Here is a 72,089-nt window from a genome sequence, read left to right as displayed (position 1 = left end):
TCTCCCCGTGACCTGCGTGGGTTTTCCCCGGGTGCTCCGGTTTCCTCCCACACTCCAAAGACGTACAGGGTTGTAGATTAATTGGCTTGGTGTTAAAAAAATGTAAGATTGTCCCTTGTGTGTGCAGGATAGTGCGGGGTGATCGATTGCTGGTCGGTGCGGACTCGGTGGGCTGAAGAGCCTATTTCCGCGCTGTATCTCTAAAACTAAAAAATTAACACAATCAAATGAAACACGATAAGGAATCTGTTTTCAAAGAAAGGTATAATCATACAGTGTAGTGATTTGGAACTGATTGCTTCATTTCAAATAATCTGATGACTGCTGGAATAGCAATATACGAAAATTAATTTATAAGAGGAAATGTTGCAGTTTCAAATATGCTGCTGTTTAACTGGCCTGCATTACAATTGTAACCAAGGTCAATGTTATATTTATGAAAATAGCTGCAAAATAACATTAGTAATGATGTAGAGTGTGTATTTTTGCAGCAACGGTAACATGTTTTATTATAATTACTTTTGCATTCTATAATGTTTCGAGGCATGTTTCTGGAGAGTTATCAAACAAAACTTGACATCTGTGTGGGAAGGAACTGCAGATGCTGGTGTGAACCAAAGATAGACACACAATCTATCTTGTGTCTATCTTTGGTTTGCACCAGCGTCTCTGGAGAGAAGGAATGGGTGATGTTTCGGGTCGAGACCCTTCTTCAGACTTTGTTAACCTGTATTAGCATTAGAAAGATGAGCAGGAAGGAACTGCAGATGCCGGTTTACACCAAAGATAGACACAAAATGCTGGAATAACTCAATGGGACAGGCAGCATCTCTGGAGAGAAGGAATGGGTGACGTTTCGGGTCGAGACCCTTCTTCAGACTGGTTAGAGATAAGGGAAATGAGAGATATAGATGGTGATGTGGAGAGATATAGAACAATGAATGAAAGGTATGCAAAATAGTATCGATGATAAAGGAAACAGGCCATTGATAGCTGTTTGTACACAAAAATGCTGGAGAAACTCAGCGGGTGCAGCAGCATCTATGGAGCGAAGGAGATAGGTAACGTTTCGGGCCGAAACCCAGCTGTTTGTTGGGGGAAAACGAGAAGCTGGTGTGAATTGGGTGGGGGAGAGATGAAGAGAGAGGGAATGCCGGGGCTACCTGAAGTGAGGGAAATCAATATTCATACCACTGGGCTGTAAGCTGCCCAAGCAAAATATGAGATGCTGTTCCTCCAATTTGCATTTAGACTCACTCAATGGAGGAGATCTAGGACAGAAAAGGGCAGTAGGGCAGGGGAAGGAGAATTAAAGTGTTTTGCAACCAGGAGATCAGGTAGATTCAGACGGACTGAGCTAAGGTGTTCAACGATACTTGACATCTACGTACCTACTAGTTCTAATGTTAGGCATGAGAACTGCGAATGAAGCTATTGACGGCACTGAGCTTGTACTCGCTGGAGTTTAGGATAAGAGGGGACCTCATAGTTACTTACCGAAAAGTGAAAGGTTTTGGTGTCGAGAGGATGTTTATATCAGTGGGAGAGTCTAGGACCAGAGGGCACAGCCTCAGAATAAAAGGACGTGCCTTTAAAAAGATGAGGAGGAATTTCTTTAGTCAGAGGGTGGTGAATCTATGGAATTCATTACCACAGACGGCTGTGGAGGCCAAGGCAATGGATAATTTTAAGGTAGGGATTGACAGATTCTTGATCATTACGGGTGTCAGAGGTTATGAGGAGAAGGCAGAAGAATGGGGTAAGGATGGAGAGATCTATCAGCCATGATTGAATGGCGGAGTAGAGTTGATGGGCCGAATGGCCTAATTCTGCCCCTATCACTTCTGAACTTATGAACCGAGATTTAAAGACATATAAATATGAGAAAGGACGCAAAGTGCTGGAGTAACTCAACAGGATAGAGTTGAGTTACTTCCACACTCCAAAGACGTACAGGTTTGTAGGTTACACAAAAAAGCTGGAGAAACTCAGCGGGTGCAGCAGCATCTATGGAGCGAAGGAAATAGGCAACGTTTCGGGCCGAAACCCTTCTTCAGACTGGAGTTTGTAGGTTAATTGGCTTCGGTAAAATTGTAAATTGTCCCTAGTGCGTAGGATAGTGCTAGTATACGGGGTGGGCCGAAGGGCCTGTTTATGCACTGTATCTCTAAAGTAATATCAAGGTTTACAGGGTTAGTTTATCTTTTGCACGCAGGTCACGGGGAGAACGTACAAACTCCGTACAGACAGCAGCCGTAGTCGGGATCGAACCCGGGTCTCTGGCGCTGTAGGGCAGCAACTCTACCGCTGCGCCACCGTGCCGCCCTATTAATCGGAACAGCCACGACCCACTACGGAAGACAATAACACGATAAAATTCAAAACACTGACAATTAATTTCACATTTATATAAAATCCAATTACAATGTTTTTGGTTTAATTAATGTAACAAAATTCCATGCGACCAGCTTTTCAAAATCTGATTGTCATTGTCCAAGAGTATTAGATACCACATTTAATAACTGCTTCACAGTTCAGTCAGTCTCTGAGCGATGGGGGTGGGGTTGCTGAAATGATCAGTTTCCCCAGCTTGGGAATGTTCCAGGAAATACTATTTAGCAATACAGCGCGCGCTTTTAGAGAGAAAGTCAGTGGAGCGCAAGGAAGAACAACATGCCTGGCATACAATGGCCCCTCTCTTGCCCAATGCCAGACCACCACCCACTCATCCTGGTGATCTCACAGCCCACCAGAGGAAGTACCACCTACTTTGGGAGCCATTGCTTTAAATAGGGGCAATTTAGTAGGATGGGACGTGCCAAAGCCTGCTTGGAAGAAGTAAATCAAGGAATTCCATGATACACCTGCATGGATTTGAGTTTGAGTTTTAGTTTTAGTTTTACTTAAGTTTTAAGTGTTACTTAATTTTTAAATTTAAGTTTAAAACGTTAAAGTTATGCAGCAAGGAAACAGGCCAATTGGCCCACTGAAACTGCACCGACCAGCGATCGCACATACACTAGCTCATAGAAACATAGAAAACAGGTGCAGGAGTAGGCCATTCAGCCCTTTGAGCCAGCACTGCCATTCAATATGATCATGGATTATCATCCAAAATCAGTCCCCGTTCTTGCTTTCTCTCCATATCCCTTGATTCCGTCATCCCTAAGAGCAAAATCTAATGCCCCTGTCCCACTTACGAAGCCTGAACGGAAACCTCTGGAGACTTTGAGCCCCACCCAAGGTTTCCGAGCGGTTCCCATAGGTTCCCGGAGGTTTTTGTCAGTCTCCCTACCTGCTTCCACTACCAGCAACCTCCGGCAACCACCTGCAACCTCCGGCAACCACCTGCAACCTCCGGGAACTGCACGGAAACCTTGGGTGGGGCGCAAAGTCTCCAGAGGTTTCCGTTCAGGTTTCCTAAGTGGGACAGGGGCATTACTCTTTTGAAACATCCAGTGCATTGACCTCCACTGCCTTCTGATTCTCAATTATCTGGGTGAAAACGTTTTTTCTCATCTCAGTCCTAAATGGCCTACCCCTTATTCTTACACTGTGACCCCTGGTTCTGGACTCCCCCCAACATCGGGACCATTTTTCCTGCATCTCGCCTGTCCAATCCCGTACGAATTTTATATGTTTCTGTAAGATCCCCCAGTGTAGATCTATTTTACACGCTAGGGACAATGTGCAGAAACAAACATTATCTACAAACATGTGTGGGAAGGAACTGCAGATGCTGGTTTACACCAAAGATAGACACAAAATGCTGGTGTAACTCAATAGGTCAGGCAGCATCTCCGGAGAGAAGGAATAAGAGATGATTCAGGTCGAGAACCTTCTTCAGACGAGTTACTCCACAGAGTTACTCCAGCATTTTGTGTTTACCTACAAACACGCCTGTCTCTGGGTCAGATCCTGTGAGAAACGGAGGCTCCTAGCCTGCCGGGTGTTCCTTTGTGGATTGTTTGTTGACCACGTGTTCTTCAGGAGTCCATTAGCAAAGTAGTCACTTGCAGGAAGACCAAAGCATTACAGGCTATAATTTTGCTTTGGAGATTGAACCCATGCTAGGTTTGTTGAGCTGGAGCAGGAGTGACTCCATTCATCTTGAAGGAGTGAATTGCAATGAAAAAACAAGGTTGTATTAGAAACATAGAAACATGGAAAATAGGTGCAGGAGTAGGCCATTCGGCCCTTCGAGCCTGCACCGCCATTCAATATGATCATGGTTGATCATCCAACTCAGTATCCTGTACCTGCCTTCTCTCCATACTCCCTGATCCCTTTAGCCACAAGGGCCACATCTAACTCCCTCTTAAATATAGCCAATGAACTGTGGCCTCAACTACCCTCTGTGGCAGAGAATGCCACAGATTCACCACTCTCTGTGTAAAAAGTTAGTGTAAAAATTCTCTGTGTGTAAAAATTAGTGAGTGAGCGCTCAATTTCAGGTTTTAAATGTTTTAAGCGGTTTTATTTTAATTTTTATGTATGTTCCTGTCGTTTGATTTTGGAATAGCATTTAGTTTAATTTCTTGTAGTTTAAAGTGGAAACAGGCCCTTCGGCCCATCGAGTCCGCGCCGACCAGCGATCCCTGCACATTAACACTATCCTACACACACTAGGGACAATTTACACACAAACCAAGCCAACTTATCTACAAACCTGTACGTCTTGGGAGTGTGGATCTTGGAGAAAACCCATGTGGTCACGGGGAGAACGTACAAACTCCTTACAGACAGCACCCGTAGTCGGGATCGAACCTGGGTCTCTGGTGCGGCAAGTGCTGTAAGGCAGTAACTCTACCGCTGTGCCACCGTGGCCGACCTAGATATTTCTGAATGTCAGGGATTTGACAGCCGGCTAAGCCAGGAAACGCAATGTAACTGCGTTTCGATGTGTATTTCATTTACTACTGGCTCCAGTTTGAAGAAGGGTCTCGACCCGAAACGTTACCCATTCCTTCACTCCAGAGTTGCTGCCTTTCCCGCTGAGTTACTCCAGCATTTTTGTGCTAGCCTGGAAGGGATGAGCTGAATCTCTGAAATATCGTCGAAGATAAATTCTGACAGTGTTGTTACGGGAATTAGCTTTGTATTACAGTTGTTGAAAAATGGAACACTAATTAAAAGGGAGCTCGGGAAGAAGAGAGTAGTATGCAATTTAAGATTTTGAATAGAGCTTTGTCACAGATTGAATGGAATGGTTACCTTGGGGCTCAGCACAGTTCGTCAATTTTATTTGGGTTTGTGTTCAAGTGTGTTCATTCATGCATTTCAAATCTTGTCTTCTGTTTTAAAGTGTGTTGCCAGCAGCACTCAAACAAAACCAAGTACAACAGATTAATTTAACAGCATCTAATTCCACTTTCTGTCATTAAACAAGGTCAGCTCCAGCTATTGGAACTAGAAGTCAGTGAAGAGAGGAGTGCAGGAAGGAACTTTACACCGAAGATAGACACCAAATGCGGGGCAGGTAGCATCTCTGGAGAGAAGCAATGGGCGATGTTTCACCTTTGGGTGTTGGATGCTTTCAACAGAGAGCTAGATAGGGCTGAATAACGCCGCACGCCGGTCGACGGATCTGAGCGGCCACGGTGGTGCAGCGGTAACGTCGCTGCCTTACAGCGCTTGCAACGCCAGAGACCCGGGTTCAATCCCGCTTAGGGCTTTTGTACATTCTCCCTGTGAGTGCGTGGGATTTCACTGAGAGCTCTGGTTTCCGTGTGTGTCTGTGTCTGTGTCTGTGTCTGTGTCTGTGTCTGTGTCTGTGATAGTGTCATGTACAGGGATCGCCGGGCTCTTAAAGATAGCGGAGTCAAGGGATATGGGATGAAGGCAGGAACGGGGTACTGATTGTGGATGATCAGCCATGATCACATTGAATGGCGGTGCTGGCTCAAAGGGGCCAAATGGCAATAGCCAATAGACAATAGACAATAGGTGCAGGAGTAGGCCATTCGGCCCTACGCAGGTCACGGGGAGAACGTACAAATTCTGTACAGACAGCGCCCGTAGTCGGGATCGAACCCGGGTCTCTGGCCTGTAGAGGCAGCATCTCTACCTCCGCACGTCCTCCCCTAGTTGGAGAATTGTCCACTTTGTCGCATTGACACTTCCATCAGTGTGTTCCACTAATGCGTGAGTAGCTAAGGCTTGCTTCCACCGCTGGCTGAGTGCTCTGACAAGCGTAATGAATAACAAACGCATTCCCCGCATCACCGGGCTTGTTGCTGGTCACTACCTCAGCACACTTTGATGAGTTATAACGCGCTGTCGATTCTGAATGACAAAATCTTTGCCAGCGTTGATTTTTCCACTTGGCTTTCATTGTATTCCCATGAGCAGCGCTTCCTAGTTTGTTGGAGGAGCTGCGTCTCTTATTTCACCTGAGCAGCTTACAGCACAGCGGTGTGAATATTGATTTCTCTAAAATATTCTCTTAAAGGCAGCGGAGTCAGGGGATATGGGGAGAAGGCAGGAACGGGGTACTGACTGGGGATGATCAGCCATGATCACATTGAATGGCGGTGCTATCTATTGTCTATTGTCAATTGTCTAACTTCGTCACCCCGGCAACCCCTCTCTCTCCATCCCTCCCCCACCTAAGTCGCACCAGCTTCTCGTTTTCACCCAACAAACAGCCTGTTCCCTTTCTCATCCTTACTTTTTTGCATATCTTTCATTCCTTGTTCTTAATCTCTCTGCAACATCATCGTCAATATCTCTCATTTCCCCTGACTAAACCATGTATAAAATCATGAGAGGAATAGATAGGGTAGATGCACAGAGTCTCTTGCCCAGAGTAGGGGAATCGAGGACCAGAGGACATAGGTTCAAGGTGAAGGGGAAAAGATTTAATAGGAATCTGAAGGGGAAACATTTTCGCACAAAGGGTGGTGGGTGTACGGAATGAGCTGCCAGAGGAGGTAGTTGAGGCTGGGACTATCCTATCGTTTAAGAAACAGTTAGACAGGTACATGGATAGGACAAGTTTGGAGGGATATGGACCAACCTCAGGCAGGTGGGACAGGTGTAGCTGGGACATGTTGGCGGGTGTGGACAAGCTGGACCGAAGGGCCTGTTTCCACACTGTATCACTCTATAGTTAGTCTGAAGAAGGGGTCTGGACCCAAAACGTCACCCAGACATTGCCTGTCCCTCTGAGTTACTCCGGCATTTTATGTCTATCTTCGGTTTAGACCAGCATCTGCAGTTTTTTGCTGCACACTAGTTTGTTGGGGCAGCTGCCGTTATTAACAGCACAGTTCGGAGTTCTGTTTTATCCTGCTGATATTGGCAGTCGTTCTCTGCTGGTTTTTGAAGCAAAATATTTCTGCCCCCGATGATCCCTTTCCACTTGGTGGTCACGGCATTTTGTTGTTGTCTTTCCAACTCGTTTGTTCTTTTCTCTGAAAGTGACAATGATCTTCCTCGCTCGAGCAGCTTGGGTAGTTAGATACCCTTTTCCAAGATTCAGACCATCAAAGTTACTCTGATTTGTATCCTTCAATGATCTGCATTTTTAGCTCTTCCTTCAGGTCAGAGAATTCGCGTGTTGCAGCCGGTTGCCTCAGGCGAGCACTTTTGATCGATGGTCTCCTTCACATCTTGTGCAACGAAACCTCATTGATCCCTGAAGTGCATTCTGCTGCTGAATAGAACATGCAGACAGCAGAGTTCGAGTTTCAATAACATTCATAGAATTTTAGGTGATAATGCTTCATAAATAGCCTGTAATTTCTCAGATTCAGATTCAGATTCAGATTCAGGTTCAACTTTAATTGTCATAGTCAGTGTACAGTACAGAGACAACGAAATGCAGTTAGCATCTCCCTAGAAGAGCGACATAGAATATGATTTCAATAATTAAATCTATTTACGTGCATACAGTCATAGTGTTTTTCTTGTGGGAGGAGTGATTGGCAGTCACCGAGGTACAGTGTTGAGTAGAGTGACAGCCGCCGGGAAGAAGCTGTTCCTGGACCTGCTGGTCCGGCAACGGAGAGACCTGTAGCGCCTCCCGGATGGTAGGAGGGTAAACAGTCCATGGTTGGGGTGAGAGCAGTCCTTGGCGATGCTGAGCGCCCTCCGCAGACAGCGCTTGCTTTGGACAGACTCGATGGAGGGGAGCGAGGAACCGGTGATGCGTTGGGCAATTTTCACCACCCTCTGCAGTGCTTTCCGGTCGGAGACAGAGCAGTTGCCGTACCATACTGTGATGCAGTTGGTAAGGATGCTCTCGATGGTGCAGCGGTAGAAGTTCACCAGGATCTGAGGAGACAGATGGACCTTCTTCAGTCTCCTCAGGAAGAAGAGACGCTGGTGAGCCTTCTTGACCAGAGTTGAGGTATTGTGGGTCCAAGAGAGGTCATCGGAGATGTTGACTCCCAGGAACCTAAAGCTGGAAACACGTTCCACCTCCATCCCGTTGATGTGGATTGGGGTGTGCGTGCCGCCCCTAGACTTCCTGAAGTCTACAACGAGCTCCTTGGTCTTCTTGGAGTTAAGGGCCAGGTTGTTGTCAGCGCACCATGCTGCTAGGAGCTGGACCTCCTCCCTATAGGCCGACTCATTGTTGTTGCTGATGAGGCCAATCACCGTTGTATGATCTGCATACTTGATGATGGTGTTAGTACCATGTACAGGTGTGCAGTCATAGGTGAAGAGGGAGTAGAGGAGGGGGCTCAGCACACAGCCCTGTGGAACGCCGGTGTTCAGGGTGAGGGTTGAAGAGGTGTGCTTGTCTAACCTAACAGACTGGGGTCTGTTGGTTAGAAAGTCCAGTATCCAGTTGCAGAGGGAGGGGTCGATGCCCAGGTTACCGAGTTTGGTGATCAGTTTAGAGGGTATAATGGTGTTGAATGCTGAGCTGTAATCGATGAACAGCATTCTTACGTAAGTGTCTCTGTTGTCGAGGTGGGAGAGGGCAGAGTGAAGTGCCGTTGAGATGGCATCCTCCGTACTCCTGTTCTTGCGGTAGGCAAACTGATAGGGATCCAGTGTGGGGGGTAGGCAGCTTTTGAGGTGTGCCAGGACCAGCCTCTCGAAGCACTTGGTGATGATGGGGGTAAGTGCAACTGGGCGGAAGTCGTTGAGGCTTGCCGCAGTGGAGTGTTTTGGCACCGGCACGATGGAGGTGGTTTTAAGGCACGTGCGGTCAACTGCTTGGGCAAGTGACAGGTTGAAGATGTCAGTCCAGACGTCTGTTGTAAAGGGAGTGTTTTTATCATTACTTTATGATGCAGTGTTCAAGCAGGCCCTTCGGCCCACCAATTCTGTGCCAACAGGCAATTAACCCCATACATAAGGTGGACTACCAAACACCGCCAGTCTCCACTGCCCACGTTGCACCAAGGTGTGTGGATCTGCAGATCCGCAAGTAGATGACCCTATGGAGAGGAGAGGACAGTCATACTTGCCGATGTTGATGACATACGGTCATAAGGAATAGGAGAAGAATTAGACCATTCGGCCCATCAAGTATACTCCACCTTTCAATCATGGCCTCCCTCCTAACCCTATTCTCCTGCCTTCTCCCCATAACTTCTGACACTAATCCCGCACTAATCAAGAATCTATCTACAGTGTCTCTGCTTTAAAAACATCCACTGACTTGGCCTCGACAGCCTTCTGTGGCAAAGAATTCCACAGATTCACCACCCTCTGACTAATGAAATTTCTCCTCATCTCCTTCCTAAAAGAATATCCTTTAATTCTGAGGCTGTGACCTCTGGTCCTATACTCTCGCACTAGTGGAAACATCCTCTCCACATCCACTCGACCTAAGACTTTCACTATTCTGTACGTTTCAATGAGGTTCCCCCTCATCCTTCTAAACTCCAGCGAGTACAGGCCCAGTGCCGTCAAACGCTCATCATAGGTTAACCCACAGTCATTCCTGGGATCATTCTCGTAAACCTCCTCTGGACTCTCTCCAGAGCCGGCACATCCTTCCTCAGATACGGTGCCTAAAATTGCTCACAATATTCCAAATGTGGCCTGACCAGCGCCTTGTAGAGCCTCAGTGTTAAATTTCTGTTTTTGTACACAAGCCCTCTTGAAATAAATGCTAGCATTGAGTTTACCATCTTCACTACCAATTCGACGTGCAGATGAACTTTTTGGGAATCTTGCCCCGGCAGTCCCAAGTAGGCTAGCGTTATCCTACACACGAGGCACAATTTGTGATTTTTATAGAATTCAATTAACCTACAAACATCCGTGTCTTTAGAATGTAGAGGAAACCGGAGCATCTCAGAGAGCCATTGTTCGCACATGGCTGACCTATATTTGAGGTAGTTTAGGTTAAATACAGTGTCCTCTTTTTTGTCAATTTATCTATACTTTTTATCGTAACTTATATAGACTTTAGAGATACAGCGCGGAAACACCGGGTCCACACCATACACTAGCACTAGGGACACTTTACAGAAGCCAATTAACCTACAAACCTGCACATCTCTGGAGTGTGGGAGGAACACGGTTGAACAAGGAGGAGGACTGGCTGAACTGTGTTGCCTTCCACCACAGTGAAGAATGCTGTGGTGGATGTTTTGTGTTACATTCTATTGTGTATTGTGTGTTCTTTTTAAGTGTAGCGCTGCTGGCAAATTCATTTCACTGCACCTTCGGGTGCATGTGACGAATAAAATTGACCTTCGACTTTGACTTTGAAACCGGAGCACCCGGAGAAAACCCACGCAGGCCAAGTTCAAGTTCAAGTTCAGGTTTATTGTCATGTGTCCCTGATAGGACAATGAAATTCTTGCTTTGCTTCAGCACACAGAACATAGTAGGCATTGACTACAAAATAGATCAGTGTGTCCATATACCGTAATATAAATATATACACACATGAATAAATAAACTGATAAAGTGCAAAATAACAGATAATGGGTTATTAATGTTCAGAGTTTTGTCCGAGCCAGGTTTAATAGCCTGATGGCTGTGGGGAAGTAGCTATTCCTGAACCTGGTTGTTGCAGTCTTCAGGCTCCTGTACCTTCTACCTGAAGATAGCAGGGAGATGAGTGTGTGGCCAGGATGGTGTGGGTCTTTGATGATACTGCCAGCCTTTTTGAGGCAGCGACTGCGATAAATCCCCTCGATGGAAGGGAGGTCAGAGCCGATGATGGACTGGGCAGTGTTTACTACTTTTTGTAGTCTCTTCCTCTCCAGGGCGCTCAAGTTGCTGAACCAAGCCACAACCACGCAGGCCACGGGAAGTCTTCGGAAAGTATACCAACTTGGTTACAATCTGGTAGAATGAATGATGTGAAAAATGGCATCACGATTTTTAAATTTCTGTTTTTGTGCCACTTTGTTTTCCAATTTGCTATTCCCCGAGCTCCCTGCAGAAATGTTTATAATGGGAGGAGTAAGTAAATATTACCTTCATTTGCTGTTGTTGACTCCAGCACCGAGGTTTATTTTTAGTCGTGTTATCGAGTTTCTAAGTTTTCATGTTGAAGATTTTAAAAGCTTCCCGAGGGAAATGAGGCACATGTTAAAAGACGTTAGCTCAGATGGAGTCATTATAGTTTCAGGGTTGAACAGAACACCAGGAGTATTGCATTATTCTGTGTCTTTATACATCTCTCTCTCTTCTCGATCTGTTTTCAAGAGGGAATTAGATTTAGCTCTTCGGGCACAAGGGCTCAAGAGATACCGGGACAAAGCAGGAACGGGGTACTGATTGGGGATGATCAGCCATGATCATATTGAATGGCGGTGCTGACTAGAAGGGCCGAGTGGCCTACTCCTGCACTCATTCTGTCAGCCTAATCTGAGGAAAGACATTCTTGCCATACAGGGAATTCACCAGACTGATTCCTGGGATGTCAGGACCTTCATATGAAGAAAGACTGGATAGACTCGGCTTGTACTCGCTAGAATTTAGAAGGTTGAGGGGGGATCTTATAGAAACTTACAAAATTCTAAAGGGTTGGACAGGCTAGATGCAGGAAGATTGTTCCCGATGTTGGGGAAGTCCAGAACAAGGGGTCACAGCTTAAGGATAAGGGGGAAGTCTTTTAGGACCGAGATGAGAAAAACATTTTTCACACAGAGAGTGGTGAATCTCTGGAATTCTCTGCCACAGAAGTTAGTTGAGGTCACAGTTCATTGGCTATATTTAAGAGGGAGTTAGATGTGGCCCTTGTGGCTAAAGGGATCAGGGGGTATGGAGAGAAGGCAGAAACGGGATACTGAGTTGGGTGATCAGCCATGATCATATTGAATGGCAGTGCAGGTTCGAAGGGCCGAATGGCCTACTCCTGCACCTATTGTCTATGTTTCTATGTTTCTATTCTTCTATGTCTTTCTATGTTTCTACGATCATGCCACCTGTCACGATGGCACTAACGCCTGTTTGAATGCAAGCGTGTAAGTGTCAGTAGTCTCCAGATCCTTAACTAAGTAATTGTCTTTGTGCCTGGCTTCAGCTGACAGCTAACTTGACAAGTAAAGGCATCGGGTCTGAATCAAATCCCACCCTTAATTAATGCCCGCAATGAAGCATGTTCCAGTAACAGTCTTTGGAGAGCGTAAAAAAGAACAAGAATCTGAGATGATTTTTATCTTTGCCGGTTCAGTCACCAGGCCAACTAATAAGCTGCCTGTGATTGACTTTAGTTGTAACAAATCTGGGATACAGGGGAGCTTGGTAATAAGTGTATGAAGTGGCATCTGCGGATGCTGGTTTAAACCGCAGATAGACACGAAAATCTGGAGCAACTCAACGGGTTAGGCGGCATCTCTGGAGAGAAGGAACAGGTGGCGTTTTGGGTAGAGGCCCTTTTACAGACTGAGAATCAGGGGAAAGGGAAAATAAAGATATAGAGACTACTTAGGACAAACCGATGAAGGATATGCATAAATAAACAATGATCAAGGAAAGGTGGAGCCCACAATGGTCCATTGTTGGCAGTGGGGTAAGCGATTACGGGTTTAGTTTAGTTTAGTTTAGTGACACATTCGGCCCCATAGAGTCCACTTCGGTGCGGACTCGGGGAACCGAAGGGACTGTATCTCTAAACTAAAAATAAACTATTCTTGCAAGTAATTTTCATACTTTGAACGAGCGTGTGTGTATCGATCTTCTGTCACTGACATGCCTGGTGATCGCTCTAAGTGAGGGTCAATGGCATTGTCTTCCTACACAACTGACTGCCATAGAAACTCGTTCAGACAGATGAGGGTGAATGTCGGTGCATGGAATAAGAACAGTTTGGAATATTTATGATGCAGTTAAAACCACTTTGTATCTTTAATCTCTAATTTTAACTTCATTGGTTACAGAAGTGCTCGGAATATTTCTTACCGCACTAAAAACTATTCCCTTTTTTATACTTAGCAATACATTTTAGTTTAGTTTAGATATATAGAGAGTGGAAACAGGCCCTTCGGCCCACCTAGTCCGTGCCAACCAGCGATCCCTGCACACTGACACTATCCTGCACAAACTAGCGACAATTTACAATTTTACTAAATCCAATGTACCTACAAACCAGTACATCTTGGGATTGTGGGAGGAAACTGGTCAAAACCCATGCTGTCACGGGGAGAACGTACAAACTCCATACAGTTAGGATCGAACCCAGGTCCCTGGCACTGTAGGGCCGTGACTCTACCACTGCGCCAGTTATTCTGGTATGTTGTGTCTATCTTCGAATTACACCAGCATCTGCAGTTCCTTCCTAGGGTTAGGTTCTATAGATCCATCATCTTAATCTTATAAAATTATGACATTGCATTTGCAGTACAAATCAAAACTAACCTTACATTTTGTGCATTTCAATCGAAGGTGCAAAGGTCTTTTATTGTTGTGTACTAATTAAGGTCCTGTGACGGTCCCTGGGGGTTAGGCCATTGTTTGGGTCATCCCCCTCGGCTCTTGAGGGACGGGGGCGATTGTCTGGCCATGGGGTTTCCCCGGGGGGCTGATCGCGGACGTTCTATGTGTTTGCCATGACTGCCTGACCTCTGGCCTTTTCCTGACCTCATCCAGGCCACTACAACTGGTGACCCCGACGTGGTGAATATGGCCGGCTGTCGAAGGAATCACTGACGACCGGCCCTATTCGTCACGTCGGGGTCACCAGTTGTCGTGGCCTAACCCCCAGGGACCGCCACAGTGCAGTGAAACTCCATGTACTTGAGTGAAATCAGGACCTATCTTTGACTTTTTCTTCCAGTTTCAGAAAGGAGAGACTATTTTGTATGCTGTGGTTTAATGATCTACAATTTTCAGTGCTATTGATTAAAAATGACAATGATTTATGGCACAAGATGAAAATGAGAGAGCTATTGAGTGGTTTTCATTTTGTTGCATTTCTGTGCATTTGTGATGCACATCAATGTTTGGGAAAGAGAAGGTAAAACTATTTCAAAGTACCATCAAGTACATTAAAAAAAAAGGTTTAACCCAAAGATAGACACAAAATGTTGAAGTAACTCAACGGGACAGGCAGCATCTCTGGAGAGAAGGAATGGGTGACGTTTCCAGTCGAGACCCTTCTTCTGACTGAGAGTTGGAGGAGAGGGTGACCAGAGATATGGAAGGATAAGGTGTGAAAATGACAGATCAAAGTGGACGGCGATCAAGAAAATGTAGGATGGTTCATTGTTAGCTGAGGGGAAGTTGATAACGAGGTGTACAATCAGTAAAATATCAGAAAAATTAATCAGGAGGGCAGTGAAACTAGTTAGTGAACTGGGAAGGGTGAGGGATGGAGAGAGAGAGATAGCAAGGGCTACTTGAAGTTAGAGAAATCAACATCCATACCGCTGGGGTGTAAGCTGCCAAAGTGAATATTAGATAGTGTTCCTCCATATTGCATTGGGCCTCGCACTGACAGTGGAGGAGGCTCGGGACAGAAAGGTCAGTGTGGGAATAGCAGGGGGAGTTGGAGTGTTTGGCAACAGGGAGATCAGTTAGGCTTAGGCGGACCGAGTGGAAGTATTAAACTTACAAAATTCTTACGGGGTTGGACAGGCTAGATGCAGGAAGATTGTTCCCGATGTTAGGGAAGTCCAGGACAAGGGGTCACAGCTTAAGGATAAAGGGGAAATCCTTTAAAACCGAGATGAGAAGAACTTTTTTCACGCAGAGAGTGGGAATCTCTGCCAGGGGGGTAAGTTGGAGTGTTCATTGGCTATATTTAAGGGGAGTTAGATCCCTTGTGGCTAAGGGGATCAGGGGGTATGGAGAGAAGGCAGGTACGGGATACTGAGTTGGATGATCAGCCATGATCATATTGAATGGCGGTGCAGGCTCGAAGGGCCGAATGGCCTACTCCTGCACCTAATTTCTATGTTTCTATGTTTCTATGTTCAGTGAATCGGTGGCTGAGCCTGCACTTGGTATCGCTGAAAGAATGGATATATAGGAAAGTTTAACTCTGTTTGCTTAGATATCATGGAAGCCAAGTGTAATATCAAAGTAGTCAACTCGAAATGTTTCTTCCCCCATTCTTACCCTTGCTGGAATTAAGGCACGTTCAGTTCAGTTTCAGTTTAGTTTATTGTCACGTGTGTAGCGTGGGTGCATGTGAAAAGCTTCTGTTGCGCGCTAACCAGCCAACAGAAAGACAACACATGATTACAATCGAGCCACATACACTGTACAGATACATGATAAGGGAATAACATTTAGTGCAAGGTAAAGCCAGTAACGTCCGATCAAAGATACTCCGAGGGTCACCAATGAGGTAGATGGTGACCACAAAAGGCTGGAGTAACTCAACGGGACAGGCAGCATCCATGGAGAGAAGGAATGTGTGACGTTGTGGGTCGACACCCTTCTTCAGATAGTAGATAGTAGTTCAGGGCTGCTCTGGCTGGGGTAGGATGATCCAGTTGCCTGATAACAGCTGGGAAGAAACTGTCCCTGAATCTGAAAGTGTGGAACTACACATTGTAGTTCCAGTACAAGCGGAGAACAGATCACACTGACAGTGACAACATGTGATGCTAATTGATGGGCCAATGTCAATGGGTTGGATTGAAGCTGAGACAGAAAGTTGCAAGTTCAACTCTTTACTCCAGAGATAAGCACACAATCTACGACGACACTCCATCACCTTACAGCAGGAATGCTGCATAATAAGAGGGGCTGTCTTTAAGACTTTAAATCAAACTCTGATCAAGGAGACTCCGAAGATTTCATAGACTATTCCCCCAGAGAGCAAACAGGTTCCCACTTAGTGCTTCATCCGAAGCTACGAGAACGTATTATCTGATTATTATCACACAGATGTTTAGTTCACTAATCTACACACACTAGGGACAATATGTAATTTGACCAAGCCAATTAACCTACAAACCTGTACGTCTTTGGAGTGTGCCAGGAAACCAGAGAAAACCCACGCAGGTCACGGGGAGAACGTACAAACACCGTACTGATACCTGCGGTGTCATGTGGTGAGAACAGAGAGGTTGAGAAGGAGTTTCTTCCCAGAGGCCATTTGGACTGTAAACGCCTATCTCACCAGGGACTAACTCTACTGAACGTTTTTCCTTCCATTATTTATTATGTAAAGGTATATGTGTGTTATGATTGTGTTTATAGGTTGTTTGTCTTTTTGCACCAAAGTCCGCGAGCATTGCCACTTTCATTTCACTGCACATCTCGTATGTGTATGTGACAAATAAACTTGACTTGACTTGACTACTGCGCCATCCCCTGTTTTATACTGTTTTCTACGAAATAATGCTGTTTTTTTTAGTTAATTACATAAGTGCCTGCAAACAAACAAAAAATTGTTGCAATATTTCCAGTCAAGTTATTCTTTGATCAGACCTAGAATTTTCAATATATCAGAACTCTGCCCAACCTACTTCAAGATAGACACAAAGTGCTGGAGTAACTCAGCGGGTCAGGAGAAAGGTTGAAGAAGGGTCCAACACAAAACGTCACCTATTCCTTTTAGAAACATAGATATTAGGTGCAGGAGTAGGCCATTCGGCCCTTCGAGCCTGCACCACCATTCAATATGATCATGGCTGATCATCCAACTCAGTATCCCGTACCTGCCTTCTCTCCATACCCCCTGATCCCCTTAGCCACAAGGGCCACATCTAACTCCCTCTTAAATATAGCCAATGAACTGGCCTCAACTACCCTCTGTGGCAGAGAATTCCACAGATTCACCACTCTCTGTGTGAAAAATATTTTTCTCTTCTCGGTCCTAAAAGATTTCCCCCTTATCCTTAAACTGTGACCCCTTGTTCTGGACTTCCCCAACATCGGGAACAATCTTCTTGCATCTAGCCTGTCCAACCCCTTAAGAATTTTGTACGTTTCTATAAGATCCCCCCTCAATCTTCTAAATTCTAGCGAGTACAAGCCGAGTCTATCCAGTCTTTCTTCATATGAAAGTCCTGACATCCCAGGAATCAGAGCATTTACTCCAGAGATGCCAGAGACTTTGTGCCTATCTTTGGTATAAACCAGCATCTGCTGTTCCTTCCTATAAAATCTATTTAAACCTCCAGCAGAAAGGTTTCTAGTTTTCTAAAACATCATTTAAAAAAAAACAAAAAAAAACTTTAGTCTTTTTCAGTGATCAATGTTTGCCTCCCACAGCCTTAGGATGCCCCAACATTTTACAACCAATGAAGTACTTCTGTGAAATGCAGTAATTGGTGTAATGTCGGCAGCCCAGCAGGCAATTTGCATGTAATAAGCTTCTAGCAAAAAAAAACAATGTAATAATGAGCAGATCATCTGTTTTTAAGGATGTTAACTAGAACGATTAAATTGGACAGGAATGTGTGACTACAATTTCCTCTTTCATGAAGATCAGACAGAGCAAAAGGGTACGGGCTCAATTCTAGAGCCTTTACTCAGAGGGTGGTGAATCTGTGGAATTCATTGCCACAGAAGGCTGTGGAGGCCAAGTCAGTGGATATTCTTAAGACAGAGATAGATAGATTCTTGATTGGTACGGGTGTCAGGGGTTATGGGGAGAAGGCAGGAGAATGGGGTTAGGAGGGAGAGATAGATTAGCCAAGATTGAATAGCAGAGTAGACTTAGACAATAGACAATAGGTGCAGGAGTAGGCCATTCAGCCCTTCGGGCCAGCACCGTCATTCAATGTGATCATGGCTGATCATCCCAATCAGTACCCCGTTCCTGCCTTCTCCCCATATCCCCTGACTCCGCTATTTTTAAGAGCCCTATCTAGCTCTCTCTTGAAAGGATCCAGATGGGCTTGATGGGCCAAATGGCCCAATTCTGCTCCTATCACATATGGCCTTGTGACTTATTATCAGGCAACTGAACCATCCTTCCAACAACTAGAGGCAGTCCTGAAATACCATCTACCTCATTGGAAACCCTCGGATTGTCTCTGATCGGACTTTACTGTCCTTATCTTGCACTAAACGTTAATCATGTTATACCCATATCATGCGTCTGAACACTGTGGATGTTTTGGTTTTTAATCATTGTCTCCACTGAGAGGCTAGCACGCAACAAAAGCTCATCACTATACAACGGCACACGTGACAATAAACTAATCTAAACTAAACTCTCATTTGAGAGTTGATACATTTTTGCTGGGACAACATTCCTCCAGAGAGGGTCGAGGTATTTGTGCTCTTGTGCGGCACGGTGGCACAGCGGTAGAGTTGCTGCCTTACAGCACTTGAGACCCGGGTTGGATCTTGACTATGGTTGCTGTCCGTACGGAGTTTGTATGTTCTCCCCGTGACCTGCGTGGGTTTTCTCTGGGTGCTCCGGCTTCCTCCCACACTCCAAAGACGTACAGGTTTTTAAGTCAATTGGCTTGGCATAAATGTAAAAAATTGTGCCTAGTGTGTGTTGGATGGTGTTAGTGTGCGGGGATCGCTGGTCGGTGGGCCGAAGGGCCTGTTTTTGTGCTGTATCTCTAAACTAAACTAAAGCTTTCTCCGCATTACCTGACGCAGAGGCAACACTTCCAACTGCGGCCAATCGTGAGGGCAGCTTGCAATGATGGTGTTTGAGAAACTCTGAGGGAATATGAGTTGTAAGTTGAATAAAACATAAAGGACGTTAAAGGACCAGGTGGAAAAGGTTTAGCTTTCTTCTGCAAAAGGACTAGAAATGCTGGAGTAACTCAGCAGATAAAGTGGCATCATTTTCACCAAAGAAGGGCCTTCTACCCAGAGATGCTGACCTGCTGAATTACTCCAGCTTTTTGTGTCTACGGTTTAAACCAGCACCTGCAGTTCCTTTCTTACACAAGGAATGCTGGCATCATCCGAAAACACAAAGTGCTAGAGTAACTCAGCAGGACAGGCAGCATCTCTGGAGAGAATGAAAGGATGATGGGAGACCTGAAGAAGGTACTGAAGAAGGTTCTTCGGGTCTGAAGAAGGGTCTCGACCTGAAACGTCACCCATTCCTTCTCTCCAGAGATGCTGCCTGCGTTTTGTGTCTATCTGCAGTTCCTACCTGTACATTGAACAATGGCGCTCGAGTTTTTAACATCACCTATTCAAGTATTTGACATTGTCAGATGTTCTTGATGCACAAGTGATCATCCAAAAAATGATTTACCACTGAAAACAAAGCAATACCTGAATAGATATGTTTCAGAAACTGATTTATTAGTAATGTTATCCCAGGAAATGGCTGTTGGGTTCTGTATTATCAGTAATCTTTGCAAGTTATCAATCTTGCCGTTATCTCAATCATACAGTTGTTATTGTCTGAGAAGAGCAAAAAGCAAGAGTTTAGTTTAATTTAGAGATACAGTGCGGAAACAGGCTTATCGGCCTACCGAGCCCGCGCCGACCAGCGATCTCCGCTCATTAACTCTACCCTACACACTCCAGGGACAATTGTTTTTTTGTTTCCAATGTGAACTTGCTGCTATGTCACCAAGGTAGACCCAAAATGTCGGAGTAAATCCACGGGACAGGCAGCATCTCTGGAGAGAAGGAATGGGTGACGTTTTGGGTCGAGACCCTTCTTCAGACTCATCTTCATTGTCACCAAGTTGGATGCCTACACCCAATCCCTCACAGAGTTTAAAGGTTAGCTCGCTCCAACAGAAGTGGTTTGCACGCAGCAGAAGCTTTTCACTGTACCTCGTTACACGTGACAATAAATTAAACTAAAGCATTTACATCAATCAGTGTGGACCTTTTTAAACATATAACTAGACTGTGGGACCCGTTGGGTCCCAGCATCACACGGGAGGGCTGGTCACCAACGCAATATTCCACCTCCCCACCAATTCCAATATTGCTCGCCAGTTGGGGGGGGGAGGGGGGGGCTGTCTGTTCCGCTAGTATGGGTGTCCAGGGCCAAAGCTACTGGTTTCCAGAGGGCTTGTATAGACATTGTGGGCCGAATGGATTCTTAGGCTGGCAGCCAACTGTTGCAACGATTTTAAAAGCCAAGGCGAGGCAAACAATTGGGCTGCAGCCACTTTACAGCCGCATCGAGAGGACTCACCGTGGAGTAGACGTGCTTTCAGTTTTATTCGCAGCTCAGAGAGCCGTGACCCTCTTGCTTCCTGGGTCTGGCAGAGATTGACTGAGGCATGACACTTCCGGGTGTTATAGTCCCTCCCCCTGCTGCCAGCGGGGGCAGCAGAGAGAATGGGGAATTTAAAAAAAACATTAATATATCTCTGATTTTTTATCGATGGGGAAAATCCTCTGGTCCAGGAAGGCGGAGGAGGTCTCTGAGCGAGGTGTACAAAAATGACGGCCGTAGGTGGCGGCGTTCTCTCGGAAATCGCACCACAGTGGGCCAAAAGCGGTCAAGATCAGACTTTTAGTAATATATAGATGGTTAAAGGCATGAAGCAACAGTTGTGGGTACAGTAGTTATATAAAAGGAGAATATATTGATAAGGAGGTAGAACATTTAGTTTAATTGTTGGCTTTAGTTTACTTTAGCGATACAGTGCTGAAACAGGCCCTTTGGCCCACCGAGCCCGCACCGACCAGCAATCTCCACACACTAACACTATCCGACACACACCAGGGACAATTTACACTTACACCAAGCCAATTAACCTACAAACCTGTAAGTCTTTGGAGTGTGGGAGCAAACCGAAGATCTCAGAGAAAACCTACGCAGTCACTGGGAGAACGGACAAACTCCGTACAGACAGTAGTTGTGCACAAACCCGGGGCTCCGGCGCTGCATGCCCTGTAAGGCAGCAACTCTACCGCTGCGCAACTGTGCCGCACTTAGCAAGTCTCCGCGTGCGAATGTGGAGCCTGCAATGGTCTACTAACTGCCTATTCCCACTGGGCTAATAACACTGACACAACCAATGCACTTTATTCCACAGCTACTGTAATTACACCCTAATTGCAGAACTTATATCATGGGCCGAGTAGGTTTTGCATGGTAGATTGTTAAATAACAATTTGGCTTGTTGAATTTTGCCTCAATTCTATTCTCCAAGGTAATGAACGAATAATTTGGGTGTGTGTCAGGTAAAAAAAGTCCCCATTATTGTCAACATCTCACGGGGGGTTTACACTGTTAACAAGTTCCGTGGGGAGAATTACTTCAATGTTATGTTTTCTCCGAGATCTTAGGCTTCCTCCCGCACTCCAAAGACGTACAGGTTTGTAGATCAGTTGGCTTGTGTTTGTACTCGGGTTAAGTGTAAATTGTCCCTAGTGTATGTGGGACAGCGATAGTGTGCGGGGATCGCTGGTCGGCGCGGACTCGGTGGGCCGAAGGGCCTGTTTCTGCGCTGTATCTCTAAACAGCCTAAACTAAAAAGCTGTGCAGTGCTTTGCCTTCCTGGGTTCGATCCCGGCCTGGCTGTCTGTACGGAGTTTGTACTTCTCCCCAGACCCGTAGATGTTTCTGCTCTCTTAGGCTTTCCTGCACTCCAAAGACGTACAATGTTTGTAGATCAGTTGGCTTGTATTTACACTATGGTTAAGTGTATATTGTCCCTCAGTTTATGTGGGATAGCGATAGTGGCCAGGGAAAGCTGGTCGGCGCGAACTCGGTGGGCCGAAGGGCCTGAAAATAAGCCGTCTTAGATTTAAACAAACTAAACTAAACTAAAAAGCTGTATATCCCTTTGCCTTCCTGAGTGACTATGGCCTGGAGCTAAGGCTTGCTTCTGTAGAGACTTTAATTGGCTGTCATTAAAGTGACAAGCACACTAAATTCCGTTGCCTCTGTGCTGATGGACACTCTACTGAACACTGTATTGGCAATGTGGGCACAAAATGCTATGTCATCATTTCAGCCGGGACAGAGAGGGCCATCTCTGGAGAGTTATTTTGGAAACTGACATCTCTGGGACGAGACCCTACTTAGATCTGAAACAAGGGGGATCAATAGAATCCTGTTTCCATATAGAATAGTTTCTTTCATAAGGGCTCATTGTAACATGGACCATGGCTGTCATTAAAAGTTAACATGTCAGCCATTCAGTTGCAGCATTCAAACATTTCTAAAAGCTAACGATACATACACGGTAAAATAATAAAGATAAACAACTAAATAAATATCACGAACACAGCACACATACACACCCAACCCTCCATCCTTCTGTCGATTTCACAGTTACCACAGTCCCTTAGTCTGTATCGCCCCTGCGTTCGCTGAAGGTCAAGCTGAAACGTCACCCATTCCTTCTCTCCAGAGATGCTGCCAGTCCCACTGAGTTACTCCAGCATTTTGTGTCAACCAGCATCTACTGTTCCTTCCTACACATCGGGTCAAGAGTGTTTGATTGTGATATAAACCGACCATGGAATAATGATATTCTGAAAGGTTTAGACACCTAACAGGCACATAAACGCAATACATGCAGGTGAGGTTTTGAGTTCATTATTAAATTTTGATTTTAGACATGAAGTGTTGAGTGTGCCCTTTGGCACGCTGAGTCCAGGCCAACCAGCGATCACCAAAGATAGGCATCAAATGCTGGAGTAACAGGTAATGACCTCAGGCAAGGTGAATCATATCTTCAGTTTGTAACTCCACATTTAAACCCTTCATGTTCGGATTGAGATTAGTTTATCTTCATATACACCAGCATATAATGAAATTCCTTGGTACACAAAATTGCTGGAGAAACTCAGCGGGTGCAGCAGCATCTATGGAGCGAAGGAAATAGGCGACGTTTCGGGCCGAAACCCTTCCTCAGACTAATGAAATTCCTTGTTCACAAGAACCTGACAAAGTGCCTGGCATCAGCATGTTTCAGGGATAATTTCTTCCCAGCAGTTATCAGGCAACTAACTGATCGGTCCTCTCATCAGCTAGACCTCCCATCTTTCTGTCCTGGGCCTCCTCCATGGCCAGAGTGAGTCCCACCGCAAATTGGAGGAGCAGCACCTCATATTTCGCTTGGGTAGTTTACACCCCAGCGGTATGAACATTGACTTCTCCAATTTCAGGTAGTCCTTGCTTTCTCCCTCCTTCCCCTCCCCTTCCCAGCTCTCCCACAGCCCACTGTCTCCGCCTCTTCCTTTCTTCTTTTCACCCCCCCACCCCCTCCCCGACATCAGTCTGAAGAAAGGTCTCGACCCGAAACATCACCAGTTCCTTCGCTCCATAGATGCTGCCTCACCCACTGAGTTTCTCCAGCATTTTTGTCTACCTCCCATCTACCTCACTGGAGACCTTTGAACGATGCGTAATCTGACTTTATCTTGCACTAAATGTCATACCGTACATCCTTTCTATGTGAACTGTGGACAGCTTGATTGTAATCATGTATTGTCCTTTGACTGGATAGCATGCAAACAAACGCTTTTCACCGCTACTCTGGTAGGCGTGACTATAATAAACTAAACTAAATAAACCAGTATTCATGCAGTAATGACAAATACAATGACAAAATTGCAGAAAAGTGCAAGATTGTAGTGTCATCCGAAGAGATACAAAACAAAATTAAAACAATGACGGAATAACTGAATCTTATGCTTTTTCATCCCTCTTTCATTTTAGTTAATTTAGTTTAGTTTCGGCTTACAGCGCGTAAACAGGCCCTTCAGCCCATCGAGTCCACACCGACCAGCGATCCCCGCACATTAACACTATCCTACACACGCACATGGGGACAATTTACAATTACACCAAGCCAATTCACCTGCAAACCTTTATGTCTTTGGAGTGTGGGAGGAAACCGGAGTTCCTGGAGAAAACCCAGCCAGGTCATAGGGAGAACGTACAAACTCCGCACAGGTAGTGCCTGTCTCTGGCGCTACGAGGCATCAACTCTACCGCTACACAAACATGCCGCCCAATGGTGATACTAAGTGATAAACTCATTGGCCACAAACTGCTGATGTGCTGAATTTCAAACTATTTGGCTGGGGTTTTTTTTCTCTGGTTTTGATATAAATTTCAAAATGGTTAAATTAAATGAATTGCAAGAAATAGCTTGTCTATTCATATTAATGCCCCTTCACTCAGACTTATGATGTTCAGTTCATGTTACTCCATACTCTTATTAGATTTCAATTTTCTTAAACAATCTCCAGGTTGTCAAATTCCAATTTTATTTTAGCAAGCAATAGGTTATCAAAGTCAGGTGTCGTCAGATATCGGTTTCCATTTTTCTTTACACAGATACCATTAAGGTGTTTTCAAAGGAGTGCGAAAGTGTTACAGGAATTATGGGCTCCTGTCCAAGAAGAGATAATGAGATCGTATAGACAATAGGCAATAGGTGCAGGAGTAGGCCATTCGGCCCTTCGAGCCTGCACCACCATTCAATATGATCATGGCTGATCATATCCAACTCAGTATCCTGTACCTGCCTTCTCCCCATACCCCCTGATCCCTTTAGCCACAAGGGCCGCATCTAACTCCCTCTTAAATATAGTCAATGAACTGGCCTCAACTACCTTCTGCGGGAGAAAATTCCACAGATTTACCACTCTCTGTGTGAAAAAAGTTTTCCTCTCATCTCGGTCCTAAAAGATTTCCCCTTTATCCTTAAACTGTGACCCCTTGTTCTGGAAACCCTTGTTCTTGTTTGAGAAAATAGACAATAGGTGCAGGAGTAGGCCATTCGGCCCTTCAAGCCAGCACCGCCATTCAATGTGATCATGGCTGATCATCCCTAATCAGTACCCCTTCTCCCCATATCCCCTCAATACGCTATCTTTAAGAGCCTTATCAGCTCTCTCTTGAAAGTATCCAGAGAACCGGCCTCCACCACCCTCGGAGGCAGAGAATTCCACAGACTTACCACTGCCTGTGAGAAAAAGTGTTTCCTCATCTCCGTTCTAAATGGCTTACCCCTTATTCTTAAACTGTGGCTCCTGGTTCTGGACTCCCCCAACATCGAGAACATGTTTCCTGCCTCTAGCGTATCCAAACCCTTAATAATCTTATATGTTTCAATGAGATATCCTCTCATCCTTCTAAACTCCAAAGTATACAAGCCCAGCCGCTCCAATCTCTCAGCATATGACAGTCCCGCCATCCCGGGAATTAACCTTGTACACCTACACTGCACTCCCTCAATAGCAAGAATGTCCTTCCTCAAATTAGGGGACCTAATAGAGTAAGGCACTCTATTGTATGGCACTTCATTTGTCACGTGTACCGAGGGACAGCAAAATTCATTGTTGTACACAGTTCAGTGCAAGTATCATTATACATAAGTAATTAGACACATATTAGATAAATATCTCGGATATGGTACATGTATAGAGCAGTAGTACACGGAGTCCTCCACTCAGTCCACCTAAACCTAATGATCTTCTGTTGCCACCCTCTCTCCTATTCCCACACTGACCTTTCTGTCCTGGGCCTCCTCCATTGTCAAAGTGGATATCCTCTTGCCATTGCTCCACCTCTAGCACTCCACAGCTGGTGTTTAGATTTAGTTTAATTTTCATTTAGTTTTGGTTGAGAGATACAGCGTGGAAACAGGCTCATCGACGCACCAGGTTCGCGCTGACCAGCGACCCATCCACACCTACGCTATCCCACACACCCTATGGATGATTTACAATTTTACCAAAGCCAATTGGCCTGCAAGCCTGTACGCCTTTGGAGTGTGGGATGAAACCGGAGCACCTGGTGAAAACCCACGCGGCTCCATAGTATTGAACGAACCCAGGTCTCTGGCGCTGTAAGGCAGCAACTCTCCCGCTGCGCCACCGTGATGCCCCAAAGTGCCGCCTAGTTCAGGTTGTAGGTGAGCTGTATTCACCATGTATGCACTTTGTGTAGATGTCCCAGATGAAACTTCGTCCAAGATACCAACTGCATCTCAAGTTTATTTTTTGGCTACAACCCAATGCCAGAGAGGGAGAGGGGAAGTTGATACTGACAATGTACATCCATCACTGATGTTAGCTAGCTATCAGGCTTAGTCGGCTGTCAAATCCATCATTCAAATTTGGCATTCAATATCTCGTAAGAACATTTCAAACTCTTAAATTATTAAAAAATTATTGCACGTGTAAATCTGTTAAGATATCAAAGATATTTAAAAAAACATCAAATCTATCATTTTGTATCTCTTAAAACAATTAAAACATTTTTAGTAGACTCAAACTATTTAAATGTGCACATTATCTTTAGTTTGTGCAATTATTTCTCGCCATTAAAAAAAAAATAATGGTTCCGTTCCTCTATTGAATCTAACTGTGGAGGAGGCATTTTTGATTGCTCGATTGATTGAAAGACACGGCATGGGAACAGGCTCCTCAGCCCACCAAATCCATGTCAACCATCAACCACCCATTCACACTGTGTGTAGGAAGGAACCGCTGGCTTAAACCACAGATAGACACAGAATAATGGAGCAACTCGCCGGGACAGGCTGCATCTCTGGAGAGAAGGAATGGGTGACGTTTTTGGGTCGAGACCCTTCTTCAAACAGTGAGTCCGGGGTAACGGAGACTGGAGATATGTGAAAGGGTAAGGTGTAAAAACGACAGATCAAAGCAGATGGTGAGCAAGGAAATGTAGAATGGGTCATTGCTGGCTGAGGGGGAGGTGACAGAGAGTGGTGAATCTGTGGAATTCTCAGCCACAGAAGGTAGTTGAGGCCACAGTTCATTGGCTATATTTAAGAGGGAGTTAGATGTGGCCCTTGTGGCTAAGGGGATCAGGGGGTATGGAGAGAAGGCAGGTACGGGATACTGAGTTGGATGATCAGCCATGATCATATTGAACGGTGGTGCAGGCTCGAAGGGCCGAATGGCCTACTCCTGCACCTAATTTCTATGTTTCTATGTTTCTAAAAGGGTAAGGTGTGAAAACGGCAGATCAAAGCAGATGGTGATATGGAAATGGTCATTTGGAATAGTGTGATGAGCTTCTAGGTCAAGGGTTCCCAATCTGGGAATGGGGTAAATTTCGTCTACCCAGGGGGTACATTTGTTGATTCTGGATTTGTACACATTTTTTCTCATTGACTGACTGTGTTTGGTTCTGGTATACCGGTATCTGTCCATCATTAGTTCATAAATTACTGAAATATCATTGTTCTGTGCCAATAAAGTTGCCAGGGGTAAACGGGATGAACAAGGTTTGAAACCTCTGTTCTAGGTCTATACAAAATCAACAGTAGTTAATGTTATGTAAAGCATATTTACTGTAGTTTAGTTTAGAGACACAGCATGGAAACAGGCTCTCCAGCCCGACAAGTCCACACCGACCAGCAATCCCTGCACACTGACACTAACGACTAAGTCTGACGAAGGGTCTCTTCTCGAAAACATCACCCATTCCTTCTCTGCAGAGATGCTGCCGGTCCCGCTGAGTTACTCCAGCTTTTTGTTTTCCTTCTTCGGTGTAAACCAGCATCTGTAGTTCCTTCCTACACAATAGACAATAGACAATAGACAATAGGTGCAGGAGTAGGCCATTTTGCCCTTCGAACCACCCCCGCCATTCAATGTGATCATGGCTGATCATCCCCAATGATCAGCCATGATCATATTGAATGGCGGTGCAGGCTCGAAGGGCCGAATGGCCTACTCCTGCACCTAATTTCTATGTTTCTATGTTTCTATGACAACAAGACATGCAGTCAGCAAACTTGATCAGCAGGACAATGAAACTAGTCAGAGAACTTAGTAGACAAAAAATGCTGGAGAAACTCAGCGGGTGAGGCAGCATCTAGGGAGAATAGGAATGTTTCGGGTTGAGACCCTTCTTCTAGACCTGAAACGTCACCTACTCCTTTTCTCCTTCGATCCTGCCTCACTCGCTGAGTTTCTCCAGCATTTTTTGTCTACTTTCGATTTTTCCAGCATTTGCAGTTCCTTCTTCAGCAGTCAGAGAACCAAGAGAGGGGGAGGGATGGAGAGAGAGGGACTGCAAGGGTTAATGAAGTTAGTGAAATCAATATTTATTTTATCATTCTTTATCCCTTTTCCTGTTTCATTTATCATCGTTACTGTTTTGCATTTCTTTCATTCATTTGTTCTCTACATCACCGTCTATATCTCTCGTTTCCCTTTCCCCTGACTCTAATGCCCCTGTCCCACTTAGGAAACCTGAATGGAAACCTCTGGAGAATTTGCGCCCAACCCAAGGTTTCCGTGCGGTTCCCAAAGGTTTTTGTCAGTCTTCCTACCTGCTTCCACTGCCTGCAACCTCCGGGAACCACCTGCAACCTCCGGGAACCGCACGGAAACCTTGGGTGGGGCGCAAAGTCTCCAGAGGTTTCCGTTCAGGTTTCCTAACTGGGACAGGGGCATTAGTGTTAAGAAGGGTCTCGACCCGAAACGTCACCCATTCCTTTTCTCCAGTGATGCCGTCTGGCCCGCTGAGTTACTCCAGCTTGTTGTGTCGATATCCAATATTCATACCACTGAGGTGTACTGTAAGCTGCCCAAGTGAAATGTGAGGTGCTGTTATGCCTGGTGTTCACTTGGCCTTGTTTGGTAACCACCTTGCACTCTACTCAATAGCGACTCTACTTCTAGAGGAGATGTGACTGGCGATAACATATCGAGCTTTTGCTGCCAATTGTGGTCCTGTTATCCCGCACCGAATGACAACATTTTAATCCAACTATGAACCTGCAGACGTCATGTGCAGTTAACTGGACTGGCAGTAAAATAACCCACTCTCATGATGGGCAGCCTGTATAATCTAGACTGAATCGGGATGTCTTGGCTATGGGATGCAGTTGGATCTAGTGACTTGTGTTACCTGTAAATGTCAGAGAGTGACAGGAATCCTATTTTCACGAGCTTCAGTGTAATTACCTTTTAGAGAGATGCTGGATTATAAATATGCCACGTTTGATGGGATTCCATCTTGTACGGGGGCTGGGAAAATTTCACCTGTCAGACATGGCGTAGAACTAAGAGAACTGCCTTGGCAATACCCAGTAATTGAATTTGTCAGTTGCATGAGACTGATCTCATTGTTTCTCATTGCCTGAAACGCGTGTCACCACCTGCTTGTTCAAAATGATTATTTTTTATCATTTGTGATGAATCTTCGTGATGAAATGTGAAAATATATTACGTCCATCGGGTTTTGTGAATGCTGCTAATCGCAGTAAATGACAGACAGCACGGTGGCGCAGCGGTAGAGTTGCTGCCTTGCAGCGCTTACAGCGTCGGAGGCCCGGGTTCAACCCTGACGACGGGCGCTGTCTGTACGGAGTTTGTACGTTCTCCCCGTGACCTGCGTGGGTTTTCTCCGAGATCTTCGGTTTCCTCCCACGTTCCAAAGACGTGCAGGTTTGTAGATTAATTGGCTTGGTGTAAATGTAAATTGTCCCCCAGTGCCCTTTGGCCCACCGAGTCCGCGCCGACCAGCGATCCCCGCACATTAACACTATCCTACACACACTAGGGACAATTAACAAACCCACTGTCACCGAAAAATGTTCAACATGTTCAAAATGGCTACCAGAAAGACGCTACGACTCTTTGGGCGACTGAGGAGATGACTCACGACCATACAGGTGACACCCTGGCAACCAACGGCGAGCATGTGACAACAGCCACGTGACGACAGCCACATCACCTCAGTGGGACAGAACCATAAGGGATTGTGTTGAGAAGGGACTCTGAAACTGCCTGACGTTTATGCATTATGTACAACCTTGCAAGTGGAACAGACTAAATGTGTAGGAAGGAACTGCAGAAGCTGATTCACACCGATGATAGACGCAAAATGCTGGAGTAACTCAGCGGGACAGGCAGCATCTCTGGAGAGAAGGAATGGGTGATGTTTCGGGTCAAGACCCTTCTTCAGACTGAGAGTCAGGGGAAAGGGAAACAAGAGATATATTTGTCACCCATTCCTTCTCTCCGGAGATGCCGCCTGTCCCGGCTGAGTTACTCCAGCATTTTTGTGTCTATCTTCAGTTTAAACCAGCGTCTGCAGTTCCTTCCCACAACCTAGAATTTATCGTTGTTTCTGAAGAAAGGTTCTCGATCTGAACCATTAACTCTCTCTCTCATACTTCTCATGTTTTGCAAAGTCTCCTGAGAATTTTCAGCATTTTCTATCTATTTTGCATATTCACAGCATGAGTAATTCTTTGTATTGGTAATGAGGATTTGATTCCACAGTCATTTCGTTTTACATTTTAACTATTTCAGATTTCACCGTTTTTGTTTTGATAAACCGTTGCTATTAAATCATATTAATTTGAAATTGGCAATTGTCCCTAACCTTTCACTTCCACTTTTACCCTCTTTATTCAGACCCTGTATCCTTCCTTCCTTCCAACTTCCTTCACTATTACTGCTTTTGACCCGTGGCTCATCGATGGCTTTCTTTGCTCCTCAATCAAGTCATGGCGTTAGGTCTCTGTTCCATTCCTGTGCTTGAATCACCAGATTGAAGCCTAAACTTTGTATATTAAGGTCATAACAACAGGAGGTGCAACTCCAGAGCAAATAAAATCATGGGAGACCCCTTCCACCCCTGCAACGGACTGTTCCAGCTGCTACGGTCAGGCAAACGCCTCCGTTGCCATGCGGTGAGAACGGAGAGGTTGAGAAGGAGTTTCTTCCCAGAGGCAATTCGGACTGTAAACGCCTATCTCACCAGGGACTAACTCTGCAGAACGTTTTTCCTTCCATTATTTATTATGTAAAAGAATATGTGTGTTATGATTGTGTTTATAATTTGTTTGGTTGTTTTGTTGTTTGTCTTTTGCACAAAAGTCCGCGAGCATTGCCACTTTTCATTTCACTGCACATCTCGTATGTGTATGTGACAAATAAACTTGACTTGACTTGACTCATAAGTTCACGTGTGATAGGAATAGAATTAGGCCATTCGGCCCATCAAGTCTACTCTGCCATTCAATCAAAGCTGATCTATCACTCCCTCCAAACCCCATTCTCCTGCCTTCTCCCCAAAAACTCTGATACCTGTACTAATCAAGAATCTATCAATCTCTCCCTTAAAAATATCCACTGACTTGGCATCCACAGCCTTCTGTGGCAAAGAATTCCACAGATTCACCACCCTCTGATTAAAGAAATTCTTCCTCATCACCTTCCTAAAAGAACGTCCTTTCATTCTGAAGATATGAATGATCTCTTTTTAATTAAACTCTCCTCCCAATTCCTTGAGCTCCCTGTGAATAATGTCACAGATGACTAACATTAGCTTATTAATGCCCCTGTCCCACTTAGGAAACCTGAACAGAAACCTCTGGAGACTTTGCGCCCCACCCAAGGTTTCCGTGCGGTTCCCGGAGGTTGCAGGTGGTTGCAGGTAGTGCAAGCAGGTAGGGAGACTGACAAAAACCTCCGGGAACCTCACGGAAACCTTGGGCGGGGCGCAAAGTCTCCAGAGGCTCCCGTTCAGGTTTCCTAAGTGGGACAGGGGCATTAGTCCCAATGTGTAGGAAGGAACTGCAAATGCTGGTTTACACCGAAGATAGACACAAAAAGATGGAGTAACTCAGCAGGACAGGCAGCATCTCTGGAGGGAAAAATACGTGACGTTTTGGGTTGAGACCCTTCATCAGACTGAGAGTCAGGGGAAAGGAAAACGCTTGATATAGACAACACTTAGAACAAGTGATTGAAAGATATTCAGCAGGCAACAATGATCAAGGAAAGGTTCCGCCCACAATGAACATTACTGTCTCTCTCCAGCCCCTTTTGTTTTGTTTTCACACCTTACACATCCTTATCTATCTATCTCCCTCTCCCCTGACATCAGTCTGAAGAAGGCTCTCGACCCCAAACATCGCCCATTCCTTCAATACAATACAATACAATACAATACAAATTTATTATCATTTGAGCCCCAGTGAGACTCAAACGAAATGTTGTTTCCACAGCCATACAAACAAAGACACTGTCTTACAGACATACACATAATTAAATTCACACAAACATCCATCACAGTGAAGCCACTGTGATGGAAGGCAAAGTCTTTTCTCTCCCCTGTTCTCCGTGTCTCTCCCGATGTCCAAGCCCCAGGCGGGCGATGATGAGTCCCACGGCCATTTTAGGCCGCGCGGGGCGATTTACGGCCCCGCTCCCGGTCTGAAAGTCCAAGGTTGGAACCCCCACGGGCGCTGTAATGTCCCACGGCCATGAAGCCGTGCCGGGTGATGTACTGTCCCGGTCCGGGTTGTTCCAACCCCGTGACACGGGCTGGAGAAGTCGCGTTGCGGGAGCTCCGGGAAGCGGTCTCTCTCTCTCCCTCCCAGACCCGCGAGCTCCCGATGTCCCAGTCCACCGGACCTGCGGCTGCGTTGCTGGAGCCTCCGAGCCCCAGGAGTCGAGTCGCAGCAGCGAGTCACCGCCGCTCCCCACGCTCCGAGGCCGGCCAGCCCCACGATGGTGAGCCCGCAGATCCGCAGCTCCGCAGTCTCCGGGACTGGAGCCCCCGGGTCGTTCAGGTTGGAGGCTGCTCCACGGTGCTAGGCCCCAACGACAGCCGAGACCCGACAGGGAAAAAGTCGGGTCTCCCGGACAGGGAAGAGATTTAAACAGTTTCCCCCTCCCCCCCCGCCCCCCACATTTACACATTTAAAAATACTATTAAAAAACACCAAGCACTACATTTAACTAGACAAAAAATAAAAAAAAGACAGACAGGCTGTAGGGGCCGCTGCAACGGGTGAGTCGCGCCGCCAACACAGCTGCCTGTCCCGCTGCCTGCCGCCAGACATGCTGCCTGTCCCGCTGAGTTACTCCAGTATCTATCTTCGGTTTAAACTGGTGGCTGCAGTTCCTTCCTACACATTTTGGCTGTTTCTTTGTTCCCTGATAGGATTCCTCTTCTCATTTCTAAGTTGCTGACCCACTGCAATTTTTACGCAGAATGAACCATTAGTTTTAATTTGAGATCTTGCACTCGGTTTTATATTTTAAAGGGAGATAAATTGAAAAGTGTTGCCCCTGTCAATTCTTTTTCGTGTTGTCGAGGGCAAATGTTGTGTATGAGGAGGAATTTTAACAGGCCATATTTATCAAAGGAAATACGGTCGTGACAACACAGAGTCTCAAGTGGAACAATAATGAATGGCAAACCAAATGTTTTATGATGTGAGACACAGAATGCTGGAGTAACTCAGCGGTACAGGCAGCATCTCTGGACTAAAGGAATGGATCGAGACTCTTCTTCAGAGAGTTCAGAGAAATGTCACCCATTCCTTCTCTCCAGAGATGCTGCCTGTTCCAATGAGTTACTCCGGCATTTTGCGCCAATATCGGTTTAAACCAGCATCTGCTGTTCCTTTGTATACATGCTTTATGATGTTCTGGGTTGTGACATTGTCATGCTGCGATCTGAGTTATTGGTTTATAGAAACATAGAAATTAGGTGCAGGAGTAGGCCATTCGGCCCTTCGAGCCTGCACCGCCATTCAATATGATCATGGCTGATCATCCAACTCAGTATCCCGTACCTGCCTTCTCTCCATACCCTCTGACCCCCTTAGCCACAAGGGCCACATCTAACTCCCTCTTAAATATAGCCAATGAACTGGCCTCGACTACCCTCTGTGGCAGAGAGTTCCAGAGATACACCACTCTCTGTGTGAAAAACTTCTTCTCATCTCAGTTTTAAAGGATTTCCCCCTTATCCTTAAGCTGTGACCCCTTGTCCTGGACTTCCCCAACATCGGGAGCAATCTTCCTGCATCTAGCCTGTCCAACCCCTGAAGAATTTTGTAAGTTTCTATAAGATCACCTCTCAGTCTCCTAAATTCTAGAGAGTATAAACCAAGTCTATCCAGTCTTTCTTCATAAGACAGTCCTGACATCCCAGGAATCAGTCTGGTGAACCTTCTCTGCACTCCCTCTATGGCAATAATGTCCTTCCTCAGATTTGGAGACCAAAACTGTACGCAATACTCCAGGTGTGGTCTCACCAAGACCCTGTACAACTGCAGTAGAACCTCCCTGCTCCTATACTCAAATCCTTTTGCAATGAAAGCTTATTGTGGTGGTGTAGTGCATAAAAGGGATGGGATCAACATTAAAATGAATGCTCCCTTTGATGCTATTCCCTCTGACACTTACACCCAGGCCCTTGTCTCCCCCCACCACCCCACTCCCAAGAACAGTGACCTATTCCCACTGAATGGAATTTAGAAGGATGAGAGGAAATCTTATAGAAACATATACAATTCTTAAGGGATTGGACAGGCTAGATGCTGGAAAAATGTTCTCGATGTTGGGGGAGGGCCACAGTTTAAGAATAAGGGGTAGGCCATTTTGGACTGAGATGGAGAAATCTTTTTCACCCAGAGAGTTGTTAATCTGTAGAGTTTTCTGTCACGGAAGGCAGTGGAGGCCAATTCACTGGATGTTTTCAAGAGGGAGTTAGAGTTAGCTATTTGGGGCTAACGGAATCAAGGGATATGGGGAAAAAGCAGGGACAGGGTATTAATTTTGGATGATCAGCCATGATCATATTGAATGACAGTGTTGAATCGAAGGGCTGAATGGCCTCCTCCTGCACTAATTTTCTATGTTTATATGTTATTATGAATTCCTTTCACAATGTTTAAAAATCATTTGGACAGGTACAGGACAGGCTATGGAGGCCAAGTCAATGGATATTTTTAAGGCAGAGATAGATAGATTATCAATTAGTAGGAGTGTCATGGGAGAAGGCAGGAGAATGAGGTTGAGAGGGAGAGATAGATTAGCCATGATTGAATGGCAGAGCAGACTTGATGGGCCGAATGGCCTAATTCTGCTACTTTCAGATGAACATATGGGACAAATGCAAGCAGGTGGGAATAGTGTAGATGGGGCATGTTATTCTGCATGGCAAAAAGTTGGGTCTAAGGGCCTGAATGACTGTCTCTAATTAAGAATTCAATAACAATTCCTAAATAATTCTTAGTTTAGTTTAGTTGAAAGATACAGCGTGGAATCAGGCTCTTCGGCCCACAGAGTCGGTGTTGACCAGCGATCCCGCCACATTAAAACTATCCTACACACAGTAGGGACAATTTACATTTATACCAAGCCAATTAACTTACAAACCCGTACGTGTTTGGAGTGTGGGAGGAAACCGAAGATCCCGGGGAAAACCCGGGGGGGGTCACGGGGAATAACGTACAAACTCCACACAGACAGCACCCGTAGTCAGGATCAAACCCGGGTCTCTGTCGCTGTGAGGCAACAACTCTACTGCTGCGCCACCTTAATAACTAGCAATTACCGCTAACAATTTACTGCAGTAATTGTTAGTTACAAAGGAGAGAACTAACAATTACATCCTTAGTGCGGTAATAACCACAATAACAATTGTTGTAGACACAAAAAGCTGGAGTAACTCAGTGGGACAGGCAGCATCTCTGGGTGAAAGGAATGGGTGATGTTTCAGGTCGACACAAAACGTCACCCATTCCTTCTCTCCAGAGATGTTACCTGTCCCGCTGAGTTACTCCAGTTGTTTTGTGTCTATATTCGGTTTAAACCAGCTTCTGCAGTTCCTTCCTACACATAATAAGTGTTGTTTTTAGTCTGCAATCCTGCCCCTAGTCTGATTACAGTTGGCAGGTAAAATGCTGGGATTATCCCAACCAACCTGGGTCCACGGCTATCAGTCATTCCCTGAGGGAATGCTGAGGGAATTCTGTTTAATGACATTAATAACGTGGGGATGACGTTGAGGGGGAGGAGGGAGTTCATAGTTCACGGGATAAGAGCAGTAATAGGCCATAAAGCCCTTCAAGTCTACCCCGCCCTTCAATCATGGCTGATCTATCTCTCCCTCTCAATCCCATTCTCCTGCCTCCTCCCCGTAACTCACCCCACAGGGGTCTGTGGTGAAGCCAGGCGGCGAGGTCCAAAGTAGCCTTGGCGGTGGCGGTGATGGGAGCCTCAGCAGCAGCGGGAGCCTCAGCAGCAGCGGGAGCCTCGGCAGCAACGGGAGCCTCAGCAGCAGCAGGGGCCTCAGCAACAACAGGAGCCTCGGCAGCAACGGGAGCCTCGCTGGCGGTGAGGCTTCGTGGCCGATGAGCTGAAGGGGGGAGGAGAAAACAATGGGGGTTCGTTGGGGGGGGGCATCGTAGTTTAGAATCCTCTGCCCTGGGGGATAAGTCTGCGTTTGTTTGTGCGTTCGTTCCGGTGAAGGCGCCGTGCACACAGCAGCAGGCAACACTCGCTTGTCTGTCTCATTTTGTTTTCACTTTTAATTTCAAGTTGTCGTGTACCTCGTTGCGTGTTGTGACTGTCGGCAGACCAATATCCTTCTGGGGATGAATAACGTTTTATCGTAGCGTATCATGTCATAAAAATATCCACCGACTTGGCCTCCACAGCCTTCTGTGGCAAAGAATTCCACAGATTCACCACCCTCTGACTAAAGAAATTCCTCCTCATCTCTTTCCTAAAGGAACATGTTTTAATTCTGAGGCGATGACCTCCAGTCCTAGACTCTCCCACTAGTGGAAACATCCTCCCCACATCCACTCTATCCAAGCCTTTCACTATTCTGTACGTTTCAATGAGGTCCCCCCTCATTCCTCTAAACTCCAGCGAGTACAGGCCCAGTGCCGTCAAACACTCATCATGAGCCATGATCACATGAATGACGGTGCTGGCTCGAAGGGCCGAATGGCCTACTCCTGCACCTTTTGTCTATTGTCTATTGTTAACCTACTCTTCATGTAGCGAGGCTGATATTTTGTGCTTCTCCTGAAGATGATGAATTTCTGAGGTAACGTGACTCAATGATAGTCTCAAACATTCCCTCTTTGTGCACTTCCCTCATTAGGACACGAGCTCAGGTTTTTTCGTTCCGAGAGACACAGGAAACTGCAGATGCTTAAATCTTACGCAAAGTGTTGGCGGAACTCAGAGTGTCAGACTGCATCAGTGTAGGGAATGGACAAATAAAGTTTTGGGTCAGGACCCTTTCACAGACTGATTGTGTCAGACGGGAAGAAGGGGCTTGACCCAAAACGTTTCCTGTCCATATCCTTCCGCAGATGCTCCCTGACCCACTGAGTTCTTCCAACACTTTCTGCTTTCATTCATCTCATCTGGGGGCGGCACGGTGGTGCAGCGGCAGAGTCACTGCCTCTCAGCGCCAGAGACCCGGGTTCGATCCTGACTACGGGTGCTGTCCGTATGGAATTTGTACGTTCTCCCCGTGACCTGCGTGGGTTTCCTCCGGGTGCTCCGGTTTCCTCCCAAAACCCCAAAGACGTGCAGGTTTGTGGGTTAACGGGCTTTAATAAAATGTTTAAAAAAAAAGTAAATATTGAGACTCATGTGTACAGGTTAGGGTGCGGCGCGATTGTTGGTCGGTGCAGACTCGGTGGGCCAAGCGACCTCTTTCCGCGCTGTATCTCTCTCAAGGGAATTGAAGGCAATATCTCCAAGTTTGCGGATGACACTAATCTGGGGGGCAGTGTTAGCTGTGAGGCGGATGCTAGGAGACTGCAAGGTGACTTGGATAGGCTGGGTGAGTGGGCAAAAGTTTGGCAGATGCAGTATAATGTGGATAAATGTGAGGTTATCCATTTTGGTGGCAAAAATGGGAAAGCAGACTATTATCTAAATGGTGGCCGATTGGGAAAGGGGGGAGATGCAGCGAGACCTGGGTGTCATGGTACACCAGTCATTGAAGGTAGGCATGCAGGTGCAGCAGGCAGTAAAGAAAGCGAATGGTATGTTAGCTTTCATTGCAAAAGGATTTGAGTATAGGAGCAGGGAGGTTCTACTGCAGTTGTACAGGGTCTTGGTGAGACCACACCTGGAGTATTGCGTACAGTTTTGGTCTCCAAATCTGAGGAAGGACATTATTGCCATAGAGGGAGTGCAGAGACAGTTCACCAGACTGATTCCTGGGATGTCAGGACTGTCTTATGAAGAAAGACTGGATAGACTTGGTTTATACTCTCTAGAATTTAGGAGATTGAGAGGGGATCTTATAGAAACTTACAAAATTCTTAAGGGGTTGGACAGGCTAGATGCAGGAAGATTGTTCCCGATGTTAGGGAAGTCCAGGACAAGGGGTCACAGCTTAAGGATAATGGGGGAAATCCTTTAAAACCGAGATGAGAAGAACTTTTTTCACACAGAGAGTGGTGAATCTCTGGAGCTCTATGCCACAGAGGGTAGTTGAGGCCAGTTCATTGGCTATATTTAAGAGGGAGTTAGATGTGGCCCTTGTGGCTAAGGGGATCAGGGGGTATGGAGAGAAGGCAGGTACGGGATACTGAGTTGGATGATCAGCCATGATCATATTGAATGGTGAATGGTGCAGGCTCAAAGGGCCGAATGGCCTACTCCTGCACCTAATTTCTATGTTTCTATGTTTCTATATTTCAAGACTAAAGTCTAAATCTCGCCTCCCCTTTTCAAACACCATCACCTTGTGCAGTGAAGGTTCAGTGGGTTTTGAAATTGCTTTTTTGTATATATACACTAACCGAGATTAATTAAGGGGGAATGAATATCTTTCAACAATATTGCTCTTACTGTAATAATATCTTATTACAATCCCTGAAAATGTGATGCAATGAAAACAGCAGTGAGACCCATAATATGTAATGGGATTGTGGCTGCTACTAATGGTATTCAGGATTTAATGTTGACTAAACCATAGCATAAAAAAAAACTTAGCAGATTCAAACCACGAATAAGAAATCATTCACTGGTCAAATGGCTTGTAAATGCGGCAGTGTATATTATATCCGTCAATGGAACTCCATAAAACTTAAGATGGAGCTGGAGTAACTCAGCAGGCCAGACAGCATCTCTGGAGAGAAGGAATGGATGACGTTTTGTGGTCGAGACCCTTCTTCAGACATTAAAATTAATGTCCAAGGAACTCTGGCGAAAGACTGGATTGACTCGGCTTGTACTCGCTAGAATTTAGAAGATTGAGGGGATATCTTATAGAAACTTACAAAATTCTTAAGGGGTTGGACAGGCTAGATGCCGGAAGATTATTCCCGATGTTGGGGAAGTCCAGAACAAGGGGTCACAGTTTAAGTATAAGAGGGAAATCTTTTAGGACCGAGATGAGAAAAACATTTTTCACACAGATAGTGGTGAATCTGTGGAATTCTCTGCCACAGAAGGTAGTTGAGGCCACAGTTCAATGGCTATATTTAAGAGGGAGTTAGATGTGGCCCCTGTGGCTAAATGGATCAGGGGGTATGGAGAGAAGGCAGGTATAGGATACTGAGTTGGATGATCAGCCATGATCATATTGAATGGCGGTGCAGGCTCGAAGGGCCGAATGTCCTACTCCTGCACCTATTTTCTATGTTTCGAACGCCAGAAAAATTCTCACACCCGCCTTCGACTTGCACATTTTTACAGAGGAAATCGCTCCAGTTGAAGTCATGTTTAAGAAGGAACTGCAGATGCTGGACAATCGAAGGTAGACAAAAATTCTGGAGAAACTCAGCAGGTGAGGCAGCATCTATGGAGCGAAGGAATAGGTGGCGTTTCGGGTCGAGACCCCACTCACACATCAGTCTGAAGAAGAGTCTCGACCACGAAACGTCGCCTATTTCCTTCGCTCCATAGATGCTGCCTCACCCGCGGAGTTTCACCAGCATTTTTGTCTACTTTCCAGTTGAAGTCATTGTCATTAAGTTTAAGAAGGAACTGCAGATGCTGGAAAATCGAAGGTAGACAAAAATGCTGGAGAAACTCAGTGGGTGCAGCAGCATCTATGGAGCGAAGGAAATAGGCAACGCTTCGGGCCGAAACCCTTCTTCAGAATCCTGGTTTAATTGAAGCGATTGTCATGAGAAAGATCATCTCATCCCCCACACGACATGCCTGTATTTTGCATTTTTGATCATTATGAAATGTTGATTTTTTTTTCCCCCCATCATTTGTCTCTTGCTCACTAAAGGAACGAGTGTTTATCACCGGTACATACAATTGTCTGGAATGACTCAGCCACAAGATTTTATGACATGGTTTATTAAAATTAAAGCAATCAATCAAATACACAGAAAATAACAGATGGCTTCGTGTGTTTCATTGACGTTGCAGAACGTTGAAGTCTCCTATGCTCTTTGTAATTAAACCTGTTTTTCCAATATCTGTTTTCTCATGTAAATTGTTATATCATCACCCTGATTTAATTGAATAGTACCATGCCTCGCTGAGTCTTCCTCCAACCATTGCAACTTCTTAAATCAGGAAAATATTAAAGTGTCTCTGCCAACATTTTCATGGCTATCATGTCAGCACCAGTCAATCAAATTTGACTCCTCCTGGTGTCAGTGGCATTACCATTGGTGGACGTTCATTTAGGAAGGTGACGAGGAGGAATTTCTTTAGTCAGAATGTGGTGAATCTGCGGAATTCTTTGGCACAAAAAGGCTGTAGAGGCCAAGTCAGTGGATATTTTTAAGGCAGCGAAAGATAGATTCTTGATTAGTACGGGTGTCGGGGTTACGGGGAGAAAGCAGGAGAATGGGATTAGGAGGGAGAGATAGATCAGCCATGGTTGAATGGTGGAGTAGACTTGATGGGCTGAGCGGCCTAATTCTGTTCCTGTCTCTTATGATCTTACGATTAACGTGAGCATTTCACCTATGTCATAGAGTCATAGAATGATACAGCGTGGAAACAGACCCTTCGGCCCAACTTGCCCACACTGGCCAACTTGTCCCAGCCACATTAGTCCCACCTGCCTGCGTTTGGCCCATATCCCTCCTATCCAAGTACCTGTCGAACTGTTTCATAAAAGTTGGGATAGTCCCAGCCTCAACTAACACCTCTGGCAGCTTGTTCCATACACCCACCACCCTCTGTGTGAAAAAGCTATCTTTCAGATTCCTATTAAATCTTTTCCCCTTCACCTTGAACCTATGTCCTCTGGTCCTCGATTCCCCTACTCTGGCCAAGAGACTCTGTGCATCTATCCAGCATCTGCAGTTCTTTCTTAAACACTGTGCATCTACCCGATCTATTCCTCTCATATTTTAATCCGCCTCAATAAGATCACCGGTTTTCATCATAGTCAAGGAAGGTTTTCAACACATGCGCGGGAGGTGGTAGGAGGTTGCAGGTCACCTCGACCTTGATTTTTTTTTTGTGTGACGGGCAAGATCAGCAGAGGTTGCTGTTTAGGTCTCCTAAGTGGGACAGGGGCATTAGGCAGCAACTCTAATGCTACGCCACCCTACCCTACGCCGCCCACTTATATGGGCACCCGTAAAAGGGACCACATCACCCCGATCCTGGCCTCTCTCCACTGGCTCCCTGTGCGGTTCCGTATAAACTTCAAGATCCTCCTCCACATCTACAAAGCCCTCAATGGGCTTGCCCCCACCTACATAAAAAGTCTTCTCACCCACCACTCCACCTCCAGGCCCCTCAGATCGGCCGACTTGGGGCTGCTGAATATCCCGCGGTCTAGGCATAAGCTCAGGGTCGACCGTGCCTTTGTGATTGCAGCCCCTAGACTGTGGAACAGCAGCATCCCCTTTCCCATCAGAACTGCCCCCTCCATCAACTCTTTTAAGTCAAGACTAAAGACTTATCTATACTCCCAAGCCTTTCCTGGCATCCTCTGAGCGAGGGCTACATGTATATATGTATGTAGTTTGTTTTGTTGTGCTATTCTTATAACAAATGTAAAGCACTTTGGCCAACGAGAGTTGTTTTTTAAATGTGCTATATAAATAAATGTGACTTGACTTGACTTGACAATATTGATCCCCAACAAGAATGTATTGAAAAGAACCTGGAAGAAGGACGGAGAGAAGGGAGCAGGCACTGGAACCATCAAAAGAACTTACAGTATCTATGCCAAACAGGTTGGTGACCATAACATCAGACTGTGGCAGTGTTAGTGTTGCGTCATTTTGCTGTGACTGGCCCTGAATGTATAAGTGCCAGAATACAGGTCAGGCACTGCATGAGAAGACAGAAGCCACGGAAACATTACCAATACCAAAGGTTTGAAACAAAATATGATTGCAGAACGGTTGTCAAGGTTACGACATGAGAAGTCAGATATCAGAAATGAAAATATGATCCTCAAATTGAAAGTAGCACCTGATGTGTTCTGTTTTGTAATGTGAGGGAAGGAACTGCAGGTGCTGGAAAAAAGGGACTCAGCCAGTCTTCACCAAGGAGATGAAGACAGCGGTAGAATCCCATCTGAATGGGCTCGCCCCGCCTTACCTCTCTGAGCTGCTCCACCCATACACTCCTGCCCGGTCCCTCAGGTCAGCTGGTCAGCTGCTCCTGGAGGTACCGAGGTCTAGTCGGAGGCTCATAGGGGATAGAGCCTTCTCTGTTGCTGCTCCGGCACTCTGGAACACCCTGCCGTTGCACATCAGACAGGCCCCCTCACTGTCCATCTTCAAATCCAGTGTTAAAACACATTTGTACTCCCTGGCTTTTGACCATGCCTGAGACTTTGCTTCTGTTTGTGGTGTTTTTGATGTTTCTTTATTTTACATGTCTTTTCCTACTATCTCTTTTGATTGTTATTTTTGGTGTGTATTAACTTTTTTTTTTGTCAATGATTAGTGATGTACAGCACTTTGTTGCAGCAATGTTTGTTTATAAAGTGCTCTATAAATAAAATTATTATTATTATTATTATTATTATTATTATCTGTGTCAACAGTCCTCCAGGGCTGTCGCTGGTCGTTCAGTGAAGGGTGTCTGCCATCTTTGCCGGAACTAAATGAAACTAATTCCTGGCAGAACTCTGCGGGTCAGGCAGCATCCTTGGAGCGAGAGGGACAGTTAATATTTTGTGTTGGGATCCTGCATAAGGACTGAGAGTGTGGATGGGCGATCGCCCATAATGAAGAGGAGAATTTGGGCGCCATCTTGGAAACAGACATAGTGAAACTGTGGTCTCTTGTCCATTCAGTCCATTTCAGTTTAGTTTATTGTCACGTGCACCGAGGTACAGTGAAAAGCTTTAGTTGCGTGTTAACCAGTCAGCGGAAACAGAGTATGCGATTACATTTACCAAGGAAAACTAACAGTTGAGAAGCCAAGTATCCAGTGAGGTGGCCCAGATGGATTATCAAACCAACAAACCTCTGAAAAAGAGTCTTGACCCGAAACGTCACCCATTCCTTCTCTCCAGAGATGCTGCCTGTCCCGCTGAGTTACTCCAGCATTTTGTATCTATCTTCCTTTTCTCCTTGTTCTTATAGACAATGGACAATAGGTGCAGGAGTAGGCCATTCGGCCCTTCGAGCCAGCACTGCCATTAACAGTGATCATGGCTGATCATCCCCAATCAGTACCCCGTTCCTGCCTTCTCCCCATATCCCCTTGACTCTGCTATCTTTAAGAGGTCTATCTAAAAGTCCTGTCCCATGGTACGAGTTCATTCCAAGAGTTCTCCCGAGTTTGCTCTGATTCGAATTCGGAGATTTACGGTAATGGCCGCTCGTCGGTACTCGGGGCTCTCGTGGACATTTTTCAACATGTTGAAAAATCTTCACGAGTCTTCCCGTGCTTACCTGCCGTTAGCGAGTCTTCCCGAGTACCCGCCGTTAGCGTTACGAGCCGCTAAGAGACGTCCCCGAGCTCCGACGTACCCGCTACGTTCATTCTCCGTACTTACCACGAGTTTGATTTTTTTTAAACTCGGGAGAGCTCTTGGAATGAACTCGTACTGTGGGACAGGGCTTTAACTCTCTCTTGGTGTGCTGTGACGTACAGAGCTAAACTACTATCTACCTCATTGGTGACCCTCGGACTATCCCTGATCGGACTTCGCGGGCTTCACCTTGCACCGAACGTCATTCCCTTGTTATGCATCTGTACACTGTAAATGGATCGATTGTAATCACGTATTGTCTTTCCGCTGACTGGTTAGCACGCAACAAAAAGCTTTTCACTGTACCTCGGTACACGTGGCAACAAGCTAAACTGAACTGGTGTCTTGCATTCAGTTGATAAATAGACATCTTAAGGAGCCTTCAATCTGGTGAATTTCAGGAAATAAATTCAATATGCACTGTAGATCATAATGTTTGAAATTATAGATTATCATCACCAGGAGCAAAGTTGACAAAATTTATCCAACCTTTCAAAGATGAAGTATGTTTTCTTGTCACTAAATTATGCCTCCACTGAGTGGTGTCACGATATAGGAAAAGTCGAACTGTGAAAATAGTTTGACTCACAAATGGGGAAATGTTTAAGAAGGAACTGCAGATGTTGGAAAATCGAAGGTAGACAAAAATGCTGGAAAACTCAGCGGGTGCGGCAGCATCTATGGAGCGAAGGAAATAGGCAACATTTCGGGTCGAAAACCCAAAGGAAATAGGCAACATTTCGGGTCGAAACCCTTCTTCAGACTGAAAGAGGGTTTCAACCCGAAATGTTGCCTATTTCCTATTTATCTTTTGTTTTCACCTGCCATGCAGTGACTTCAAGAGACGGTGCTTTCTGGTTACGTATCATTCAGAGATGGGAAAATCAGTTCAGTTTCATATTTCAGTTTAGTTTATTGTCACGTGTACGGAGGAGGTACAGTGAAAAGCTTTTGTTGCGCGCTAACCAGCCAGCGAAAAGACAATCCATGATTACCATTGAGCCATTCACAGTGTACAGATACACGATAAGGGAATAACGTTTAGTGCAAGGTAAAGACAGCAAAGTCTGGTCAAAGATAGTCCGAGGGTCACCAATGAGGTAGCTAGTAGTTCAGGACTAATCAGTGTGGTAACTGTACTTCTATCCCTATGAAGTGAAGGTCTGAGCGTTTCTGATGTCTTCCTCAAATTGAATACTTTGGATTAAATCGCTAAATAGAATACATGCCTTGCAAATTTAGCATAGTGTCCAATGCCAACCAATAAGCACAGTTGGCCACATGGGGCCAATGGTTGTCATGTCCTAATAACTGTGGTATTCTGCCAAATTCCTGCATCAAATTGGTTCCCTCATAGTAATCAGTGATTAATCATTGAATTTCATTATCATTTTCCTTACTTTGATTAGTCAGGGGTTATGGAAAGAAGGCAGGAGAATGGGGTTCAGAGGGAGAGATACAGTAGATCAGCAATGATTGAATGGAAAAGTAGAGTTGATGGGCCGAATGGCCTAATTCTGCTCCAATCACTTATGACCTTATTCGCCCGCTTCCCATGAAACGCTTTTTGTCAACTTGCCAGAATGATTTGGAGGGTATGGGATCGTTGGGCCAATGTAAGAATATCTCATGTATACCGTGTGAAAACAGGCCCTTCGATCCAACTTGCCCACACCGACCAATGTGTCCCATCTATACTAGACCCCGCTTGTCTGTATTTGGCCCATAGCTCTCTAAACCTGTCCTATCCATGTACCTGTTTAACTGCTTCTTAAACGTTGCAATAGTCCCCGCCTCAACCACCTCCTCCGGCAGCTCGTTCCATACCCCACCCCCCCTTTGTGCGAAATAGTTATCCCTCAGATTCCCCCTTCACCTTAAACCTATGCCCGCTGGTTCTCGATCCCCCTACTCTGTGCAAGACACTCTTGGCGTCTAACATTTGAACAGCAAAAGTATTCCATTTGTTAAAGAATTGTAAAAATGGGCATTAACTTGAAATGTTTAATCTTGACATAAAATGGGACGTAAATTGTGTCATGACATGATCATTTCACAAGTGATAGGAACAGAATGAAGCTATTCGGCCCATCAAGTCTACTCTGCCATTCAATCATGGCTGATCTATCTCTCCCTCCCAACCCCATTCTCCTGCCTTCTCCCCATTATCCCTGACACCTGCACTAATCAAATGATGATATGTGACATAAAATGTGCAATATTCTTAATGGACAGGTTCCTTTATTTCCCTTGTTACAGCATTCACAAAACCCATCCCATCTTATTAATTTCACACTGTCGCTAAATTTAAATCACTCTTCCCCAGTAATAACCGATTTAATCAAAGGTAAAGCTGATTTATTTGAGAATTTACACGGAAATGAATAAGAATTCAAACTCCCGCGACCCAATTCCAAATGCTTGCGCCCAGGTTCCCGAGACTTAACTGTTCCTCGATCCTTAACGTTTAACCTGCAATTTTGTTCTTGTCAGTGGCACTTGGGCCAGCTATACACTGTATCTGCAGTTTTTACGGTTCAGTTGATCCAAGCAATTAAGGTAGATTGACTGAGCTTTCTCCAACCTTTACTAAAAACTCTGGCTGTTTATCATTGTGTCAGAACATTGGCAGAATGGGGGGAAAAATAAAATTCTAAATTTGTTAGATGACTGAGCTTCATATGCTTGAGTGGCGTCTACGGATTTTAAGTGGGTAGAACGTGAGGCGTATGGTTTTTAAAGTAAAGCCCTTGCCAAAGAAATCGGCAGTGTGGAGAGAGTTACTAAATCAAATCAATTTTGCGTGCAACACTCTTGCATCTGTGTATAAGGGTTTGATCATTTCAAAGGGCAAACTCATTTCCAGCACCTGGCAATGCTGATTTTTCTTCTGCTGTTTCAACAGCTCTGACTGCTAAGTAACTAGCCTCTTTGACTTTCCAACCACGTCGCCAAGATATTAAGCTATGCCTTTTACTTTGCTGTGTGAGATGGAACTGTACAGGTGCTGCTTTCTACCGAAGATAGACACAAAATGGTGGCGGCACAGTGGTGCAGCGGTAGAGGTGCTGCCTTACAGCGCCAGAGACCCGAGTCCAAACCTGACTACGGGCGCTCTCTGTGCGGAGTTTGCACATTCTTCCCATGACCTGCCTTCTCCCCCCGCACATTTTTCACACAGAGAGTGGTGAATCTCTGGAATTCTCTGCCGCAGAAGGTAGTTGAGGCCACAGTTCATTGGCTATATTTAAGAGGGAGTTAGATGTGGCCCTTGTGACTAAAGGGTTTAGAGGGTATGGAGAGAAGGCAGGTACGGGATACTGAGTTGGATGATCAGCCATGTTCATATTGAATGGCGGTGCAGGCTAGAAGGGCCGAATGGCCTACTCCTGCACCTATTTTCTATGTTTCTATGTTTCTATGACCAGCGCTCACCCATTCATAATAGTTTTATCCTAAACACTAGGGACATTTTACAGAAACTTATTAATCTACAAACCTGCACATCCTGGGAATGTGGGAGGAAACCTGAGCACCAGGAGAAATCCCACATGGTTTGGCCCTGCAGGCTCGAAGGGCTGAATGGCCTACTCCTGCACCTATTTTCTATGTTTCTATGTTTCTATGTATTTGTTTGTGATCCTCTTTGCATCGTTGACCTTGTGGTGGTGAAGAGGTTTGCGTGACCCCATGATACTGAGAGCGATGCCGTCGGAGGCACCAGCTTCTGGTAGGGCCATCAATGGCAGTAAGGTCGAGGATGAGGGTCCAGAATAAGAACGGTCCAAACTGCAAGGCCTCCAGGTGGATGAAGTTATCTTGAACTCAACGCCTGTGAAGGCGGACGAAGGCTGCAACGGATCTATCAGCTCCAGTCGTCTTGGTTCCCGTGCCATTGGAAGGAGTTGACTGATTTGTGAAGGGCCGACCACTTGCTTCTTGGACCGCAATATCAAGTACACATTAAACACACACGCACACACAGGCGTCTTTGTTCTGTGAGCTGCAAAGCCAGGATTGGACATAGGCCATCTGAGAGTCCATAAAAACAACAGAATGTAGACCATCACTCTTCCCCCGAAACGTTGCCTATTTCCTTCGCTCCATAGATGCTGCCGCACCCGCTGAGTTTCTCCAGCTTTTTTGTGTAACCTTCGATTCTCCAGCATCTGCAGTTCTTTCTTAAACAGAATGTAGACCATCATCCTCGACCTCGAGGGATTTGTTTGTGTGTGTGTGTTTGTTTGTTTGTGTATAATCACATCTTCGTGAACAAATTGCCCACATCGACATGTCCCATCTACACTAGTCCCACCTACCAGCGTTTGGACCATATCCCTCTGTACCTGTCCTATCTAAGTGTTTCTTAAACATTGTGAACTTGTAGCTAGCAGGAATGGTAAAATCACATTAAATACTGTTGAGATGGATTGTCGCTCTGCACCCAATGTATATAATCATGCACAGAACATACTGCATTGCAAAATAATCGCCTGCCATCAAAAAATATCTATACTGAGGCAGGATAGAATGCGTAGCATCTTATTTTTTTCAAAAAACATACAAACTAACCAAAGGAAAAGCCAGCTGTTGGCAACATTCCAAAATCCTGGTATCTAAATTGAACAGTTCAAGACAAATAAGCTTCTTGGAATGAACTGGGCAAACATTTACATTTTCTGGAAATGCAAATTGGCACGATTCAAATCAATTTGATGTTTTATTCAATGCAGCCACCTGCCCAGACGCTGAGAACGCATCTGTGCTGAAATTGCAGGGAAAACATTTGATGCGGTTTCCATGGAACTAATCAATAACGCTATTTAACGTTATCAGCCGAGCTCTTGGACAATGTGAGCAAAGCGTCTCATTGCCAAAAAGGCAACGATTATGGAACTGAAATGCAAAATCTGCTGATTCTGAAGTAAAGTGGAGAGAGAGAGAGAATTGGCATTTCAGATCAATGACCTTTCATTGGAACTGCTGATGGATCATAATTATGGAACCGTGTGTGAATCACGTATAGACCAAACTGACGATCAATTGTTTAGTTTAGTTTAGTGATACAGCTTGGAAACAGGCCCTTCGGCCCACCGAGTCCGTGCCGACCAGCGATCCCCACACACTAACACTGCCCTACACACACTAGGGACAATTTACAATTTTACCGAAGCCAATTAAGCTGCAAACCTGAAGAGCTCGGAGAAAACCCACTCGATCACGGGGATAATGTACAAACTCCGTACAGACAGGGCGCCCATAGTCGGGATCAAACCCAGCTGCAAGCGCTGTAAAGCAGTAACTCTACCGCTGCGCCAATTGTCTGTGGCTATATATTTCACCTATACATTTGGAATTACATTGGATACACAGTATAGAAAATAATGTTCAATGAAACTGATCTTTTAATGTTAGAGTTATACTGCCTTCGGCTCAACTAGTCCATGCCGGCCAACATGCCCCACCTACACCAGTACACCAGTCCCACCAGCCTGTGTTTGGCCCATATCCCTCTAAACCCGTCCTATCCGTTTACCTGTCCAAATGTTTCTAAAAACATTGCCATAGTACCTGCCTCAATGACCTCCTCCAGCAGTTTGTTCCATACACCCCTCAGGTTCTATATTAAATCTTTCCCCCCTCACCTTAAACCTATGTCCTCTGGTTCTCGATTCCCCTACTCTGGGCAAAAGACTCTGCGCATTAACCTAATCTATTCTTCTCATGATTGTGTACACCTCAAGAACATCTATAAGCCCCTCATGCTCCTGTGCTCCAAATGTTGAGAGTGACTTCCTTGTTCCTCTCATTCAATTCCTTTTGAAAAATGTCTAACCTGCTAGCTTCAAGACATTAAATCTGGATCCCAATTTTAGTTTTGTTTTGAGATACAGCACAGAAACAGGCCCTTCGGCCCACCAAGTCCGTGCCGACCAGCGATCCCCGCTCACTAACACTGCCCTACACACACGAGGGACAATTTACAATTTTAGCGAAGCCAATTAACCTGCAAACCTGTACGTCTTTGGAGTGTGGGAGGAAACTGGAGCACCCGGAGAAAACCCACGGAGAAAACGAACGTGCAAATTCTGTACAGACAGCACCCGTTGTCACGATCGAACCCTTGTCTCTGGCGGTGTGCGACAGCAACTCTACCGCTGCGCCACCGTGCCGCACATTATCTGAGTTATATTCATTAACTGGCAAGTTTTAAAGTTTTTTGTTGTTGTTCTCTTCACACGTCTCTCCTCATTCCTCGTTATATCCACCAGTGTGATATCACCTGCAGATTTAGAAATGGAATCACTTGTACCTGTCAGAAACATTAATGAGAATTATGAATAACTGTAGTTCTAATACAATTGGGTTATCCATCTTCCCACAGTGTGAATAACTGCTCTTTCCCCTCGCACTCTGCTGTCGACATTTCAAACAATTTGCTATTTAATCAGTCGCTTGTCCTTGACTCCTCCACGCACTAACCTTCATGGTGAACATGTGGCAAGGCACCTGATCAAATGACAATCCAAGTGTATCTTCCATGTCCAGCGCTCTATAACTCAATCCAACCCCTTCCACCAATAGTGTTTAAGACGGCACACCATTCCAGTTCACGGTTTAAGCAGATGCTGGAAAATCGAAGGTGCACAAAAATGCTGGAGAAAATCAGTCTGAAGAAGGGTTTCGGCCCGAAACGTTGCCTATTTCCTTCGCTCCATAGATGCTGCTGCACCCTCTGAGTTTCTCCAGCATTTTTGTGTCCCTTCCACCAATATGTGGAAACATGGAACTGCAGGTGCAGGTTTACAAAAAAGACCACAGGGACAGGCGAAGATCCTTCAGCGAGCAAGATAGATGACTCGACGAAAAAGACGTAGTACGGTCATGGGCAGATTCACGGGTGATTTTCGGCCCCATTTCTGTAACCGGCTTCCGTCTCCGCACCAAAGATCCCGTAGCGGAGCAAAGATACTGGTGCGGAGACGGAAGCCGGTTACGGAAACATCCTCGTAATAATAAAAATTATTTGGTAAAAATCTTCTCCTCATTTTCAGAATTTTAATTTATTAACACAAACTGATCCCCCGCAACGTTGATTACACTGCGAGTCGGGTCGGGTCCGGTTTACGGAAATGGATGAAAAAAAGGCCCACGTTCCGCTCCGTTGCGTATTACACCGTCGGGGTTCGGCGTCGGCGTTCCACCAGCCCGGCGTGAGGGCCTGAACATCGGGCCACCCGGGGCGGCGACTGCGGGTGCTCGGAAGGCCCCGTCCGCGGATGAACACGGAGGGGAGGCTGGCTGGACTATGGTGCCTTCCTCACCTTGGTGCCATTTATGTTATGTTGTGTCGTGGCCTTTCTGTGTTTGTGCTTTTTTTTAAATTTTAATTCAATTTCAATTTTATTTTTAATATGTTTTATTATTTATTTATTATTTATTTTTATTATTTCTTTGTGATTTTTTTTTAATGATACTGCCTGTAAGGGAAATTCATTTCGTTGTCTCAAATTGAGACAATGACAATAAATTTGAATACAATACAATACAATACAATACACGTCAGCCCATTGCATTTAGCAGGAGTGGTCTATCTTGCTCCGCTATAGGATCTTTGGGGACAAATGCTTCCTGTCAAATGAACCTGAGATCAGTGCTGAACTGCTGTGTAGGAAGGAACTGCAAGCGCAGGTTTAAACAGAAGATAGACACATAAAAAGGAGCTGCAGGTGTAGCTCAGGGGGTCAGACAGCATCTCTGGAGAAAAGTGTTGAATTACCATCTACCTCTTTGGGGACGCTCAGACTATCTTTGATCGGACTTTGCTGGCTTTACCATGCGCTAAACAGTATTCCCTTACCATGTATCTCTACACTGCGAATGGCACGATTGTAGTCAGGTATTGTCTTTCCTCTGACTGGTTAGCACGCAGCAAAGGCTTTTCACTGTACCTCGATAAACTAAACTGAAACTGGCGCTGAAACTTTCCCTGTGTCCAATCTGGACTCGCACCTAACTTCCGCCTCCCCCCCCCCCCCCTTCCACATTCCTTCCTCCAGCTTCACAATTCACATCTCTTCAATCCTTTTATCTTCCACCTGTTTTAATCTCTGTCCTTTATCCACCCATCTACCTGTCAACCCCAACCCCCCCCCCCCTGTCCCTTAGTCTGTGTTCACCTCTCATCTGTCGTGCTTTGTCCTGCCACTCCACTCCACTCCTCTCCTCTCCACACCCACCCCCTGATACCACCTATCAGTCTGTAGAAGGGTCTCGACCAAAACATCACCTATCCATGTTCTCCAGAGATGCTGCCTGGACCACTGAGTTACTCCAGGACTTGTGTCCTTCACACTAATATTCCTTCCTCTGGATTCACAAATTGCACCCCTTTACTCCTACTCCCACAGATTTTGTCTTTTCATCTGTGGCATTTGTACAGCCCCCCTCCCCCCCCCCCCCCCCCCGCCCTTCTCTCACACGTATCCACCTATCTCTCACCAAGCTTTATTCTGCACCTCCTCCCTTCCAGTTTTCTCCCCCCTCCACACCCCCACCGCAATCAGTCCGAAGGAGGGTCCCGATCCAAATCGTCACCGAGCCATGTTCTCCGGAGATGCTGCCTGACCCCGCTGAGTCACTCCAGAGCTTTGTGTCTATTTTTGTAAACCAGCATCTGCAGTTTGTTGTATCTCCTGTTTCACGTCTACAATGTGCGACTTGGCAGTGAATTCCAAAAATAATTCAGCGGCTGTGAAAGAAAGACGTTGGTAGATCATGAGATCATGAATGAAATGAAAGAAATATTCCGAGTCTGATGAATGGTCTTAGCCCGAAACGTTAATTCCCAGGATGGTGGGACTGTCATATGTTGATAGAATGAAGCGGCTGGGCATGTATACTCTGGAATTTAGAAGGATGCGAGGAGATCTCATTGAAACATATAAGAATACTAGACCAAGTGCAGACCCGTTGGGTCTGTTCCCCCAACGTACGGTTGTTGGGGGGGGGGGGAGGCGGCATGCAGTGTCACACACACTAACTATCCCCCCCCCCCGCACTCACGCTAATTACCCCCCTTGATATTATATTAACATTATTAATTTGCTCCTTTTACCCCATAACAACCCTATCTACTGACGCATAGCCCCCAACTTGCAGTCACATCTAGAGAGGGGAGGAAGGGGGGGGGGGAGAGTAGAGAGTGAGGGCAGAGAGAGAAGGGCCAGAGACACAGAGAGAGGGGCAAGAGGGAGAGGGGGGGAGATGAGAGGGGGGAGAGGAGAGGGGGCAGAGGAGGAGGGGAGAGATGAGAGGGGGGAGAGAGGGGGGGGGGGGTGTGCAGAGGAGAGGAGAGAGTGGGGGGGAGATGCAGGCAGTGCTTTTTTACTTTAGGGTTGTGTGAACATGTGTTCAGTGTTATTCACAGCTCAGAGAAACGTGACCCTCTGCCTTCCTCCAGCTTGCAGACTAATTGAGGCACACCACTTCCTGGTTTTATAGTCCATCCCCCCCGCCGCCAGCGGGGGCAGCAGAGAGAATGGGGAATTTTGTAAAATCATTAATACCTCTGTCATTTTTCATCGACTGGAAAAATCCTCGGGGCTCTGAGCGAGGTGGCCAAAAATGACGGCCGTAGGTGGGGTCATTTTCATCGGGTCCTGCAAATCAGATTTTTAGCAAGGCGGCGGAGGGGGGCTCTGAGCGAGGTGGCCAAAAATGACGGCCGTAGGTGGCGGCGTTCTCTCGAAAATCGCAGCACAGATCGCCAAAACCGGTCAAGAACAGACTTTTTTAGTAATATAGATTAAGGGTTTGGACACGTTAGAGGCAGGAAACATTTCCCGATGTTGCGGGAGAGAACCCAAAGAATAAGGTGTAGGCCCCCCAAACACTTTTTCACACAGAGAGTTGTGTGAGTTGGAATTCTCTGCACGCAGGTCAGTTCTTTTTTACTTTAATCATATTTTCATTTTCAAACCACATTAAGGGTACTTACTCACAGTTGTGTGGGCATGTGTTCAGTGTTATTCACAGCTCAGAGAAACGTGACCCTCTGCCTTCCTCCAGCTTGCAGACTAATTGAGGCACACCACTTCCTGGTTTTATAGTCCATTCCCCCCCCCCCCCGCCGCCAGCGGGGGCAGCAGAGAGAATGGGGAATTTTGTAAAATCATTAATACCTCTGTCATTTTTCATCGACTGGAAAAATCCTCGGCACACATGCGGCGGAGGGGGGCTCTGAGCGAGGTGGCGAGGTGGCCGTAGGTGGCGGCGTTCTCTCGAAAATGGCAGCACAGATCGCCAAAACCGGTCAAGAACAGACTTTTTTAGTAATATAGATTAAGGGTTTGGACACGTTAGAGGCAGGAAACATGTTCCCGATGTTGCGGGAGACCAGAACCAGGGGCCACACAGTTTAAGAATAAGGAGTAGGCCATTTCGAATGGAGATGAGGAAACACTTTTTCACACAGAGAGTTGTGTGAGTCTGTGGAATTCTCTGCCTCGGTGGAGGTCAGTTCTCCGATTACTTTCAAGAGAGAGCTAGATAGGGCTCTTAAAGATAGTGGAGTCAGGGGATATGGGGAGAAGGCAGGAACGGGGTACTGATTGGGGATGATCAGCCATGATCACATTTCACACAGAGTGTGGTGAATCTCTGGAATTCTCTGCCACAGAATGTAGTTGAGGCCAGTTCATTGGCTATATTTAAGAGGGAGTTAGATGTGGCCCTTGTGGCTAAAGGGATCAGGGGGTATGGAGAGAAGTCAGGTACAGGATACTGAGTTGGATGATCAACCATGATCATATTGAATGGCGGTGCAGGCTCGAAGGGCCGAATGGCCTACTCCTGCACCTTTTGTCTATGTTACTATGTTTCTATGAATGGTGGTGCTGGCTCGAGGGGCCGAATGGCCTACTCTTACACCTATTGTCTATTGTCTATTGTCACCCATTCCGTCTCTCCAGAGATGCTGCCTGTCCCGCTGAGTTACTCCAGCATTTTGTGTCTATCTTTGATGTAAACCAGCATCTGCAGTTCCTTCCTACACACAGAATGAATTAGGGGCTTGCCCCAGGGTAGAACATGGCCATGAATGTGGTTTATCTTTGAATCCTCCAAACAATCGACAGGAAAAAACCTATGTTGAAATACACCTCGACATGTCGAGTGTTAAACGCTGTCATTAATAATAGAAGACTGGATCTGGTGGCTTTACAGGTAATTTGTCACTCTGGGGTTAGCTCAATGGTTTCCCAGTATTTTTGTGTCTCCTGCTATTAACCTGCACGATTGTAGAGGCCACAAGCAAAACCTTACAAATGCTGTATGAATCGATGTGGATGTAACAAAACGCATCGAGATCAGGCTTTGGACTTTTCTCAGCAAAGCTGGTGCAGTAATTCAAAGTTGTAATTCAAAATGGCTGCAGAAAGCAGAACAGTGATGTGTTTGTTTAATAGTCCTATTTATGTCAATTAGAATGATTAACATTCATACCATGCAAAGAATTCTCAGTATTCACTAAATAACCTGAAGTCTGAAGAAGAGTTTTGGCCCGAAACGTTGCCTATTTCCTTCGCTCCATAGATGCTGCTGCACCCGCTGAGTTTCTCCAGCAATTTTGTGTACTTTCACTAAATAACCTATTGACTACCTTTATCTACTTCTATTGTGCCTTTAAAAAGGTAGAATCTAGAACCGGAGGTAGTAGCTTCAGAATAAATGGATGTACCTTTAGAAAGGAGATGAGGAGACTTTCTTTCGTCAGAGGTTGGTGAATCTGTGCAATCCATTATCACAGACGGCTGTGGAGGCCAAGTCAATGGGCAGAGATAGATAGTTACTTGATTAGTACAGGTGTCAGGTGCTATGGGGAGAAGGCAGGAGAATCAGGTTGAGAGGGAAAGATAGACCAACCGTGATTGAATGGCGGAGTAGACTTGATGGGCCGAATGTGAACTTATGAAATTATGAACGTGTTTGATCGGTAATGAAGATGACCACACTTGTCACTGTCGGCCGGGCATTGAGCAATGTTGCCAATCTATCTGCAAAGGTATTAAATAATAGATCTGGGTTAAAGGATAATAGTTTCAGAGGTAGTGGGGAAGGAGTCACAAGGTGTAATTATATTCTTAAATAAAATCAATTTCTTGGGTCCTAACACCCTGCTGCTATATTTGGAGTCCAGGCTTAATGCAGAATGCCTGAAGGCTAACAAAAGTCAAAGTCAGTACTAGGTTAACACTTATTAAACCTATTACAGAGCGTCTAAAACAAAAGAGAGGACAATGATGAATAGGACAAGTGTAGATTAGTAGATAGGCTTGAATTTTAGCCTTAAGATGAGAGTTGAAGGTACAACTAGAAGTTAAGCCCACATATAAATCAGGACTTGACAGCACATAATCAGAAGCACCAGAGGCTGAATTGGAAGGTCAACTCAGACCAGTCTTGTGCAGTGTGTGTGTTGGAAGGAACTGCAGATGCTGGTTTAAACTGGAGATACTGTAGGCACAAACAACTGGAGTAACTCAGCGGGCCAGGTAGCATCTCTGGAGAGAAGGAATGGGTGACGTTTGGGGTCGACTGGTGAAGGGTCTCGACCCGAAACGTCACCCATTCCTTCTCTCCAGAGATGCTTGCTGTCCCGCTGAGTTACTCCAGCTTTTTGTGTCTATCTTCAGTCTTGTGCGCTGATTGCCATTGGTACCGGAAGGAGGACATCATTGAATCTGCCCTCACTGTTTGTGCTCCGAATGAAACCTTATGGGCCTGTCCCACTTGCGCGACTTTTTCGGTGACTGCCGGCACCCGTCATAGGTCGTCGCAGGTCGCTGAAATATTTCAACATGTTGAAAATCCAGCGGCAATCAGAAAGACGCTACGACTCTTTGGGCGACTGAGGAGACGACTCACGACCATACAGGCGACATGTCGCGGGGTGAAGCCTGTACGGTCGTGAGTGGTCGCCCAAAGAGTCGTACCTTGTTCTGGTCGCCGCTAGATTTTCAACATGTTGGAAATTTTCGGCGACCTGTAACGACCTATGACGGGTGCCAGCAGTCACCGAAAATGTCGCGTAAGTGGGACAGACCCCTATCTGTTTGTTTCTAAGACTGAATAGATGGGATGTTCATGTGTAGTAAGGAACTGCAGATGTTGGTTTACACCGAAGATAGACACAAAATGATGGAGTAACTCAGTGGGACCGGCAGCGTCTCTGATAGGAATGATAATTGGAATAAATCAACATTTGATAATTAGTAAAATGCAAAATAAGGACGTGTGAGGGATGAGGAAATCTTTCTCATGACAATCGCATCAATTAAACCAGGATTAAACTTAATGACAATTACTTCAACTGGAGCGATTTACTCTGTTAAAATGTACAAGTCGGACATGGGGTGAGAATCTTCCTGGAGTTCCTTAGACATTAAATTTTATGTCCGAAGAAGGGTCTCGACACGAAACGGCGCCCATTCCTTCTCTCCAGAGATGCTGCCCGGTCCTGCTGAGTTACTCCAGCATTTTGTGTCTGCATTAAGTATAAGTATATCTTTATTGTCATTTTCCTGAGTACTCACATACCCAGAGGAAACAAAAAAACGTTGCTCAACCAGTGTCCATTCAGTGTGCAGTAAAAAATAAATTGAAATAAAAATACATATATCATGAACAAATTAAACACTCTACTCTCTACTAAACATCAACAGGCGTTCCGATCGACAGCTGCTGCAGTGTGTCCAGGTTGGTGGTTGGTGCACGATACTTTGGCAGGGGGCAAAGTCCGTTTATCAGTCTTATAGCCTGCGGGAAGAAGCTGAGGAGCATCCTGCTGGTTTTGCAGCTAATGCTCCTGTACCTCTTCCCAGATGGCAGGATGGAGAATATGTGATGCGATGGGTGGTAGGGGTCTTTGATGATGGAGATGGCTCTGCTGATACATCTCTTCCTGTATATGTCCAACAGGAAAGGGAGTGGAGCACCAATAATCCTGCTGGCGGTCTTCACAATCCTGTCTAGTTGGTGCCGTTCGTACGCCTTGCAGCTCCCGAACCAGGAAGTGATGCCGTAGGTTAATGTGCTCTCGATTGTCCCCCTATAAAAAGTTTGCAGGTGTGTAGTGGGGAGACCTGCTTTCCATAGTCTTCGGAGAGGGTGTAGTCGCTGTTCTTTATTATTAGATATTAGATATTAATTACTCCATGGTAACAAGTCAAAACGTGACAAAACCTGAGGTGTTAGCATTTCAAAATCAATTTCAAAAAAACGCACACATGTCTTCCAGCTGAATTTTCTTGCTAAAATTGTCCCAATTACTCCAGCTTTAGCCAGGCACCGATTATGCTGAGGAAATTTCCCTGTTTATTTGTACTTTGATCTTTAAAAATGTCTTTTTTTAGAATAGTGTAGAGATACAGTGCGGAACGCACTATGGGAACTTCACTCACCCCCCTGCAGGAACTATACAACAGGAGGTGCAACTCCAGAGCAAACAAAATCATGAGAGACCTCTTCCACCCCTGCAACGGTCTGTTCCAGCCGCTACGGTCAGGCAAACGCCTCCGTTGTCATGCAGTGAGAACGGAGAGGTTGAGAAGGAGTTTCTTCCCAGAGGCAATTCGGACTGTAAACGCCTTTCTCACCAGGGACTAACTCTACAGAACGTTTCTCCTTCTATTATTTATTATGTAAAAGAATACTTGTGTTATGATTGTGTTTATAATTTGTTTGGTTGTTTTGTTGTTTGTCTTTTGCACAAAAGTCCGCGAGCATTGCCACTTTCATTTCACTGCACATCTCGTATGTGTATGTGACAAATAAACTTGACTTGACTTGACTTGACTTGACTTGGAAGCAGGCCCTTCGGCCCACCAAGTCCCCACCGACCAGCAATCCCCGCACAGTACCTCAAGCTCAAGTGCGCTCTCCACTACCAGTCTTGAACCCGACCCGTAATTCTTATACGGCGCGCACTCAGCCAACGAAGTCGAACAAGTCCAAATTCGACATTGGCGGCTACGTATATTACCGCAATTATACGGTGCGCTGGCAGGATCATGGCTCACATTGGAACCAAAACGTTCACCGCGTTTCTCCAGTGAAGACTGCACAGAACCTGACCAAAACCAAACTGGTGCCGAATCATGTGGATACTGGAGTGCCTGACTTTGATGATGTTCCGCCTTATGAAACCCCCCCCCGCCGATCTGCCTGTGTTCCTTCGTCAATCTACACGTTGCAATCGTGGTATTCCCCCAAGGCGACTCATTCAGGAATAGAGACGTTCAAACTGGAAAGGGGGAGTGTGGTGTTTGGTGGACTGTGCGGGGTGGGAGGACCCGTTGCTTCTCCCGTGCAGCAGGTGGCGCTGCACAGGACAAAGGGAGATGTTTTGTATATAGTTTTTCCTATCGGTAGACAGTGTGTGTGTGTTGCAGCCATATTGAGTTGTCTTGCCGCCAGCATTGAGTAATGTAATAAAGACTTCTGTTCCACCTTGAAGACTCTCAAGTTTATGTAGACATACACCAAGAACACGAAACTACAAAGACCTACAGATTTGTAGGTTAATTGCATTCTGTAAATTTTCCCTAGTGTGTGTCGGATAGAGCTAGTGTACGTGGATCGCTAGTCGCTATGGAGTTAGTGGACTGAAGTTGAAACATACAGAATAGTGAAAGATGGATGTGAAGAGGATATTTCCACTAGTAGTCAATTTTGAAGTAGTTTTACACCTGTCCTTTGGGCATTGTCTTTAATTTCAAAGGAGAAGTCAACACGGAACAGCAGTCAACATATCTTCTATGCGTATGCACCGTCTGCCCTGGATGAATTATGGTCTGCTTGGCTTGACTGATTAGCAATGTCCTTTGGCCGTACTTCATCCTCAGCAAGTGGAGCTGAAGGTTATAGGGATAAGAATACACAAAGGAGGGTAAATGTTGCATTGATTACAACAGACACAAAGATCTTCTGTCCTGGTGTGAATGTCTAAGGTAAAAACATGGATATGTGTTGTAAATTTTATAGATATGGGTGGCTCAGTTGGGCAGCTGTGGAGTTGCTGCCTTAAGGGGCCTGTCCCACTGTACGAGCTCTCCCGAGTTTAAAAAAAATTAAACTTGTGGTAAGCACGTGGAATGTACGTAGCGGGTACGTCGGAGCTCGGGGGCGTCTCTTAGCAGCTCGTAACGCTAACGGGAGGTAAGCTCGGGAAGACTCGTGTAGATTTTTCAACATGTCGAAAAATGTCCATGAGAGCCCCGAGTACCTACGAGTGGCTATTACCGTAATTCTCCGAGTTCGAATCAAGGGAAACTCGGGAGAACTCTTGAATCAGCTCGTACAGTGGGACAGCCCCATTACAGTGCCAGGGACCCGAGTTCGAACCTAACTAAGGGCGCTGTCTGTGCAGAGTTTGTACATTCTCCCTGTGACTGCGTGGGTTTTCTCCGGGTGCTCCAGTTTCCTCCCACATCCATAGATGTGCAGGTTTGCAGGTGAATTGGCTCCGGTAAATTGTGATTGCTAGTCGGCGCAGCCTCGATGGGCCGAAGGGCCTGTTTCCATGCGGCATCTCTACACTAAATTAAACTAAAAGGTGTCTTTAAGAATCAAGTCAAGAGTCAAGAGTGTTCCAACAGAAGAATACAATAAACTAGGGTTGCACAGTCGCCCAGCGGTAGGGTTGCTGCCTTACAGCCCCCGAGATCCAGGTTCAATCCTGACTACGGGTGCTGTCTGTACGGAGTTTGTTCGTTCTCCCCGTGACTTGCGTGGGTTTTCTCCGAGATCTTTGGTTTCCTCCCACACTCCAGAGACGTACAGGTTTGAAGGTTAATTGCCTTGATATAAATGTAAATTGCCCCTAGAGTGTGTAGGATAGTGTTACTGTGCGGGAATCATTGGTCGGAGCGGACTCGGTGGACTGTTTCCACGCTGTATCTCTAAACTAAATTTGTAATCTTCATTGAAATCAATGGGGTCATGAATCTCAATTGGATTGATCTAAACTGGTGGAGGAGCTGAGAGGTAACATGTAGATGGGACATGTTGGTCAGCGAGGGTACACAAAATTGCTGGAGAAACTCAGCGGGTGCAGCAGCATCTATGGAGCGAAGGAAATAGGCAATGTTTCGGGCCAAAACCCTTCTTCAGAGGCCTTGTTAGGTTGAAGGACCTGTTTCCATGCTATATGACTCTATGATTCCATGACTCTTTGACCCTGGATGCGGAGAGGATGTTTCCACTAGTGGGAGAGTGTAGGACTAGAGGTCACAGCCTCAGAATTAAAGAACGTTCTTTTAAGAATGCGATGAGGAGAAATGTATTTTGTCAGGGGGTGGTGAATCTGTGGAATTCTTTGCCGCAGAAGGCTGTGGAGACCAAGTCAGTGGATGTTTTTAAGGCAAAGATAGATAGATTCTTGATTAGTACGGGTGTCAGAGGTTATGGGTAGGAGGCAGGAGGATGGGGTTAGGAGGGAGAGATAGATCAGCCATGATTGAATTGTGGAGTAGACTTGTTGTGTGGAATAGCTTCATTCTATTCCTATCACTTATGACCTTATGACTTTTGTACCTAAAAGTATTGTTGGGGGAGGTTTCAACGCAGACTGGAGTAACTCACACTTCAGGATCTATGGGGATGGGTAATGAATGCTATCCTCGCCCGCAGCAGTAATATTCTAAGAATTATTATTTTAAAATCTTTATTAATCCTACCATGCAATATTGATGCGTTGACCTTGTACTGGATGATAGATATTTCCGATTCAGTTAACTATGTTCCCTCGACAATGTGTATTCCTTGTTAAGTTATTATGGGCATCCCAGTTAAACATTTGCTCAAGAAAATCAATACCAAATCAAATTGGGAAAGGGAATATTCTGACAGCTTTGGTTTAGAGATACAGCACGGAAACAGGCCCTTCGGCCCACGGAGACCATGCCGACCAGCGATCCCTGCACACGAACACCATCCAACTTCACACACTAGGGACAATTTTACATTTATACCAAAGCCAATTAACCTAAAAACCTGGACGTCTTTGGAGTGTGGGAGGAAACCGGAGACACCCGGAGAAAAACCACGCAAAAACTCACGGGGAGAACATACAAAAACTCCTGACAGACAGCACCCGTGGTCAGTATCGAACTCGCGAAACCATGCCACCCAGTTCATGTGAGCGTGAATGCAAATGATGGCTGAGATACAATCTTGTCTTTGTCTTGTCCAAGAGGAACACAAGAGAGAAGATAGACACAAAATGATGGAGTAATTTCAGACTGAGCTCAGTCTAAAGAACTTTTTTTGACCCGAAACGTCACCTATGAAAAACAAGGTTCAGGAATAGCTACTTCCCCACAGCCATCAGGCTATTAAACCTGGCTCGGACAAAACTCTGATTAATAATAACCAATTATCTGTTATTTGCACTTTATCAGTTTATTTATTCATGTGGGTATATATTTATATTATGGTATATGGACACACTGATCTGTTCTGTAGTAAATGCCTACTGTGTTCTGTGTGCTGAAGCAAAGCAAGAATTTCATTGTCCTATCAGTGACACATGACAATAAACTCACTTGAACTTGAGCCATTCCTTCTCTCCAGAGATGCTGCCTGTCCCGCTGAGTTACTCCAACATTCTGTGTCTATCTTCGGTGTGAGCCAGCATCGATAGTTCCTTCCTAAATACGAGAGAGAAAGTGCTTTTTACTCTAGGTAGTGGGCATTTGGCGTATTCCTTCTGAATATTTCCAATAGGAATCAAGATGAGGACTGACTTGGTTGTACTTGAGAATTCATCTGGGTCTTGTTTAAACACCACTTAGATTCTACACACCACTTAGTCGAGCAGGAATGGCAGCTCGACTCATACGACATATAATGCTATTCATACTTACCTTATGCCAGAAGCTTTACTTAAAGCTGAGAACTCATTTTTAATGAATAAACAGACTCGGGCTCTAACATTGCCTTAAACCCCTCATTTAGCTTTGTGAAATAATTGACTTCAAAATTTCACAAGTAAATTCAATTTGTTCAGAAGTAAAAAGAATCTTGTCCCTAAGGAAGTATCTTTGACCAGCATGTAAATGGGGTGCGATGGTAATGGCATGAAGCACTGCCAGTCATTGACAAAGCAATCCATGATAAATCAAAATGCGTAGGGAAGGAACTACAGATGCTGGTTTAAACCGAAGATAGACACAAATAGCTGGAGTAACTCATCGGGACGGGCAGCATCTCTGGAGAGAAGGAATTGGGAAAGTCACCCACTCCTTCTCTCCAGAGATGCTGCCTGACCCGCTGAATTACTCCAAGTTTTTGTATCTGTCGATGAAAAAACAAGTTCAGTCTAGATATTTAACCTGCCAGATACATTCACTTGGTGCAGCAGCATCTATGGAGCGAAGGAAATAGGCAACGTTTCGGGCCGAAACCCTTGGGAAATAGGCAACGTTTCGGGCCGAAACCCTTGGGAAATAGGCAACGTTTCGGGCCGAAACCCAAGGGTTTCGGCCCGAAACGTTGCCTATTTCCTTCGCTCCATAGATGCTGCTGCACCCGCTGAGTTTCCCCAGCTTTTTTGTGTAACCTTCGATTCTCCAGCATCTGCAGTTCCCTCTTAAACACTAGATACATTCAATTTATCACTAGAAGCGCGCGAGTGTGCAGCACGTTCTGAAAATCGAAATCTTTCCACTGCTCCTTTTTTGAAGGGCGACACTAGTTTAGTTTAGTTTAGTTTAGTTTAGTTTAGTTTAGTTTAGTTTAGTTTAGTTTAGAGACACAGCGTGGATACAGGCCCTTCGGCCCATTGAGTCTGCACCGACCAGCGATCCCCTGCACACCAACACTATCCTACACACTAGGGGCAATTTACAATTTTACGATTTTTACCGAAGCCAAATTAATCTACAAACCTCAATGTCTTTGGAGCGTTCGTCAGAGGCTGGTGAATCTGTGGAATTCATTGCCACAGAAGGCTGTTGAGGCTGCCAATGGATATTTTTAAGGTGGAGACAGATAGGTTCTTGATTAGTACGGGAGTCAGGGGTTATGGGGAGAAGGCAGGAGGATAGGGATTGAGAGGGAAAGCTAGATCTGCCATGATTGAATTGTGGAGTAGACTTGATGGGCCAATTCTGCTCCTATCACTTATGAATTTATGAATTTATGAAATAGAACCTTGAATAGTACAGCACAGGAACAGGCTGCCATGCCACCATCCTCATGCTTATTATGTTCTTTCCAACAGTTCCTCCATAAAGGCCTTCAATACTATTCAAAGAAATGCAGATCTCTCCTGCTGTAAGTACATATTGTAACAGAACAAAGCACTAGTTATCCCAGTTCCACATCCCACAAACTAGGGCAAATCTCCAAGCTGGTACCATAACTTTATAAAGCATTCAAATCTTTATTGGTGGAAGGACATACGCCAATGGCCCTTGGTTGATCAAGGTCTGAGCTGTTATCAGCTTGCACTAGCAACTTTTTCGTAAGTTCTGGAAGCAGAATTAGGCCACTCAGCCCATCAAGTCTGCTCCGCCATTCAATCATGGCTGGTCTATCTTTCCCTCTCAACCCATTCTCCTGCCTTCTCCCCATAACCACTGACACCCGTACTAATCAAGAATCTATTAATCTCCACTTTAAAAGTATCCATTGAGGGCCTCCACAGCCTCCTGTGGCAATGAATTCCAAAGATTCACCACGTTCTGACTAAAGAAATTTCACCTCATCACCTTTCTAATGGAACATACTTTTATTCTGAGGCTGTGGCCTCTGGTCCTAGACTCTCCCACTGGTGGAACCATGCTCTGCACATCCACTATATCCAGGACTTTCATGATTAGGTAACTCTCAATGAGGTCCCCCCTCATTCTTTTAAACTTGAGCGAGTACAGGCCCAGTACGGTCAAACTTAGAAATGACAAATTCATTCATAAGCACCTTTAGTTTAGTTTAAAGATACGGCGTGGAAACAGGCCCTTCGGCCCACTGAATCCACGCCGACCAGCGCTCCCTGCACACTAACACTATCCTACACACACTAGGTACAATTTACACTTATAGCAAGCCAATTAACCTACAAACCTTTACGTCTTTGGAGTGTGGGAGGAAACCGAAGGAAATGTCAGAGAAAGCCCACGCGGGTCACGGGGAGATCGTACAAACTCCGTACAGACAGCACCCGTAGTCAGAATCGAACCCGGGTCTCCAGCGTTGCAAGCGCTGTAAGGCAGCAACTCTACCGCTGCGCCACCGTGCCGCCCCTATTCGATAAAACCACCACGATTAATTGAAGCTGATCGGCTGGGAGAAGAGTTGCCCAATGTTGAGTCCTTCCCCTGCAGTCAATTCTTGGCCATTGCTCCTACCAGGTCTCCGTTGCCATGGAGATACGGTTGCTGCAATGTCCAATATAACCACTTCTGAACAATTTTACTCTCAACACTGAACTCCTTTATTCATGACAGATCTAAGGAAACAGATTTTCAAATCCATAAATATGAATTGGTCAAAGATGTTTATTTTCTTTTTATTGATGTTATGAAGGATGTCTGGACGCTCATAAAAAAACATTAAAATATTATTTTAAATAATTGATTTATGAAGTTAAAAGTGTTGCGTGTGGCGCAGCGTTAGAGTTGCTGCCTTACAGCGCCAGAAGCACGGGTTCGATTCTGACTGCAGGCAATGTCTGTATGGAGTTTGTTTCTCCCCGTGACCTGCGTGGGTTTTCTCCGGGATCTCTGGTTTCCTCACACGCTCCAAAGACGTACAGGTTTGTAGGTTAATGTGGCTTGGTGTCATTGTAAGTTGTCCCCAGTGTGTGTAGGATAGAGTAATGCCCCTGTCCCACTTAGGAAACCTGAACGGAAACCTCTGGAGACTTTGCGCCCCACCCAAGGTGGCCGTGCGGTTCCCGGAGGTTCCTGGAGGTTTTTGTCAGTCTCCCTACCTGCTTCCACTACTTGCAACCTCCGGCAACCACCTGCAACCTCCAGGAACAGCACGGAAACCTTGGGTGGGGCGCAAAGTCTCCAGAGGTTTCCGATCAGGTTTCCTAAGTGGGACAGGGGCATTAGTGTGCGGGGATCACTGGCTGGTGTAGAGTAAAGAGGCTCATATGTGGTACATAGCAAATAATGATTAAATAAATGTATTGAATAATCCTGGTTGCCAAGAAACATAAAACAACAGGGGGATGATATTAGAAATCAATTCCGTTATTAATAAATAAATGTTATTTAATATGCAGAATCCATTTTAAGGTTATTAGTTGTTAATTGGATATGAAACACATCAGGCTACTCATTAACTGTTGAAATGTTGTTCAGCATTCCTGCCAATGTATTGGATTTAAATAATTTAACTCCTTACAGACCATACATTTAGTTTAGTTTAGAGATACAGCGTGGAAACAGGCCCTTCAGCCCACCGAGTTCATGCTGACCAGAGATAATCGCACACTATAATTATAACCATATAACCATATAACAATTACAGCACGGAAACAGGCCATCTCGGCCCTACAAGTCCGTGCCGAACAAATGTTTTCCCTTAGTCCCACCTGCCTGCACTCATACCATAACCCTCCATTCCCTTCTCATCCATATGCCTATCCAATTTATTTTAAATGATACCAATGAACCACTGGAAGCTCATTCCACACCGCTACCACTCTCTGAGTAAAGAAGTTCCCCCTCATGTTACCCCTAAACTTCTGTCCCTTAATTCTGAAGTCATGTCCTCTTGTTTGAATCTTCCCTATTCTCAAAGGGAAAAGCTTGTCCACATCAACTCTGTCTATCCCTCTCATCATTTTAAAGACCTCTATCAAGTCCCCCCTTAACCTTCTGCGCTCCAGAGAATAAAGACCTAACTTATTCAACCTTTCTCTGTAACGATTGTCTCTGTAATTATGCCCCTGTCCCACTTGGGAAACCTGAACGGAAACCTCTGGAGACTTTGCGCCCCACCCAAGGTTTCTGTCAGTCTCTTTTTGTCAGTCTCCCTACCTGCTTCCACTACCTGCAACCTCCGGCAACCACCTGCAACCTCCGGGAACCGCACGGAAACCTTGGGTGGGGCACAAAGTCTCCGGAGGTTTCCGTTCAGGTTTCCTAAGTGGGACAGGGGCATAATTATACTGTCCCACACACACCAGGGACAATTTACAATTATACCAAGCCAATTAACCTACACACCAGTATGTCTTTGGATTGTGGAAGGAAACAGGAGATCTCTACATTTTAGGGGAGGTGGATTTCCTTTTATACTTTGAGCCTTTCGAAACATTTAATCTGGTCGCCATTCAGTTCCTTAAATGGATATGTTTAATGTTTTGCCTGAAATTGGCATTTTACATGTAAATTATTGCTGAACGAGTCAAGGAGTCGTACAGCGTGGAAACAGGCCCTTCGGCCCAACATGCCCATGCCGACCCACATGCCCCATCTATACTAGTGGGGTATGTTAAATTTTGAAACCACATTGGTAAACAAACATACTGTAACTCCGTTCTTAAGGTAGACACAAAAAGCTGGAGTAAAGGGCCTGTCCCACTTGGCCGTCATTTACAGGACATGCGCCTTCAAATATTTTATCTGCTCTGCAAGTAGAGTCCCGCTGAGTTACTCAAGCTGTTTGCGTCTATCTTTAGTTTAAACCAGCATCTGCAGTTCCTCCCTGCACAGTAACATTGTTCTACCCTCACTTTGAAAATGACAAGGAGGGACATGCAAAAATTTAAGGTTATTAACCAAATAATTTATAAATTATCGCTAGCTGACACCTGTGGCCTGGGAGCAATCTTCAATAATTTAAAGCATGTTCTTGACTTATAGTAACACCACTTGGCAGTGTTTCAAATGGAGAAAATAATTATTTGTTTCAAACTAAGCCCGTACTTTTAGCGAGAGAGTGGATGCGACAAAGGACTGTAGTTACAAACTAATAATTTTCCTTTTAGTATTGTATGAATTATCCTGGCAGTGAACATCTTTGTGGAGGCAATTATCTTTCAAAGACTATTCTTTTGCTGTTTTGGATGTGTATGTTTTCGAGCTCAAGTGTTTCAGAACTAGCTTCAACAGGTTGTAGAATGAAGTCACTAAAAGTTGAGTTCACTTTATTGTTGTTGCTTTTTCAGAGGCACAGCGAAAATCTTTTGTTTGGTTGCCATCGTGTCAAAGAATAGACTGTACATGAATGCAATCAAGACAGTTCCAGGTGTACAAAATAGGAATAAAAGATACAACTTTGCAAAGTTGAAGGCAGATAAAATCCCATTAAAGACGGCTCAAGGTCTCCAATTAGGTAGATGGCTGAGTATTAATCTTATATAGACACAAAATGCCGGAGTAACTCAGCGGGACAAGACAGGCAGCATCTTTGGAGAGAAGGAATGGGTGACGTTTTGGGTCGGGACCTTCTTCAGGTAGATGGGAAGTCAGGACCGCACTCTAGATGATGAGAGGGTCTTTCACTTGGCTAATAACAGCTGGGAAGAAACTGTTTCTGGTGGGACAACATTTCTGGTTTCCAAATTTTATACCTTTTGCCCGAAGGGTGAGGGAGGAAGAGGGAGACTGGTCCTTGATTATGCTGGTGGCCTTGCCGAGGCAGCATGAAGCGAGATAGAGTCAGTGGCAGGGAGATTGGTGTATGCGTTAGAAGTAACTGCAGATGGTGGTTTAAACCGAAGATGGACTCAAAGACTGGAGTAACTCAGCGGGACAGGCAGCATCTCTGGAGAAAAGGAATGGGTGACGTTTCGGGTAGAGACTCTTCTTCAGACTGGTGCCTGAAGAACACGGTCTATGCGATGGACTGGGCTACGTCCACAACTCTCTACAATTTCTTGCGGTCTTGGATGGAGAGAAGGAATGGGCGTCTTTTCGGGTCGAGACCCTTCTTCAGACTGAGAGTCAGGGGAGAGGGAATCTCGTGATACAGAAGGGCAAGGTGTGAAAATGAACGATCAAAGATGGTGATAGACACAAAATGCTGGAGTAACTCAGCGGGACAGGTGGCATCCCGGGGGAGAAGGAATGGGGGACCTCTCGGGTCCAGACATAGAAACATAGAAACATAGAAATTAGGTGCAGGAGTAGGCCATTCGGCCCTTCGAGCCTGCACCGCCATTCAATATGATCATGGCTGATCATCCAACTCAGTATCCCGTACCTGCCTTCTCTCCATACCCCCTGATCCCTTTAGCCACAAGGGCCACATCTAACTCCCTCTTAAATATAGCCAATGAACTGGCCTCAACTACCCTCTGTGGCAGAGAGTTCCAGAGATTCACCACTCTCTGTGTGAAAAACGTTCTTCTCATCTCGGTTTTAAAGGATTTCTCCCTTATCCTTAAACTGTGACCCCTTGTCCTGGACTTCCCTAACATCGGGAACAATCTTCCTGCATCTAGCCTGTCCAACCCCTTAAGACCCTTCTTCAGTCCCTAAACTTCACCCATTCCTTCTCTCTGGAGATGCTGCCTGACCCGCTGAGTTACAGCAGCATTTTGTGTCTATCCTTGTTTTAAACCAGCATTCCTTCCTACGCAAAGCAGATGGTGATAAGGAGATGTAGAATGGTTCTTTGTTAACCGAGCAGAAGGTGACAATGAGGCGTACAGTCAGTAATATTAATCAGGAGGACAGTAATTGGAGAAGGAGGGTGGGGAAGGATGGGGGGAGAGGGAGAGCAAGGGTTACTTGAAGTTAGAGAAACCAATCTTTCTCACCAATCTTGTTGGACATTTATATTAAGAAGCAATCTTATGCAACCGTCGGATCGCATTTGTAGCAGTTTTTGGACCATATATCTGAGGAAGGACAAGCTGGCATTGGAGAGGATCCAGAGGAGGTTTACAAGGATGATTCCAGGAATGAGTGGTTTTTAACTGCAAAAGGGATGTGACCACTGCCCAGTCCATCACCGGCTCTGACCTCCTCACCATCGAAGGGATTTACTGGAGTCGCTGCCTCAAAAAGGCAGCCAGCATCATCAGAGACCCACACCACCCTGGCCACACACTCATATCTCCACTGCCATCGGGAAGAAGGTACAGGAGCCTGAAAACTGTATCGTGCAGGTTCAGGAACAGCTTCTTCCCTACAGACATCAGGCTATTAAACATGACAACAAATAAGCTCTGAACTGCAACAGACTTATTATTGCACTATATTTCTTATTTGTTGAGATTGAGTATGTGTGCACGTGTGTATACACACACTGAACTATTTTTTTCTTCTCCCATTATGTACTACATATTTATTTACATATTCTGTTGTGCTGCAGCAAGCAAGAATGGCATTGTCCGATCTGGGACATTTTGGTTCTTGGCTCTTGGCACTTAGAAACATAGAATCATAGAAACTAGGTGCAGGAGTAGGCCATTCGGCCCTTCGAGCCTGCACCGCCATTCAATATGATCATGGCTGATCATCCAACTCAGTATCCCGTACCTGCCTTCTCTCCATACCCCCTGATCCCCTTAGCCACAAGGGCCACATCTAACTCCCTCTTAAATATAGCCAATGAACTGGCCTCAACTACCCTCTGTGGCAGAGAGTTCCAGAGATTCACCACTCTCTGTGTGAAAAAAGTTCTTCTCATCTCGGTTTTAAAGGATTTCCCCCTGATCCTTAAGCTGTGACCCCTTGTCCTGGACTTCCCCAACATCGGGAACAATCTTCCTGCATCTAGCCTGTCCAACCCCTTAAGAATTTTGTAAGTTTCTATAAGATCCCCTCTCAATCTCCTAAATTCTAGAGAGTATAAACCAAGTCTATCCAGTCTTTCTTCATAAGACAATGAAGGGCGTCTGATGGCTCTCGATCTTTACTTGCTGGAGTTAAGAAGGGTGAGGGGGAATTTAATTGAAATCTCCTTGAAAAGGGGGGGGGGGGGGGGGGGGGATGAAAGGCCTAGATGGAGCGGATGCAAAAACGCTGTCATGTGAGAACCAGAGGGACTCAGAATATAGGATGTACCTTCCAAATGGTGATGAGGAATCTCTTTAGCCAGAAGGTGGCGAATCTTGGGGATGATGGTGAACCTTACACGGATCTCTGCACGGTACGTGGGCACGATGACGCAGCGGTAGAGTTGCTCCATCACAGCGCCAGAGACCCGGGTTCGATCCTGACTCCGGGTACTGTCTGTGCGGAGTTTGTACGTTCTCCCCGTGACCTGCGTGGGTTTTCTCCAGTTGCTCCGGCCTCCTCCCACACACCAATGAATTACAGGTTTGTAGATTAATTGGCTTCTGTCAAATTATAAATCGTCCCTAGTGTGTACATACTGTTGTACTAGTGCACGGGGGTTAGCACGGACTTGGTGGGCCACAGGGCCTGCATCCACGCTGTATCTGAGGAAGGACATTATTGCCATAGAGGGAGTGCAGAGAAGGTTCACCAGACTGATTCCTGGGATGTCAGGACTGTCTTACGAAGAAAGACTGGATAGACTTGGTTTATACTCTCTAGAATTTAGAAGATTGAGAGGGGATCTTATAGAAACTTATAAAATTCTTAAGGGGTTGGACAGGCTAGATGCAGGAAGATTGTTCCCGATGTTGGGGAAGTCCAGGACAAGGGGTCACAGCTTAAGGATAAGGGGGAAATCCTTTAAAACCGAGATGAGGAGAACATTTTTCACACAGAGAGTGGTGAATCTCTGGAACTCTCTGCCACAGAGGGTAGTTGAGGCCACAGTTCATTGGCTATATTTAAGAGGGAGTTAGATGTGGCCCTTGTGGCCAAGGGGATCAGAGGGTATGGAGAGAAGGCAGGTACGGGATACTGAGTTTGATGATCAGCCATGATCAAATTGAATGGCGGTGCAGGCTCGAAGGGCCGAATGGCCTACTCCTGCACCTAATTTCTATGTTTCTATGTTTCTATCTCTAAGTCTGAAGTCTAAAGTCAGTACAACTTCTGACCATTTTCCTATCCAAACAGCTGCCTTTATCACTTCAGATAGACACAAAAAGTTGGAGTAACTCAGCGGGCCAGACACCATCTTTGCCTGGAGTGAAGGAATAGGTGACGTTTCAGGTCGGGACCCTGAAGAAGGGTCTCAATCCCAAACATCACCTATTCCTTTTCTCCAGAGATGCTGCCTG

Source organism: Leucoraja erinacea, chromosome 31 (assembly GCF_028641065.1).
Source record: "Leucoraja erinacea ecotype New England chromosome 31, Leri_hhj_1, whole genome shotgun sequence".
Classification (NCBI taxonomy): Eukaryota; Metazoa; Chordata; class Chondrichthyes; order Rajiformes; family Rajidae; genus Leucoraja; species Leucoraja erinaceus.
The sequence above is the reverse complement of the archived record's forward strand: the minus strand, read 5'-3'. Positions refer to the sequence as shown.